At 44.1% G+C, this 71,329-nt stretch overlaps 5 protein-coding genes and 1 non-coding gene across 6 annotated transcripts; 5 read left to right on the top strand and 1 right to left on the bottom strand.

Moving 5' to 3' along the window:
• The first annotated feature begins 17,661 nt into the window (after positions 1–17,661).
• Positions 17,662–22,707, top strand: LOC125528000 (carnosic acid synthase). Its single transcript, XM_087543329.1, has 7 exons — positions 17,662–18,055; positions 19,403–19,602; positions 19,752–20,393; positions 20,771–20,921; positions 21,161–21,310; positions 21,697–21,863; positions 22,153–22,707. Exons 1-7 carry the CDS (start codon positions 17,683–17,685, stop codon positions 22,258–22,260), a joined length of 1,791 nt encoding a protein of 596 aa, XP_087399455.1. The 5' UTR covers positions 17,662–17,682; the 3' UTR covers positions 22,261–22,707.
• Positions 22,708–23,585: 878 nt separating this feature from the next.
• Positions 23,586–25,370, bottom strand: LOC125527999 (uncharacterized). The gene is made up of 2 exons (XM_048692511.2): positions 24,285–25,370; positions 23,586–24,136 (listed from the first exon to the last, which is right to left on the bottom strand). The coding sequence occupies exons 1-2, from the start codon at positions 25,305–25,307 to the stop codon at positions 23,756–23,758; spliced, it is 1,404 nt and encodes a 467-aa protein (XP_048548468.2). The 5' UTR covers positions 25,308–25,370; the 3' UTR covers positions 23,586–23,755.
• Positions 25,371–27,429: 2,059 nt separating this feature from the next.
• Positions 27,430–28,941, top strand: LOC147984050 (uncharacterized). The gene is made up of 3 exons (XM_087539671.1): positions 27,430–27,723; positions 27,858–28,274; positions 28,354–28,941. Exons 1-3 carry the CDS (start codon positions 27,430–27,432, stop codon positions 28,933–28,935), a joined length of 1,293 nt encoding a protein of 430 aa, XP_087395797.1. The 3' UTR covers positions 28,936–28,941.
• Positions 28,942–32,827: 3,886 nt separating this feature from the next.
• Positions 32,828–53,169, top strand: LOC147984049 (uncharacterized). The gene is made up of 4 exons (XM_087540963.1): positions 32,828–32,852; positions 33,317–33,854; positions 51,914–52,847; positions 52,936–53,169. Exons 1-4 carry the CDS (start codon positions 32,828–32,830, stop codon positions 53,167–53,169), a joined length of 1,731 nt encoding a protein of 576 aa, XP_087397089.1.
• Positions 53,170–53,379: 210 nt separating this feature from the next.
• On the top strand, positions 53,380–54,716 carry LOC147984048 (uncharacterized). The gene is made up of 4 exons (XM_087540962.1): positions 53,380–54,093; positions 54,182–54,268; positions 54,343–54,516; positions 54,630–54,716. Exons 1-4 carry the CDS (start codon positions 53,461–53,463, stop codon positions 54,714–54,716), a joined length of 981 nt encoding a protein of 326 aa, XP_087397088.1. The 5' UTR covers positions 53,380–53,460.
• Positions 54,717–56,002: 1,286 nt separating this feature from the next.
• LOC147984047 (U5 spliceosomal RNA) lies at positions 56,003–56,121 on the top strand. The gene has a single exon (XR_015617824.1). It is a non-coding gene; the product is annotated as a U5 spliceosomal RNA (small nuclear RNA).
• Positions 56,122–71,329: the final 15,208 nt, after the last annotated feature.

Here is a 71,329-nt window from a genome sequence, read left to right as displayed (position 1 = left end):
TAGCTGCATTCACGTTAAAAAAAGGGGCACCATCTAAGTCCGTTGAGACGACACAATATGAACTATGGTTTGGCAAGAAACCAAAGTTGTCGTTTCTTAAAGTTTGGGGTTGCGATGCTTATAAGAAAAAGTTTCATCATGATAAGCTCAAACCCAAATCGGAGAAATGTGTCTTCATAGGATACCCAAAGGAGACAATAGGGTACACCTTGTATCACAGATCCAAAGGCAAGACATTCGTTGCTGAGAATGGATACTTTCTAGAGAAGGAGTTTCTCTCGAAAGAAGTGAGTGGGAGGAAACTAGAACTTGATAAGGTAACTGTACCTGCTCCCTTATTAGAAAGTAGTTCATCACAGAAATATGTTTCTGTGACACCTACACCAATTAGTGAGGAAGCTAATGATATTGATCATGAAACTTCAGATCAAGTTACTACCGAATCTCATAGGTAAACCAGAGTGGTACGGTAATCCTGTTCTGGAAGTCATGTTACTAGACCATGACGAACTTGCGAACTATGAGGAAGCGATGATGAGCCCAGATTCCGCAAAATGGTTTGAGGCCATAAAATCTGAGATATGATCCATGTATGAGAACAAAGTATGGACTTTGATGGATTTGCCCGATGATCGGCAATAAATGGATCTTCAAGAGGAAGACGGACGTTGATAGTAGTGTTACTATCTACAAAGCTAGACTTGTCGAAAAAGGTTTTTGACAAAGTTCAAAGTGTTGACTACGATGAGAGTTTCTCACTCGTATCTATGCTTAAGTTTGTCCGAATCATGTTAGCAATTGCCGCATTTTATGAAATCTGGCAAATGGATAAACAAAACTGCATTCCTTAATGGATTTATTAAAGAAGAGTTGTATATGATACAACCAGAAGGTTTTGTCAATCCTAAAGGTGCTAACAAAATATGCAAGCTCCAGCGATCCATCTATGGACTGGTGCAAGCATCTCGGAGTCGGAATATACGCTTTGATAAGTTGATCAAAGCATATAGACTTATACAGACTTGCGGTGAAGCCTGTATTTACAAGAAAGTGAGTGGGAACACTACAACATTTCTGATAAGTATATGTGAATGACATATTGTTGATCGGAAATAATGTAGAATTATTCTGCAAAGCATAAAGGAGTGTTTCAAAGGAGTTTTTTAAAGAAAGACCTCGGTGAAGCTGCTTACATATTGAGCATCAAGATCTATAGAGATAGATCAAGACGCTTGATAAGTTTTTTTCAATGAGTACATACCTTGACAAGATTTTGAAGTAGTTCAAAATGGAACAGTCATAGAAAGGGTTCTTACCTGTGTTACAAGGTATGAAATTGAGTAAGACTCAAAGCCCGACCACGGCAGAAGATAGAAAGAGAATGAAAGTCATTCTCTATGCCTCAGCCATAGGTTCTATAAAGTATGCCATGCTGTGTACCAGATCTATTGTATACCCTACACTGATTTTGGCAAGGGAGTACAATAGTGATCTAGGAGTAGATCACTGGACAGCGGTCAAAATTATCCTTAGTGGAATAAGGATATGTTTCTCGATTATGGAGGTGACAAAAGGTTTGTCGTAAAGAGTTACATCGATGCAAGTTTTGACACTGATCTAGATAACTTTAAGTCTCAATCTGGATACATATTGAAAGTGGGAGCAATTAGTTAGAGTAGCTCCGTGCAGAGCATTGTTAACATAGATATTTGCAAAATACATACGGATCTGAATATGGCAGACCCGTTGACTAAAATTCTCTCACAAGCAAAACATGATCACACCTTAATACTCTTTGGGTGTTAATCACATAGCGATGTGAACTAGATTACTGAATCTAGTAAACCCTTTGGGTGTTGGTCACATGGCGATGTGAACTATGGGTGTTAATCACATGATGATGTGAACTATCGATGTTAATCACATGGTGATGTGATCTAGATTATTGACTCTAGTGCAAGTGGGAGACTGAAGGAAATATGCCCTAGAGGAAATAATAAAGTTATTATTTATTTCCTTATATCATGATAAAAGTTTATTATTCATGCTAGAATTGTATTAACCGGAAACATAATACATGTGTGAATACATAGACAAACCGAGTGTCACTCGTATGCCTCTACTTGACTAGCTCGTTAATCAAAGATGGTTATGTTTCCTAACCATGGACAAAGAGTTGTCATTTGATTAACGGGATCACATCATTAGTTGAATGATCTGATTGACATGACCCATTCCATTAGCTTAGCACCCGATCGTTTAGTATGTTGCTATTGCTTTCTTCATGACTTATACATGTTCCTATGACTATGAGATTATGCAACTCCCGTTTGCCCGAGGAACACTTTGTGTGCTACCAAACGTCACAACGTAACTGGGTGATTATAAAGGTGCTCTACAAGTGTCTCCAAAGGTACATGTTGGGTTGGCGTATTTCGAGATTAGGATTTGTCACTCCGATTGTCGGAGAGGTATCTCTGGGCCCTCTCGGTAATGCACATCACTTAAGCCTTGCAAGCATTGCAACTAATGAGTTAGTTGCGGGATGATGTATTACGGAACGAGTAAAGAGACTTGCCGGTAACGAGATTGAACTAGGTATGGGATACCGACGATCGAATCTCGGGCAAGTAACATACCGATGACAAAGGGAACAACGTATGTTGTTATGCGGTCTGACCGATAAAAGATCTTCGTAGAATATGTAGGAGCCAATATGAGCATCCAGGTTCCGCTATTGGTTATTGACCGGAGACGTGTCTCGGTCATGTCTACATTGTTCTCGAACCCGTAGGGTCCGCACGCTTAAGGTTACGATGACAGTTATATTATGAGTTTATGCATTTTGATGTACCGAAGGTTGTTCGGAGTCCCGAATGTGATCACGGACATGACGAGGAGTCTCGAAATGGTCGAGACATAAAGATTGATATATTGGAAGCCTATGTTTGGATATCAAAAGTGTTCCGGGTGAAATCGGAATTTTACCGGAGTACCGGGAGGTTACCGGAACCCCCCGAAAAGTATATGGGCCTTAGTGGGCCTTAGTGGAAGAGAGGAGAGGTGGCCAGAGATGGGCCGCGCGCCCCTCCCCCCCCCCCCCACTTGGTCCGAATAGGACAAGGAGAGGGGGCCGGCCCCCCTTCCTCCTCTCTCTCCTCTTTCCCCCCCTCCACGAATCCTATTCCAACTAGGAAAGGGGGGGAGTCCTACTCCCGGAAGGAGTAGGACTCCTCCTGGCACGCCACCTCTTGGCAGGCCAGCCCCCCCCCCTTTGAGCCTTTATATACGGAGGCACGGGGCACCCCTAGAGACACAAGTTGATCCACGTGATCATATTCTTAGCCGTGTGCGGTGCCCCCTTCCACCATAGTCCTCGATAATATTGTAGCAGTGCTTAGGCGAAGCCCTGCGACGGTAGTACATCAAGATCGTCACCACGCCGTCGTGCTGACGGAACTCTTCCCCGACACTTTGCTGGATCGGAGTCCGGGGATCGTCATCGAGCTGAACGTGTGCTAGAACTCGGAGGTGCCGTAGTTTCGGTGCTTGATCGGTCGAGCCGTGGAGACGTACGACTACATCAACCAAGTTAACGCTTCCGTTGTCGATCTACAAGGGTACGTAGATCACACTCTCCTCCTCTCGTTGCTATGCATCACCATGATATTGCGTGTGCGTAGAATTTTTTTTAAAATTACTATGAAACCCAACACTTTCTTTATCGTGGTCACGGAAATCCATTGGTTTTCTTAAGCGAAAGCGTTCGCTGGCGTGCCATTTTCTTAAGTGAGAGCGTTGGCCTCTTGTTGGTCACGACGTATGCATCACAAGAAACACCTCTCCCTGTCTTGAAGGGTGTGTCTATTTTTATTTCTCTATACTATCATGTGATGGGTGAGTTTCTAGATAAGATTCCTTGGTTCTATTGAAAATCGGCCACGACAAAACACCAGTATCACAAAACAGTACAAGGGGGGGGGGGGGGGGGAGAAAAGTCTAATGGTGGAGTACGCGTAAGAGCAACACCATTGTATAGAGACCAAGTTTTTTTTTCCTCGATACCAATTTTGTTTTCGCTTGGGGCCATGGTTTTCAAAAAATCATTTTAAAAAATCTGAAAAAATCAGGTCTTTTGGCTCGAAGTAATTCAAACGAGTTTTGAATTCATTTTTCTCGTGTTGAAATATATTTATTCTGGCCTATCTCTAGTACCCATCCTTCCCCCAAGTCGTGGGATCAAGTCCTCTTAGTTGTGTCCTCTATATTTTGTTTTAAACCACGAAGGTCTATTGGCAGGAACACTAAATACCCCCCAAAAATAGTGTGGTTTAGAGGGTCTTGATCCCGTGACATGGAAAACAGTAATAGAACTTGTTTCCACTAGGGTAAGAATCGGTGTGTCAAATTGTCGAGTTTAAATTCAAAATTTCCAAAAAATGGTCCAATAACAACATATTTTGACAGGTAACGATAATGATTTCCAAAAAAAAATGCTCGAGGAAAAAATACCGATAGAGGCACATCTGCCTCTAAGGTGGACCCCACATGCTTGCCTCTACCTTTAGCCACTACTCTCCTAGTTCCACAATAATTGAATTTCTATTATTATCTTAAGCCATGTTTAAGAATTCATCCGATTAACCAGTTAACTTGCCGATTAATCCCTACTCATAGGGTCACAGAGTAGCCGATAAACTGATAAATCGTCCAATTAATTGATTAAATGGACGATTAACTTGCCGATTAGCCTATTAATCCCCTACTCGCCAGCCAACCGAGCAGTTACCAGTTAACGATTTCCTCAACAATGATCTTAAGTCAAACGTCATTAAGTTCGGCCGAGTCTCCATAAAATATATCAGCATCTACAAAAACAACATTTGCTTCATTATGAAATATATTTTCATATTACATATATTTCGTATTGTAGATCTTTGCGGTTTTTTCTACAGACTTGGTCAAACTTTAAAAAGTTTGACTTGGGAAAATCCCAAAACTTTAATTATTTTGAACCAGAGGGAGTACGAAACAACCGTATCACAAAATAGTACACAACCAGGAGAGAAGTCTAATGATATGACTAACCTTTTTTTGCAGAGACTCAACAAGTGTGATGAGCACTTTTTGTGTGCCTTTCACATTTCACAAGAATACGCTAGCGGTATGCTATCATCATAGTTAGCTCTCCCTTCCTCTCTTCGGCAAAAAGCAACTCTCCCTTATTGATATGGTTGTGTTTCATGATTCATCTACATGTACGAACTTCTATTAGTGGGGTTTTGGTTTTGATACACTTTGCAAGAGCTAGGCTATGTTTTGTTGAACTTATCTTATAATTGGTCATGGATAAATAGATAAATGTAATAAAATATTGATTAGTCAAATGGAAAACATAGGCAAAAGGCGGCAGGGAAGATTGGATTACCATAATCCATATCAATGTACAATACAACCGTAAGCTTGCATTCTAGAATCATCCTACCGTATCACAAAATAGTACACAACCAGGAGAAAAGTATAATGATAGGACTAACCTTTTTTTGCAGAGACTCAACAAGTGTGATGAGCACTTTTTGTGTGCCTTTCACATTTCACAAGAATACGTTAGCGGTATGCTATCATCATAGTTAGCTCTCCCTTCCTCTCTTCGGCAAAAAGCAACTCTCCCTTATTGATATGGTTGTGTTTCATGATTCATCTGCATGTACATGTTGGAAATATGCCCCAGAGGCAATAATAAAATGGTTATTAATATATTTCCTTATTCATGATAATTGTCTATTGTTCATGCTATAATTGTATTAACCGAAAACTGTAATACATGTGTGAATACATAGACCACAATATGTCCCTAGTGAGCCTCTAGTTGACTAGCTCGTTGGTCAATAGATGGTTGTGGTTTCCTAACCATGGACATTGGATGTCGTTGATAACGGGATCACATCATTAGGAGAATGATGTGATGGACAAGACCCAATCCTAAGCATAGCACAAGATCGTGTAGTTCGTTTGCTAAAGCTTTTCTAATGTCAAGTATCATTTCCTTAGACCATGAGATTGTGCAACTCCCGGATACCATAGGAATCCTTTGGGTGTGCCAAACGTCACAACGTAACTGGGTGGCTATAAAAGTGCATTACGGGTATCTCTGAAAGTATCTGTCGGGTTGGCATGAATCGAGATTGGGATTTGTCACTCCGTATGACGGAGGGGTATCTCTAGGCCCACTCGGTAATGCATCATCATAATGAGCTCAATGTGACTAAGGAGTTGGTCACGGGATCATGCGTTACGGAACGAGTAAAGAGACTTGCCGGTAACGAGATTAAATGAGGTATGGGGATACTGACGATCGAATCTCGGGCAAGTAACATACCAATAGACAAAAGGAAATGTATACGGGATTGATTGAATCCCCGACATCATGGTTCATTCGATGAGATCATCATGGAACATGTGGGAGCCAATATGGGCATCCAGATCCCGCTATTGGTTATTGGCCGGAGAGGTGTCTCGGTCATGTCTGCATGGTTCCCAACCCGTAGGGTCTACACACTTAAGGTTCAGTGACGCTAGAGTTGTAACGGGAATAGTAAGTGGTTACCGAAGGTACTTTGGAGTCCCGGATGAGATCCCGGACGTTACGAGGAGTTCCGGAATGGTCCGGAGGTGAAGATCGATATATTGGACGAAGGGTATTGGAGTTTGGAAGTTTTCCGGGGGTACCAGGCTATGGCCAGCATGACCGAAAAGTGTTTCGGGAGCCCCAACAAGTGTTGCAGGGCCTCATGGATCAAGGGGAGGGGACAAACCAGCCCACTAAGGGGATGTGCGCCCCCACAGCCTTTTCCCACGTTACTTTGGGAGGTGGGGCGCCTCCACCTGACTTGGGAGGCAAGCCTCCACCTGGCTTGGCTTGGGGGGCAAGTCTCCCTAGGGTTACCCTAGGGAGATCCAATCTGCCCTAGCCGCCGCCCCTTAGGGGAAACCCTAGGGCGCCTCCCCCTCTCCCCTTTCCCCTATATATAGTGAGGGGATGGGAGGGCAGCCATACCCTTCCCCTCGCGCAACCCTCCCTCTCTCCAACTCCTCCTCCTCTTTCGTAGTGCCTAGCGAAGCCCTGCTGGAGAACCACGAGCTCCACCACCACCACGCCGTCGTGCTGCCGGAGTTCTCCCTCAACTTCTCCTCTCCCCTTGCTGGATCAAGAAGGAGGAGACGTCCCGGGGGTGTACGTGTGTTGAACGCGGATGCGCTGTTCGTTCGGCGCTAGATCGGATCTTCCGTGATTTGAATCGCCGCGAGTACGACTCCATCAACCGCGTTCTTGTAACGCTTCCGCTGAAGGAAATATGCCCTAGAGGCAATAATAAAGTTATTATTTATTTCCTTATATCATGATAAATGTTTATTATTCATGCTAGAATTGTATTAACCGGAAACATAATACATGTGTGAATACATAGACAAACAGAGTGTCACTAGTATGCCTCTACTTGACTAGCTCGTTAATCAAAGATGGTTATGTTTCCTAACCATAAACAAAGAGTTGTTATTTGATTAACTGGATCACATCATTAGGTGAATGATCTGATTGACATGACCCATTCCATTAGCTTAGCACCCGATCGTTTAGTATGTTGCTATTGCTTTCTTCATGACTTATACATGTTCCTATGACTATGAGATTATGCAACTCCCGTTTGCCGGAGGAACACTTTGTGTGCTACCAAACATCACAACGTAAATGGGTGATTATAAAGGTGCTCTACAGGTGTCTCCAAAGGTACATGTTGGGTTGGCGTATTTCGAGATTAGGATTTGTCACTCCGATTGTCGGAGAGGTATCTCTGGGCCCTCTCAGTAATACACATCACATAAAGCCTTGCAAGCATTACAACTAATGAGTTAGTTGCGAGATGATGTATTACGGAACGAGTAAAGAGACTTGCCGGTAACGAGATTGAACTAGGTATGGGATACCGACGATCGAATCTCGGGCAAGTAACATACCGATGACAAAGGGAACAACGTATATTGTTATGCGGTCTGACCGATAAAAGATCTTCGTAGAATATGTAGGAGCCAATATGAGCATCCAGGTTCCGCTATTGGTTATTGACCGGAGACGTGTCTCGGTCATGTCTACATTGTTCTCGAACCCGTAGGGTCCGCACGCTTAAGGTTTCGATGACAATTATATTATGAGTTTATGATTTTTGATGTACCGAAGTTAGTTCGGAGTCCCGGATGTGATCACGGACATAACGAGGAGTCTCGAAATGGTCGAGACATAAAGATTGATATATTGGACGGCTATATTCGGACACCGGAAGTGTTCCGGGGAAGTTTCGGATAAAACCGAAGCACCGGGGGGTTACCGGAACCCCCCGGGGGGTTAATGGGCCTCATGGACCTAAAGTGGAGAAGAGGAGGGGCTGCCAGGGCAGGCCGCGCGCCCCCTCTCCCCCTAGTCCGAATTGGACAAGGAGGGAGGGGCGGCGCCCCCCCTTTTCCTTCTCTCCTTCCCCCTCTCCTACTTGGACAAGGAAAGGGAGGGGAGTCCTACTCCCGGTAGGAGTAGGACTCCTCCTGCGCGCCTCCTACTAGGGCCGGCCGCACCCCCCCTTGGATCCTTTATATACGGAGGCAAGGGGCACCCCTAGACACACAAGTTGATCCACGTGATCATATTCTTAGCCGTGTGCGGTGCCCCCTTCCACCATAGTCCTCGATAATATGTAGCGGTGCTTAGGCGAAGCCCTGCGACGGTAGTGCATCAAGATCGTCACCACGCCGTCGTGCTGACGGAACTCTTCCCCGACACTTTGCTGGATCGGAGTTCGGGGATCATCATCGAGCTGAACGTGTGCTAGAACTCGGAGGTGCCGTAGTTTCGGTGCTTGATCGGTCGGGTCGTGGAGACATACGACTACATCAACCAAACGCTTCCGTTGTCGATCTACAAGGGTACGTAGATCACACTCTCCCCTCTCGTTGCTATGCATCACCATGATCTTGCGTGTGCGTAGGAATTTTTTTGAAATTACTACGTTCCCCAACAGTGGCATCCGAGCCTAGGTTTTATATGTTGATGTTATATGCACGAGTAGAACACAAGTGAGTTGTGGGCAATATAAGTCATACTGCTTACCAGCATATCATACTTTGGTTCGGCGGTATTGTTGAACGAAGCGGCCCGGACCGACATTACGCGTACGCTTACGCGAGACCGGTTCTCCCGACGTGCTTTTGCACATAGGTGGCTTGCGGGTGACAGTTTCTCCAACTTTAGTTGAACCAAGTGTGGCTACGCCCGGTCCTTGCGAAGGTTAAAACAGCACCAACTTGACAAACTATCGTTGTGGTTTTGATGCGTAGGTAAGATTGGTTCTTGCTTAAGCCCGTAGCAGCCACGTAAAACTTGCAACAACAAAGTAGAGGACGTCTAACTTGTTTTTGCAGGGCATGTTGTGATGTGATATGGTCAAGACATGATGCTAAATTTTATTGTATGAGATGATCATGTTTTGTAACCGAGTTATCGGCAACTGGCAGGAGCCATATGGTTGTCGCTTTATTGTATGCAATGCAATTGCGCTGTAATGCTTTACTTTATCACTAAGCGGTAGCGATAGTCGTGGAAGCATAAGATTGGCGAGACGACAACGATGCTACGATGGAGATCAAGGTGTCGCGCCGGTGACGATGGTGATCACGACGGTGCTTCGAAGATGGAGATCACAAGCACAAGATGATGATGGCCATATCATATCACTTATATTGATTGCATGTGATGTTTATGTTTTATGCATCTTATCTTGATTTGATTGACGGTAGCATTATAAGATGATCTCTCACTAATTATCAAGAAGTGTTCTCCCTGAGTATGCACCGTTGCGAAAGTTCTTCGTGCTGAGACACCACGTGATGATCGGGTGTGATAGGCTCTACGTTCAAATACAACGGGTGCAAAACAGTTGCACACGCGGAATTCTCAGGTTATACTTGACGAGCCAAGCATATACAGATATGGCCTCGGAACACGGAGACCGAAAGGTCGAGCGTGAATCATATAGTAGATATGATCAACATAGTGATGTTCACCAATCAAACTACTCCATCTCACGTGATGATCGGACATGGTTTAGTTGATTTGGATCACGTAATCACTTAGAGGATTAGAGGGATGTCTATCTAAGTGGGAGTTCTTTAAGTAAATTAATTGAACCTAAATTTATCATGAAACTTAGTACCTGATAGTATCTTGCTTGTTTATGCTTGATTGTAGATAGATGGCTCGTGCTGTTGTTCCGTTGAATTTTAATGCGTTCCTTGAGAAAGCAAAGTTGAAAGATGATGGTAGCAATTACACGGACTGGGTCCGTAACTTGAGGATTATCCTCATTGCTGCACAGAAGAATTACGTCCTGGAAGCACCGCTGGGTGCCAGGCCTGCTGCTGGAGCAACACCAGATGTTATGAACGTCTGGCAGAGCAAAGCTGATGACTACTCGATAGTTCAGTGTGCCATGCTTTATGGCTTAGAATCGGGACTTCAACGACGTTTTGAACGTCATGGAGCATATGAGATGTTCCAGGAGTTGAAGTTAATATTTCAAGCAAATGCCCGGATTGAGAGATATGAAGTCTCCAATAAGTTCTATAGCTGCAAGATGGAGGAGAACAGTTCTGTCAGTGAGCATATACTCAAAATGTCTGGGTATAATAATCACTTGATTCAATTGGGAGTTAATCTTCCAGATGATTGCGTCATTGACAGAATTCTCCAATCACTGCCACCAAGCTACAAGAGCTTCGTGATGAACTATAATATGCAAGGGATGAATAAGACTATTCCCGAACTCTTCGCAATGCTGAAAGCTGCGGAGGTAGAAATCAAGAAGGAGCATCAAGTGTTGATGGTCAACAAGACCACTAGTTTCAAGAAAAAGGGCAAAGGGAAGAAGAAGGGGAACTTCAAAAAGAACAGCAAGCAAGTTGCTACTCAAGAGAAGAAACCCAAACCTGGACCTAAGCCTAAAACTGAGTGCTTCTACTGCAAGCAGACTGGTCACTGGAAGCGGAACTGCCCCAAGTATTTGACGGCTAAGAAGGATGGCAAGGTGAACAAAGGTATATGTGATATACATGTTATTGATGTGTACCTTACTAATGCTCGCAGTAGCACCTGGGTATTTGATACTGGTTCTGTTGCTAATATTTGCAACTCGAAACAGGGACTACAGATTAAGCGAAGATTGGCTAAGGACGAGGTGACGATGCGCGTGGGAAACGGTTCCAAAGTCGATGTGATCGCAGTCGGCACGCTACCTCTACATCTACCTTCGGGATTAATATTAGACCTAAATAATTGTTATTTGGTGCCAGCGTTAAGCATGAACATTATATCTGGATCTTGTTTGATGCGAGACGGTTATTCATTTAAATCTGAGAATAATGGTTGTTCTATTTATATGAGTAATATCTTTTATGGTCATGCACCCTTAAAGAGTGGTCTATTTTTATTGAATCTCGATAGTAGTGACACACATATTCATAGTGTTGAAGCCAAAAGATGCAGAGTTGATAATGATAGTGCAACTTATTTGTGGCACTGCCGTTTAGGTCATATCGGTGTAAAGCGCATGAAGAAACTCCATACTGATGGACTTTTGGAACCACTTGATTATGAATCACTTGGTACTTGCGAACCGTGCCTCATGGGCAAGATGACCAAAACACCGTTCTCCGGTACTATGGAGAGAGCAACAAATTTGTTGGAAATCATACATACAGATGTATATGGTCCGATGAATATTGAGGCTCGTGGCGGATATCGTTATTTTCTCACCTTCACAAATGACTTAAGCAGATATGGGTATATCTACTTAATGAAACATAAGTCTGAAACGTTTGAAAAGTTCAAAGAATTTCAGAGTGAAGTTGAAAATCATCGTAACAAGAAAATAAAGTTTCTACGATCTGATCGTGGAGGAGAATATTTGAGTTATGAGTTTGGTGTACATTTGAAACAATGCGGAATAGTTTCGCAACTCACGCCACCCGGAACACCACAGCGTAATGGTGTGTCCGAACGTCGTAATCGTACTTTACTAGATATGGTGCGATCTATGATGTCTCTTACTGATTTACCGCTATCGTTTTGGGGATACGCTCTAGAGACGGGCGCATTCACGTTAAATAGGGCACCATCAAAATCCGTTGAGACGACGCCTTATGAACTGTGGTTTGGCAAGAAACCAAAGTTGTCGTTTCTGAAAGTTTGGGGATGCGATGCTTATGTGAAAAATCTTCAACCTGATAAGATCGAACCCAAATCGGAGAAATGTGTCTTCATAGGATATCCAAAGGAAACTATTGGATACACCTTCTATCACAGATCCGAAGGCAAGACTTTTGTTGCTAAATTCGGAAACTTTCTAGAGAAGGAGTTTCTCTCGAAAGAAGTGAGTGGGAGGAAAGTAGAACTTGACGAGGTAACTGTACCTGCTCCCTTATTGGAAAGTAGTGCATCACAGAAAACTGTTTCAGTGACACCTACACCAGTTAGTGAGGAAGCTAATGATGATGATCATGAAACTTCAGAACAAGATACTACCGAACCTCGTAGATCAACCAGAGTGAGATCCGCGCCAGAGTGGTACGGTAATCCTGTTCTAGAAGTCATGCTACTAGATCATGATGAACCTACGAACTATGAAGAAGCGATGGTGAGCCCAGATTCCGCAAAATGGCTTGAAGCCATGAAATCTGAGATGGGATCCATGTATGAGAACAAAGTATGGACTTTGGTTGACTTGCCCGATGATCGGCAAGCAATTGAGAATAAATGGATCTTCAAGAAGAAGACTGACGCTGACGGTAATATTACTGTCTAGAAAGCTCGACTTGTCGCAAAAGGTTTTCGGCAAGTTCAAGGGATTGACTACGATGAGACCTTCTCACCCGTAGCGATGCTTAAGTCTGTCCGAATCATGTTAGCAATTGCCGCATTTTATGATTATGAAATTTGGCAGATGGATGTCAAAACTGCATTCCTGAATGGATTTCTGGAAGAAGAGTTGTATATGATGCAACCAGAAGGTTTTGTCGATCCAAAGGGAGCTAACAAAGTGTGCAAGCTCCAGCGATCCATTTATGGACTGGTGCAAGCCTCTCGGAGTTGGAATAAACGCTTTGATAGTGTGATTAAAGCATTTGGTTTTATACAGACTTTTGGAGAAGCCTGTATTTACAAGAAAGTGAGTGGGAGCTCTGTAGCATTTCTGATATTATATGTGGATGACATATTACTAATTGGAAATGACATAGAATTTCTGGATAGCATAAAGGGATACTTGAATAAGAGTTTTTCAATGAAAGACCTCGGTGAAGCTGCTTACATATTAGGCATTAAGATCTATAGAGATAGATCAAGACGCTTAATTGGACTTTCACAAAGCACATACCTTAACAAAGTTTTGAAGAAGTTCAAAATGGATCAAGCAAAGAAAGGGTTCTTGCCTGTGTTACAAGGTGTGAAGTTGAGTAAGACTCAATGCCCGACCACTGCAGAAGATAGAGAGAAAATGAAAGATGTTCCCTATGCTTCAGCCATAGGCTCTATCATGTATGCAATGCTGTGTACCAGACCTGATGTGTGCCTTGCTATAAGTCTAGCAGGGAGGTACCAAAGTGATCCAGGAGTGGATCACTGGACAGCGGTCAAGAACATCCTGAAATACCTGAAAAGGACTAAGGATATGTTTCTCATATATGGAGGTGACAAAGAGCTCATCGTAAAAGGTTACGTTGATGCAAGCTTTGACACTGATCTGGACGATTCTAAATCGCAAACCGGATACGTGTTTACATTAAACAGTGGAGCTGTCAGTTGGTGCAGTTCTAAACAAAGCGTTGTAGCGAGATCTACATGTGAAGCGGAGTACATAGCTGCTTCGGAAGCAGCAAATGAAGGAGTCTAGATGAAGGAGTTCATATCCGATCTAGGTGTCATACCTAGTGCATCGGGTCCAATGAAAATCTTTTGTGACAATACTGGTGCAATTGCCTTGGCAAAGGAATCCAGATTTCACAAGAGAACCAAGCACATCAAAAGACGCTTCAGGTGGGAGACATAGAGATTTGCAAGATACACACGGATCTGAATGTTGCAGACCCGTTGACTAAGCCTCTTCCACGAGAAAAACATGATCAGCACCAAGGCTCCATGGGTGTTAGAATCATTATTGTGTAATCTAGATTATTGACTCTAGTGCAAGTGGGAGACTGAAGGAAATATGCCCTAGAGGCAATAATAAAGTTATTATTTATTTCCTTATATCATGATAAATGTTTATTATTCATGCTAGAATTGTATTAACCGGAAACATAATACATGTGTGAATACATAGACAAACAGAGTGTCACTAGTATGCCTCTACTTGACTAGCTCGTTAATCAAAGATGGTTATGTTTCCTAACCATAAACAAAGAGTTGTTATTTGATTAACGGGATCACATCATTAGGTGAATGATCTGATTGACATGACCCATTCCATTAGCTTAGCACCCGATCGTTTAGTATGTTGCTATTGCTTTCTTCATGACTTATACATGTTCCTATGACTATGAGATTATGCAACTCCCGTTTGCCGGAGGAACACTTTGTGTGCTACCAAACATCACAACGTAAATGGGTGATTATAAAGGTGCTCTACAGGTGTCTCCAAAGGTACATGTTGGGTTGGCGTATTTCGAGATTAGGATTTGTCACTCCGATTGTCGGAGAGGTATCTCTGGGCCCTCTCGGTAATACACATCACATAAAGCCTTGCAAGCATTACAACTAATGAGTTAGTTGCGAGATGATGTATTACGGAACGAGTAAAGAGACTTGCCGGTAACGAGATTGAACTAGGTATGGGATACCGACGATCGAATCTCGGGCAAGTAACATACCGATGACAAAGGGAACAACGTATATTGTTATGCGGTCTGACCGATAAAAGATCTTCGTAGAATATGTAGGAGCCAATATGAGCATCCAGGTTCCGCTATTGGTTATTGACCGGAGACGTGTCTCGGTCATGTCTACATTGTTCTCGAACCCGTAGGGTCCGCACGCTTAAGGTTTCGATGACAATTATATTATGAGTTTATGATTTTTGATGTACCGAAGTTAGTTCGGAGTCCCGGATGTGATCACGGACATAACGAGGAGTCTCGAAATGGTCAAGACATAAAGATTGATATATTGGACGGCTATATTCAGACACCGGAAGTGTTCCGGGGAAGTTTCGGATAAAACCGAAGCACCGGGGGGTTACCGGAACCCCCCGGGGGGTTAATGGGCCTCATGGACCTAAAGTGGAGAAGAGGAGGGGCTGCCAGGGCAGGCCGCGCGCCCCCTCTCCCCCTAGTCCGAATTGGACAAGGAGGGAGGGGCGGCGCCCCCCCTTTTCCTTCTCTCCTTCCCCCTCTCCTACTTGGACAAGGAAAGGGAGGGGAGTCCTACTCCCGGTAGGAGTAGGACTCCTCCTGCGCGCCTCCTACTAGGGCCGGCCGCACCCCCCCTTGGATCCTTTATATACGGAGGCAAGGGGCACCCCTAGACACACAAGTTGATCCACGTGATCATATTCTTAGCCGTGTGCGGTGCCCCCTTCCACCATAGTCCTCGATAATATGTAGCGGTGCTTAGGCGAAGCCCTGCGACGGTAGTGCATCAAGATCGTCACCACGCCGTCGTGCTGACGGAACTCTTCCCCGACACTTTGCTGGATCGGAGTTCGGGGATCATCATCGAGCTGAACGTGTGCTAGAACTCGGAGGTGCCGTAGTTTCGGTGCTTGATCGGTCGGGTCGTGGAGACATACGACTACATCAACCAAACGCTTCCGTTGTCGATCTACAAGGGTACGTAGATCACACTCTCCCCTCTCGTTGCTATGCATCACCATGATCTTGCGTGTGCGTAGGAATTTTTTTGAAATTACTACGTTCCCCAACATCCGCGTAGCGATCTTCAAGGGTATGAAGATGCACTCCCTCTCTCTCTCTCTCTCTCTCTCTCGTTGCTAGCATCTCCTAGATTGATATTGGTGACACGTAGGAAAATTTTGAATTATTACTACGTTCCCCAATAGTACAAACTTCTATTGGTGGGATTTTGGTTTTGATACACTTTGAAAGGGCTAGGCTATGTTTTGTTGAACTTATCTTATAATTGGTCATGGATAAATAGATAAATGTAATAAAATATTGTTTAGTCAAATGGAAAACATAGGCAAAAGGTGGTAGGGAAGATTGGATTACCATAATCCATATCAATGTACAATACAATCGTAAGCTTGCATTCTAGAATCATCCTACATAGCAAATAGAAAGGTGTTTTTTACATGTTTCTAATGGTCATTTGTTGCCGAAACACTTCCATACATACATTAGGATTAGTTTGCAGCCGTTGAAGTGTGATAAGCTAAACTTAGTTTATAATCCACACCGAGTAATATACATGAAAACAAGAAAATGATGGTTAAACAAATAGAAAAAGAGAAATCATTCAACGTGATCTGTTGACTGGACTGGCCAGGCGTCCTATAGCTTTGTTGTTGTGATTATCTCCTTAGCCTGCTTCTTCTCTTTTCTCTTCTCCCTCCATCAATGAAACTCCTCCTCCTACTCCATATATGCTTCTCCTCCTAGCCCACTTCTCCTTTGCTTGTTTCTCCTCGAGTCCTCGTCGCATGGTATAGACTTCACGGATTGATTTGGTTTCCCTAGTCTCACGATGAAGCTCATGTTGAATATGTAAATAAAAACACAAATGTTTTTGAGCTTATAGAAGATGGTTGGCGGGGTGGATGGATTCAAGCCCACCAGATTTCGTGGCAGCAGAGCCTCGAAGAGTTGGATTCCTCGCTAGCGAGCGAGTTGTGGCAAAGTTAATGCCCCCAAATGTTGGTTGTGGAAGGTTAGCTATTCAGGAGTGCATACGTTGTTTTGACGTGTTACAATATCGTGCATGTTTTGCTACATACACATGGGCAACATTTGCAATGATTATGGGTGCATGTTACAAAGTTTGCATTCATGCTCCAAAGTGGTTTCACATTATTGCATAGTCCAGTTTTCGTGCAACATTGATGCACTAAACTTTTTAGCATTTTTTACGTGTATTTTCTCAGCAATTTTGCTATGACCAATGATAATTTAATACATAAATAAAAAAAACATTGGATAGGCATGTTCAAATTACTGCAATGTTTTTGCATGCTCTATTGACACACCGTAAGAACACCGTATTTGCAAATGTGTTGTGTATGAAGACAATATATTCTTGTTGCAATGGTCAGACATGTCAAAAACAATATCTAAGTCAAATTGGACGGCCAAGTAGGTGGCAGAGCGCAGCCTCTACCCGAGCGACACCTATGACATGCCATGTGATGTAATAAAAGGGTAAAAATTGGTTGTGCAAATAAGATTGTCAAAACCCAGTGCAATGTCAAGCACAACCTTATAGAGAAAAGAAAACCCTTCCAAAGTCCATCATAAGACCTACATTTCCAATTTTCAATATACAGACGGACCTGAACGTAAAACAACCAGGCTGCGTCGCGCCTCAAGCGGCCTGCAGATCTTTCCCTTCTCTACTAGAGCAGCCGTAGGCGAATGTTCCATTCCATTTTCCCTCTTCCCAGAGAGGACACCAGAGGCGGAGCTCGAGCCCTCTCGCAGCTCGCGGCCATGGCCCCCTCCTGCGGCGCCGCCGTGCCGTACACCCTCCTGGGCGCGCTCCTCAGCGGCGGCTCGTATGCCCCGTCCTGGCCGGCGTGCGGCGGCCGCGCCTTCCTCCGCGACTACGCCCAGCGCGGCACCAACGCGATGCTGTGGCTGGGGTTCCTCGCCGTCACGTTGGTCCTGCTCCGCCGCATCGCCGCGCTCCTCCGCCTCTGGGCCCTCGGCTCCCGCCTCCCCGGCCCACCGGCCCTCCTCGCCGACCCCGGCCTCGCCGCCGTCTGCCGCGCCGGCGGCGACATCACCGGTAGGCTCACCGCGCCCCTCCGCCTCCTTCCCCTCCCCCAGTTTCTGCGTAACTATGATTTTGGTGGTTGCGTGTGATTGTATTATACTATTGGGTTGGCGGTGGCTCTGGTGGGTGGGGACTGGGCTGGATTTCGCGCGAGCTCGTCCCCTCCACGTTCTAGGATCTTCGGCATGGCCTTGTTTCGATGCTCCAGTTTCACTGTTCGATTGGGAACTGTATGCGATTGCTGTATGGCCTTGATCCAGATTTGGTTACGCCTCCTTGACACGCGTAATGTTCAGATTTGCTTTAGCTGAGGTGTTGATCTGGTCATATCAATTTGATTGTTCGAGCTCGTTAAGGCGGTTGGGTGATTGCAGCTCTGTTTTCTGGCAACAGTATTCGGTTACTTAGCTTTTAGACTACTAGTGTTAAGAACTGGAGATGGTTGATGCTTTATCAGTACTAGCCGCTAGGTACACCCAGGGAATGAATGATTAGCACAGTTGACCTTAATTTGAAAAAGATTTGCAGGGTTTGCTGATTATGTGGTGATCAGGTAGATATTGGATGCTCAATTTTGATTATACTAGCTAAATGCTCGTATGTTTCTATGGAGATTTTATTGTATTAACTATCAACTGCATGCATTATTTAACCATCAGTCCACAACTTTGTGCAAAATGAAAAATCCCAAAGTATACATCAATCAAATGAGAAGGGCAGTGAATTCATGATACATGAGTGCTAAATAGAATGTACGGCAATTGTGGCACTTTTGCCGGAAGAGGAAGTCAAGTTACTTTGCTAAGTTATATACAAGCATGAAAAGTCATCACGTTAGTATACTTCGCTATGTATTATAATTGTCCTTGAAATGGGTACTTTTCGGTTTTCGCAGAAGAACTTTCTAAGAACAAGACCTGCTGTCGTGCATTGTAATATTAAGCATTGTAGGCAGCTGGTACAAGTCACTTTTTTGTTGTTGAATTGTCCTTTCCCGTCCCATGCAATCCTATATTTATGGCTATTGCATTCCTTATCTTTTCAGGGTTGGTTAGCATGTGCATAAATCTGGAGCGGCATAAGCTAGCCCAGCTCAACTCTGTAGGGCCCATATTATTCAAGGCTAAAGCACATGGTCCATCAAATGTTTTGTATAGATAATAGTTTGTTTTGTCTATACAAAAAAAGATAGTAGTCGGTTTTATCTCTAAAAAAAAGAAGATAGTAGTTGGTTTTAGAGCTTCATGCACAATCGTTGTGCATTTTAGCATATTTATTACTGCACATTTCCCCTTTGCGCTTCATTATTTTATCGCTTGACTTCTGATCAAATGCTCCTTTGACTTGCTTTCTTTTCAGGCTATCTATCAAAATTGCATGGCAGTTTTGGACCAATTGTTCGATTGTGGTTAGGACCATCTCAACTACTTGTCTCAGTTAAAGATGCTTCCCTAATCAAAGAGATGCTAACAAAAGCTGAAGATAAGTTACCACTGACTGGGAGGACATATAGTTTAGCTTGTGGAAGACTTGGCCTATTCATTTCCTCATTCGAAAAGGTATGTTGTTGATGTGGATATCTGTAGTATTACGCTTTCTTTTGTCTTGCCATATGTGTTACTATGCTAGTTATAATTGGTAGACGGTACATACATTATTGGTTTGATCTTGTGTTTACTTCTTTTGATGCTCTTGTCCTTCTTTTCAGGTCAAAAGTACCAGGGAATCACTGAACATATTCTTGAATGAAAAACTTAACGTCGCTGCCAGTGAAAGTTCTTTCAAGATCATTGAAGCTGTTCTCCATAGAACCGACTCTACTAAGGACAAGGATTCTCTGGACTGCAGATCTTTTTCCCAACACATGGCATTTAACATCATCGGTGCAGCTCTTTTTGGTGATGTCTTGTTTGATTGGTCTGATGCTGCAGCATATGAGGAGCTTCTGATGGTTGTTGCAAAGGACGGCTGCTTCTGGGCTTCGTATGCGGTTCCCCCATTTTGGAAACCTGGTTATAGGAGGTACCGGACCCTATGCGCTAAGCTGAAGATCTTAACAGAAAGCATCATCAGAAAATCCATAGACCAAAATGGTGCACTTAGACATAACAATCTGAGCTCCTGTAAGATAAGTGAAGGGGTGGTAAAAGATCCAGTTAGATGTACTTCTCTGCTAGATGGGATGATATCAGGTCGTGGTTTCGATGGGGCTGTGCAAGGGCCTCTCAGTTCAGAAGAAGAAATATGTGGGAATATCGTGGGTTTGATGCTGCATGGAATTTCCACATCTGCTAACTTGATCTGCAACATTTTGAAGAGACTTGTCTTGTATCCAAAGCTGAAAGACCAGGTACATGTTTTTATTTCTCTGTGGCAAGTTGTCCTGCTTGCTCTTTGTCTGATGTTAACACTGGTGCTTCTTACCGCCTTCTTGTTCGTACGATGAAATGAACATATATGTTCTAAACATGTCACATGGTTACATAAGTTTCATAGCCCCCATCACTTTTCATTTTTATTCATTGCTTCCACCCCACTGTATATTATTTTGAATTCTTGGTTGTCTCAGGGTTATATGTCGTGTGCATAATATATGTTTTTCTAGTTTGTCTGACTTGGGTGAAGTGACCTTTACTCCATGTCCACATCAACTAAAATGTTCTTGTCGGTGTGTGTTTGAGTTTATACTGTTTGACTTTGACTTACAGTTGCTGCTTCTTTGGACAGCTATATGCAGATATTGTTGCAGTTCACACTGAATCATCTGAGCTGGTGATGGATGACGTGCTTAAGATGCAATTTGTACTTGCCACTGTTTGTGAATCTGCTCGCCTTTTGCCTGCTGGACCTCTTCTCCAGCGATGTTCTATGCAATACGGTACACATGCTTCTTAAGAAAGAAAAATCTTCAGCAACACTGAGCTTTAGAGCTTGTTTACCTGTATGATTACATGGTCTTATCATTCATTTTCAAAATTGTTTACACGTTCCTTATGTTGAAATTATGCCTTCATCCTGAATTTCATTTACACATCTAGCTGCAAGAGAGATCAAGTGTTACTGATTCCTAGTAGTGTCTTTGCTATATTATTGATCTCGCTTTGATTTGAATTGCAGATTTGACTCTCAAATCTAGCAGCACTATACCAGCTGAAGCGATATTGGTTGTTCCTCTGCATCTCGTGCAGATGGATGCTTCTATATGGGGAAATGATGCTTGCCAGTTCAATCCTAGTCGTTTTCTCCAGAAGGACATCGATCTTGGAGGTTCCCCCCCCTCCCTCCCTCATTTTACTTCCATGTCTAGGTCACACCTCCTTATAATATAGTGCAATCAAGCGGCAAAAGTTATGCATTGATGGGTATTGCATTTCACATATTTCAAATAGAATTCCATTCATGTCAAGGAAGGTTTCTATTCAGCACAAGTACCTGGTCATAAATACTGAGAATTAACATAGCACACCAATCTTCTGGAGAATTCATGCTTACCTATATCTGTATCTGTCATAAATTTGTTAGATCTTCAAAAACCTTCTTTGAGATCTTCTGGGAGGATAGTTCCATGTACATTGCTTCCATTTCATTTATTTTATGCAAAGATGAGACTCCTCCTATTTCTTTTCTGACTCAGTTTTCTTATTTTACTGTAGGAATATTAGCAGCGCATAAAGGCTCAAATGGCATCAAGCTTTTTACCGAGTGTGATAAGTCTGACTCATTTCTTCCATTTGGTTCTGGGAATCGAGCATGTGTTGGGCAGAAGTTTGCAATTCTTGGGATCTCTATGTTGGTTGCCTCTCTTCTCCACAACTACGAGGTTTGTTACGATAACTGTTGTGCCTAATTCCATGGTACATGTGCTGGTTGCCTTCTTGTTTAATGCTCACATCAGCTCTTCTTAGAACATGCAATGCCTTGCATAACTTTATTCATATGAGCGTCATGAAACACAGTAACCAAATGTTCAGAGTGTTGGCAGTTCCTTTGGGCCTGGGAAATTTTTGACCAAGTAGATGGGATCTTATGCTCTTGAGCTACAGAGTATGACCCTTCGTAAGTTTGTGTTCTAAATTTCTAATATTAATTTGGAAACTCTTAACTTGCAGGTGCAGCCTCAACCAGCTTTAACCAAAGAAATGGGCTTGGCAGTTGACAGCAGCAACCTTCGCCATCTTCCAAACCCCAAAATCATCCTCACAAAAAGAAAGATTTGAAGCAAGAGTTCAGCGATCAAACTTTGACGCCTTACCTTATGCATTTATATGTTTTTTTTTACTGGTGTTGCACCAGGGTATGATCTCTAGTCTGCTCTCCTACCGTCGTTTCAACCACGCTGAAGTTTGGAAAAGGTGCTACTTTGCGACCGTGGAAGGTTTTTTCCTCCAGATTTTTTACAGCCCCGATGAGCCTTGTTACACCTAGTTGTTATTAGCGTTTTGAGGTGCTGTGGGCTGTGAAATCACAGGAGGTGTTGTTTGCCGACGTGCATATAAACCAATAGTTTTCTGCAGTTTTTTTCCTTCCGGTCTTTTCTCCTCCCCTGTGGAGGACTGTAAGTCTGTAATGTCCGTCCAATGCACAATGACATATTGTATGCTGCATATGTATCTCATACACAAAACTGTGCATTATACATATATGGTCAGGATGTTGTCTGAAAACGTCTCGTTTAAGTGTTTGTGTTCTGATGGAACGTCTCATGTTGACCGGTAAGTAGGGATCGGAACCTGTCATTTCGTTGTTGTGTGGCAGTTCTTAGTTTGTGGTATATGCCTCAAGATTTGGTACGGGTCTTGCATTACAATCAAAGACTTCAAAACATGACAGGATCAGCATTACTTTGACAATTCTACATAAAAGACTTGAAAACATGGAATGATCAGCATTTTCAGACGAGGCATTGAACATCTCCAGGGCCATTTTCTCCTTTGAAATGCATCGAGACAGACTCCTGAAAAAGAAACAGGTCTGATAGTTTGAACTCTAAAGTCAGGTTTCAGTTCATGACACCGCTAAAAACTTAGGGATGCAGAACGGCACCCAATCCGCCCCGCTATGAAGTCAAAACAAATCAGGTTACTTTGTACTCCCTCTGTAAAGAAATATAAAACTGTTCAGTGATCTAAACACTCTTATATTTCTTTACGGAGGGAGTAGCATTTTGTTAGCGATGTAGTTCAGTTTGAACCAACTCCCTGTTTCGCGGGCTTACGCGGGATGCCGCCTTGCATCCCTATAAAAACTGCTGCTGAAAATTATCCGAGCGGAGGAACAGACCCCTTCTGAAGACACAATGTTATATCCAGTATACAGCAAGACACACTTATTTGTTGTGACTGAGAGCCTATACAAAATTCGAACATTGAGCTAAAGAAAGTAAGAACGATTAACCTGACACTAAAACACCTGAACACAGAGTAATCTCAAGACATGGAGCAGATTAGAGAAAAAAGAAGTTGACGGCACATCTGATAGCAAGGTAAATATTTCCAGGTTTAATCAAATCTACGCGTTGACACTGCAGGATCCAACACTCTTGCACAGTACAGGTAAAGCTGGGACGGCCACCGATGGAAAAACCACTGGACATCGCTTACAAGAGTTGCATGGCAACAGAAATTCTATAGTCCGAAAAGAGAAGAGAAACAAGCCGTTCATAAGTAAACTACACCGAATACAGAACACACATTCAACAACCACAGCTCGCATTCAACTACCACCACTCTTTGGAAAAATTATCCGCGCAGAGGACCCGACCCCATCTGTAAGCTGCTTGACGATTGCTTCCTGCTCACCTTTGTCCGCCGGACAGAAACCTCCTCTTGGAGTGTTCATTGAATCGCAAGCGTCGCATGGTTCTTTATCTTCTTTGAGAAGAACCATCTTCAAGTTTGAAGCTCGCTCCATGACAGACCTTAAAAATGAAATTTGTAGCTCTTGGGGCCTAAAGCCAACAATTTCAAGCTCTCTCAGTTGCCAAGTTTCAGAGCTTGTGAACTTGGGCATGCTCCATGACGGTTTCGTTCTTTGAGCCTCGTAACCTGTTCTTGTTCTTAACTGCTCATCATCCTGGCAAGCATGGTCCCATATCTGCATAAAGTATCGACGCATTCAGTACAACACGATCATGGCCACACATACTTATCTGTTGTGGGAGCCTGTTCTGAATCCCAAAATGTATGTTATGTGTGATATATATTAAACTAAAGGAAGTAAAAATGAATGACCGAAAAAGTACCCGCACAGAAAATATCTCAATGGATGGAGCAGCTTCAAGGAGATTTATTGTCCATAACAGGTCAAAATCGACAAAGATGCCACAAATAGACAGCTTCCTTAGCTGTTTGAATGCATGGCAGAGTTGCTTTCCTTCGGGTTGTATCCAAAGCCTTTCTCCTTCGAAATCCAAAGTAAGAGCATGGATGTTTCTGGTACCATGTAGAACCTGGCTTAGACTAAACTCCTGATGATCAATGGTCGCACCACAAATAAGGCCCAGCCCCTTGAGGGATGGAACAGAACCAAAACGCAAGGGGGCCTCAAAACAAAACCACTCGTCCCAACATAGATGCTTCAGTTTTGGTAGGCAGAGCACCTCAATTCTCTTCAAGCAGGACATGCGGACTTCAAGGATTCTGAGTTTGGAATCTGGTGCATTTATCTGCCATACTGAAGAGTCCCCAACATCACAGTGGGACAGAGATAATTGGTTGAGTTGCTTGCAGGAGTCAAACAGGAGGTGTTGCATATCCCACTCAGCAAACGGCACATTATACAGACGGAGCTTTGTGAGGCACTGAAACACACTAGGATAGGCTGTAAAAAACCCATCGACGGCCAGGGCTTGCTGTAGCATATACTCATGTTCACAGTCTCTAGGATCCTTCTCATCAACAATTGCAAGGCACAGTTTTTTTACTACCCCGCAATCAATCGCATCGCGAGCCAGTGGGCCAATCTCACGTGTGTAATCGCCGGTCACATAGAGCTGAAGGCTTAGCCTTTTGATGATGGTGGATTTGCTGTTTGGATCAGCCAAGAAACTCCTAGTTGCTTTGGTTAGACGTGACATTGCTTGATCCATGTGATGTGCTGCAATGGGTTCCGGGCATGGATGCGGCAGAAAATTCCAGACACGAAGGTTGAGGACAGGAAGCAACCATGGCAAATCTCTCCACCGCTTTGACAACACGCTAGTCCGTGTTGCCGTGGCTGTGTCAACTCTCCCCAAGATAGATAATAATATGTCATCAGTCAGCATGCTGAGCCTATCTTCATGCTTTGTTCGCTGCGAAGTAAAAATAATAATACCAGCAGTTAGTGAATGGCCTTGTTGCACAAATCATGATATTCAAGGAGTAAAGCAAAAGCAATAGTAAGTTAGAGCAGCTACTGCGGTAGACAGGAAACCTAAGTTAGAGCCGCTATTGTGGTATAGCTGAAGTGGTTGTGCAAATAAGTTGACTCCATGAATGATCTGGCCAATCTGCCAATAGCCCAATAACCTGTGCTCCTTATTTGGTGCACATCGCCAAGAAAGCTACAAAGTGCAAATCTGTCAACAACTAGTGCTCCCTATATTTTTTCACAAATGAATGAGCAGTCCAGGGTCAAGAGTTCTGATTATTCTGGGATCAAATTGTACTTAGCAGTTAGCAGCAACAAAATGCCTGGCAGAATCCTTTTCCAGTGTTCAGAAAATCTTTGGGTTTCTGGCTTCCATAGTTTGAATCCATGAGTAATCCACTAATCTGGCGGTCAAAACCCTAATGAGCAACGTACCAAACACACACTTACAGTTACTCATGAAACAGCTACAAGAAGGACATGCCTAACTACTTCCAAGCTAAGGTCTCCTTTGGCTCATAGGATAGAAACTAGCACATATACCCGTGCGTTGCAACGGGAAACAAAATTAACATGCATTTAAATTTAATAAAAGTTGTATGTGCAAGCACAGTTGTGCTTCACTACAGAAAAAAAATGCTAATTTGTTTCACTCACAAGATGCCCATATTTTCCCCGCAGGTTGGCTCTTATGTCCTCTGTTTGGTCAGGTGTTATTAGGCCTGGGTCCACTTAAGCACGTCCATATTTGCTCTTATGTGTTATACTCCCTCTGTTCGGTCGGGTATTATTAGGCCGGGATCGGGTCCACTTAGCAACGTCTATATTTGCTCTTATGTTATACTCACTCTGTTCAGTATGGTATTATTAGGCCGGGATCAGGTCCACTTACCAGAGTCCATATTTGCTTTTATGTTATACTCACTATGTTCGGTCGGGTATTATTAGGCCAGGATCGGGTCCACTTGCCGCGTCCATATTTTCCACACAGGCCATCGTTCGTATGCAGGATTTAATTGGCACATCTGTTTCCCACAGAATCCCAAGCGTGGAATTTAATTTTAATGGACCCACTCTTTACCCTCTGCTACTAATCCATTAAGCTGCTTGTTGATTTTAACTCACAACCGTATTTGAATTGACGGGTCTAGATGAAAGAAAGCAAGGTGGGACTATGTAATAGCTGAAGAAACAATTGAACGGCTAGTGTGCTGGGAGAGTAGGTTGGCCGGATTCGTTGGGCCAGCGCGGTTGATTGATGTCCTGAGGCCCAAGCTGGCGACGGGTGGTTAGTCACGCGAGCCTCCAATTAAAACGATCAGCATCCCCTAAAAAAAGTTTTAGAAACGATCAGCACCAAAACCTGGCACGTTTCCTTTTCTTGAGACTTTCCAAACCTGTCACGTGTAGTATCAAGCGGAGTTGAAGCCGAACAACAGCATCGATCTGGCTTCTAAGTGGACGTTTATTTTTGCATGATGGACGTTCCTTTCTTTTGGCAACCGACATACGAAGCAGTCCGGTGTGAGCCACAGCTCTAACGCAAGGATGATGTCATCTTTCCTTAAGATGGAAAGCCGTTTCAGCTAGACGTGGTGCAGCAATCCAACACGTAAGAGATTGCATATGCGAAACTGACATCAATTTACATCAGGAAATGCAACTTAATTTTTGGCAGAAAACGGTTATTTAATTCACACATGAGATTCAACTTAAAACTAAGAACATACACAGGAGTCTATCACACGGCCACGTGTATTGAAAGAAACATATAGTTAGCATCTCCAATAGCACGTCGTGTATACCCGTTTTACACGATATGGCCAAAAAACTGGCGTCCAGCAGCTCGTCTAAACGGACGTGCAAATTTACACATCGTCCAAATCAGCCTCGACAACGTCCACAGATAGACGATGTGAAGGCGTCGTTCAAAGCGCAACCGAAGGCCAGGTTCCTCCTTCCCGCCGAGACCAGGAAGAGGCGCGCAACCATCGTCAGGTCGCCGCCGTACCGCACCACCTTATCCGAGCCGAGGTATGCCCTTTTTGTTACCGGAGACAGAGAAAAAGGAGGGGAGGGGATCCCGCTGGGTCGGGTTGGATCCACCAGTTGCTGTCGGGCTGGATCCAGCCGCCGCCGCCCTCGGGGATGGCCGCCGCCGCCGCGCTCGGGGAGGGCCGCCGTCGCCGCTGCTGTCGGGCTGGATCCAGCCGCCGCCGCGCCCGGGGAGGGCCGCTGCCGCCGCGCTCGGGGTCGCGGGGAGCACGGGGCTGGTTTTCTCTGGCTGGACTGCGATGGCCTTTGGGTCTCTGTCGCTAGATATGTTTAGGGTAGTTAACTGAATATGTTCAGTTATACTAATGTTGCTACTGCTATTTATATAGAGAATTTTCTTTGATATTGATGCTGCTAGGTAGGCTATATGATGTAGTGCTATATGAAACTTGTGTCAAATTTTTCGCAGATGGAAGGCGACGAGAGTTTCCTGGGCATGTTGAACTTTGGTGTCTCAACACAAGTGCCGGATAGTCCAGTTGGAGAGCAAGAGTCGCCCATGCTGCCAACTCAAGAAACATCTACAACTGTGAAAGGAAAATCCACCAAGGGGAAGAATTGGTCTATTGAAGAGGATGATCTGTTGGTGGCAGCATGGGTGCACACTAGTTTGGATGCTTTGATAGGAACAGATCAAACATCAAATTCTTATTGGGGTAGGATTTATGATTACTACAGCACGCGCAAGAAAGTGTCATGGCCGGTGCGTGTTCAAAATGCACTCAACTGTCGTTGGACCACTATTAATGAACAAGTGAGCAAGTTTTGTGGATACTATCAGCAAATACTTAATAGAAACCAAAGCGGAGTGACTATTGCTCAGCAGGTATGCTCCATCTTTTTAATTCGGTTCTCTGTATATTCATGTGTTTGGTTCAAGTATAATAGGCCATTTATTTGTGCAGCAAGCCCAGGCACTTGTTCTGTACCAGTCCAAAGATCCTAAAAAGAGGCCATTTACATTAATGCATTATTGGTTAGTGTTGGAAAAGCATCCTAAGTGGGAGAATCGTGTGATTTCGAAGGGGCCTCAAAAAAAGCAGAAGAAGACCTCGGATGCAAGTCCAGGTACGACTTCTAATAACGAAGACTTCGAGAGATGCACTGATGCTCTTGAAACAGAGACAAGACCTGATGGTAATAAGCGAGAGAAAACTCGTTTACAAAAAGCTAAAGCTTCTGCTTCTGATGCTTTTAGTCCTAAGTTATCATTAGAAAATGTGTGGGCACAAAAGTTAGAGAAGGCTGAGGTCAAAGAGGCCACAAAGAATGCTCGTTATGAGCGAGCGTTTGAATTGCAAGAGAAGCAGATTGCATTGCAGGAGAGGCAGATGCTAAACCAAGAGAGGGAGATGTCATACAAGCAATTTGAGTTAGAAGAGAAGATCATGTCCATGGACACTACTGTTATGATTGGGGCTCAACAAGAATACTACATGAACAAGCAGAATGAGATCGCCGCTCGCCGGTTCAACACATCGGGTTGAACCATTTGTCAGGTCTGCTAGTATTTGTCGTGTGAACTATTTTCATATCTGAAACTATTTTTCATATCTGAAATATTTGTTCTGTGTGAAAACATTGCATTATGGCATAACTGAAATAGTACATCATTACAACCGCGTACAGGATTGAAAACACTACATTATTACAACTACGTCCATAATCATTGGTCTCCAAACTTTTGCCAGATGTGCTCAACTAGATCATCTTGGAGCTGAGAGTGAAATGCTCTGTTTGTGATCCGTTGATGCATTTGAATAAACACACTCAGTTTTTCCGCATGAGTATGAGATGGGGTCACCTTTACTCCCATAGAGTCATAGATGTAGTCATGTGGACCGCTCTCTCGCTCATCTTCGACTATCATATTGTTCATTATGATGCAAGCTTTCATGAGATCACCAATTTCTTTACGTTTCCAACCTTTTGCTGGTCCTCGAACAATGGCAAAACGGGATTGCAGAACTCCAAATGCTCTCTCCACATCCTTTCTGGCCCCCTCTTGTCTTTTGGCAAAACGTTTCTTCTTTCTGCCTTCTGGAGCTGGTATGGTCTTCACAAATGTTGCCCATGGTGGATATATACCATCTGCAAGGTAATACCCCATTGTGTACGGATGACCATTGATGGTATAATTCACTTTTGGAGCTTCACCTTCAGATAGCTTTGCAAACACAGGTGAACGTTGAAGCACATTTATGTCATTGAGAGACCCTGGTAAACCAAAGAATGCATGCCAAATCCAAAGATCCTTTGAAGCAACTGCCTCCAGAATCATTGTTGGCTTGTTCACATGACCTTTAAACATGCCATGCCATTTTTTAGGACAATTTTTCCAAGTCCAATGCATGCAATCTATAGACCCTAACATACCAGGAAAACCTCTTTGCTCCCCTATTGCAAGCAATCTAGCAGTATCTTCTTCATTTGGAGATCTCAGATACTGGTCCCCAAATATTTCACAAATAGCTATCACAAACTTTTTGCAAGATGCTAGATTTGTAGATTCTCCAGACCGACAATACTCATCCGCGGCATCAGCCGCATATCCGTAAGTTAGCAGTCGCATTGCCGCTGTCATCTTCTGCAGAGGATGTAACCCAAGAGCTCCAGCAGAATTTCTTTTTTGCTTAAAATAACTATCATGCTCAAGTACTGCTTCAGCTATGCGATTAAACAAATTACGGGACATTCTATACCTGTGCGGAAAAACAAATATGAGATATGAAGATGAAAAATAGGCGGACAGGGAATAATGTAGTAATACTAACCTTCGGCGAAAATAACTTTCGGGAAAAGTGGGATTTTCTTTGAAGTAGTCGCTCCACAGTAGAACAAATCCGGCATCTCTTCCGCGATGCAAAAATTGTCGTCCCAGCGTGGAACCGCCATGACGTCGAGCATTTGCCTCCTCTTCCTCCTCGCGCTCTGCAAATGCTGCAAGAATTAGTTCGTCGTCGTCCGATGAAGACGACGACGACGAATTCATGAGCATATCCAAAACGAATCCTGTTTCACTCATTGTGTTGTAGCACAAGATGGAAAGATATTTGAGAGAGGAGAGGGGTGGTATATATAGGCCAGCAATAGAGCCGTTGGAATAGAGCTGTTGCAATAGAGCTGTTGGAAAGGTAGCCGTTGGAAATATAGCCGTTTGGAAAGTGCCCATTGAAAAAATAGCAGTTGACACTGCAATAATAAATCGTTGAATTATTGTTAAGATGGTAGTTGAATTGGTAGTTAGAAATTAATATTAAAATATATGAGAGAAAATGTAGACGTTCTATATATACATGTTCTACTGCAAAACTGGATGTGTATATGAGGGAATCTTTTTAGACCATTGTCTATATAGATATATAGACGTCTAAATTTACACATGCTATTGGAGATGCTCTAATCCTCTAGGACACATGCATATTACATGGACTGCAGGTTGAATCTCATAAAGACCAAGGACATTAGTACAAAAATGTATGACGGACCAAGAATATCACCTCCCTTTATTAGTAGGTATAGACACTATAGGAATAGGAAACTTGTAGGAAATGAGATGTCATGTACCTCAAATCCTATGAATAGGAATAGTAAGAAAGATGTCCTTTGGACGTCATTGAGTCTAGGCTAATGTTTAGTTTCCTATGAAATGTGGAGGATAGGAAGAATTCCTCCATAGGAATAGGATTCTATTCCTACAAACCAAATGACTCTAAAGGAATTTTTCCTATAGAAATCCTATCCTATAGAACTCCTCCAAACCAAAGGAGGCCTGAATGAACTGTAAAATTCACCACTTCGCTAAAAATCACTACTAATCACCGAGTCCAAGTCAAACCGCTAGAACTAAGCAGAACCAAGAACGATTACCGAAGGGCAATGTCGTTCCTTGCCCAATTGGCCCATCCCAGGCCGCCTCAGGAGGTCGCAAATTATTTGGCTCCATGAATGATCTGTCCAATCTGCCAACAACCTAGTAATCTTTATCTGGTGCACATCGCAAGAACAAGATGCTAGCCTTCATTTGTTCAGAAATGAACGAGAAGTCCAGGGTCCGATTCAGACTCGGCAAGAGCTCTGGTTATTCCAGGATCAAACTATACTTTAACATGTAGCAGCAACAAAATGCTTGGCAGAATCCCGTTCCAGTGAAACAGCTATATGAAGGTCATGCCTAACTATTTCCAATCTTAAGAATGTATACAACACTTGGCCCAAAATTACCAATTATCAAGTGCAGATCAAACGGCTAAAACCTAGGAGTAGACACAATACAAGCAGAATCAAGAACAGTTACCGAAGAACAACACTGCTTCTTGCCCGGTTGGCCCATCCCAGGCCGCCGTCGAGGGGTCGCTCACTCCCTGGCGATGTGGTGCCCTCGCACGCGGACTCCCTCCGCTCCTCTCCCCAGCCGGCCGGCGTCCCCACCCCACCAACGTGGACGCTGCACCCCGCGAGCGCGCTCTCCTGGGCCTCGCCGCGACTCGCCGGGTCGCGACGCACCGCAGAGCCTCCGGCTCCTCGGCGCGTCCACGGCCGCCGCTGCGCCTGGAGTTTCGTGGCTTCTCGTCTTTGCTTTCGCTCAGTTCTTTTTTTTAGGGGATTGCTCTGCTTTCGCTCACTTGCTAGGCTGGGGATGCGTTGCTGTACTTGAGCTTGTGGCACACTGGCGCTGCTGCACTGGGCCAGTGGGGTGAGGTCCGGGAAAATAGTACCGCCTCGCCCGCGGAAGGAATGCAGACCGGTTAGCTGGTTATATAAGAGAGAGTTAAATGACGAATCAACCTGTGGTTGAGTTGGTTAGGTGGACAGTGGTATCCTCAACCCATCAGGGTTCAAATCCTGATGCTCGCATTATTCCTGGATTTATTTCAGGATTTTCGGCGATGCGCTTTCAATGGGGTGAGTGTATGCGCGTGTATATGAGCGCTTGTGTCTGTACTGATGCTCAAAAAAAAAGAGAGAGTTAAATGCACTAGAGGTCCTAAAAGTTTCGTCGTTGTGTTACTTTAGTCCTATTTCTTGGAAAATGCACTTTTAGGTCCCAATTTTTTCATAAGTGGTTCACTCGAGGTCCTTTTCTTCACTAGAGCTCGCTGACCTGCCCTCGTGGCGCTTTGACCCACACCACGTCGACACAGGGCCCATTCGCCAGGCGAGAAATTTTGCAATAAGCCCCTCCCGATCTATTCCCCTCTTAGTGGCATCCCATCTCCTCTTTCGGGGCTAATCTGGCGACACTGGAGGTGATCGGCGGCGGCGTCAGCGACGATTTCTTGCACGCGGTGGCGATTTCCGCCGTGCGGCGACGAGCGGAGGTGATCTGGAGGGCAATCTGAGCGGGTGCCCGTCAAGATGCCCCCTCTGCGACGGCCAATGGGCGATCCTCCTCCCTCTTACGGTAAGAACCCTAATCTTGTCGCTCCTCTGCTCCTATAGTGCTTCTAATCTGCAAGGATTATGCCATAGTCATAGATTTACTTCGATTTGCACTGTCATATTTAGGATTCCTAGACCGCATGCTCTGATTTGAGGTTAGGGTTAGGGTTTCAGTTCTAAATTCCAAAAGACTACTTCTTTTGTAATTTTTTCGCTGCAATACATCAATTGAAATTTGACAAATTGTTTCCATTGTAATGATAGGACCAAATGAAGAAGTGTTTTCTATTGAAATCAATTATGGTGGGCTGTTTTGTGGATTTGGGTCGAACAAGTCTTATATTGATGGAAAAATCGAGTATTTTGATGGATGTGAAGTTGAGACATGGTCTCCACTTTGGATCAGTGACTTTCTGCTGCAGCTAGGATATGATATGGCCCAGTGTAATGTTTATTGGCTGCTCCCTGGTATGAATTTGTATACAGGACTGCGGATTGTTGACAGGGATATAGACACACTTAGCATGTCTGTTGTTGTTCCTAAGTTTCAACATTTTCAACTATATGTTGATCAGAAAGAATTAACTGGTAACATAGGCTTTGATGATGTGTGCATCACTGGATCTACAGAGCTTCCACCAGTGCTTAGTCCAACAAAGCATGGTGTTAATTTGCATATCAGGAATAGTCCTAGACTAAAGACCAAAGCTGTGAAGGGCAAGCTAAATGAAGCACATGTGGGCAGCAGCAGTGGGACAAGGGCTGAGACAGATGTACAAAAGGAGAGAACAAATAAGAGAAGAGAAAGAGTGGAAGTGCATGAGCAAGAAACTGATGACAGTAGTAGTGGCTCAGAGTGGGTTGACTCTGACAATGAAGTTCAGAAGGATGACGATGATCTGTTTGCAGAATGGGTTGATGACAAGCATGAGAAGAAAAAGAAGAGGAAATCAGAGTGGATTGATGGTAGTGACTATGATTCAGAAGAATTGGTTGAACTCAATGCTACCTCTTTTAGCACTGCGTTGGTTTTCCCCAAAGAGGAAGGGATGATGCAGCAAAGTAGCGTAAGTATTTCCCTCAGTTTTTAAGAACCAAGGTATCAATCCAGTAGGAGGCTACGCGCGAGTCCCTCGCACCTGCACAAAACAAATAAATCCTCGCAACCGACGCAAATAGGGGTTGTCAATCCCTATAGGGCCACTTACGAGAGTGAGATCTGATAGATATGATAAGATAATATTTTTGGTATTTTTTGTTGGGGAACGTAGCATAAATTCAAAATTTTCCTACGTGTCACCAAGATCTATCTATGGAGTCATCTAGCAACGAGGGAGAAGTGGATCTACATACCCTTGTAGATCGCGCGCGGAAGCGTTCAAGAGAACGGGGTTGATGGAGTCGTACTCGTCGTGATCCAAATCACCGATGATCCTAGCGCCGAACGGACGGCACCTCCGCGTTCAACACACGTACGGAGCAGCGATGTCTCCTCCTTCTTGATCCAGCAAGGGGGAAGGAGAGGTTGATGGAGATCCAGCAGCACGACGGCGTGGTGGTGGAAGTAGCGGGATTCCAACAGGGCTTCGCCAAGCGCTGCGGGAGGAGGGAGATGTGTCATGGGAGGGAGAGGGAGGCGCCAGGGCTTGGTGTTGCTGCCCTCCTTTCCCCTACTATATATAGGGCCAAGGGAGAGGGAGGGGGGCGCAGCCTTGGCCCTTCCTCCAAGGAAGGGTGCGGCCAGGGAGGAGTCCCTCCTCCCCAAGGCACCTCGGAGGTGCCTTCCCCTTTTAGGACTCTTCCCTTCCCTTGACTCTTGGCGCATGGGCCTCTTGGGGCTGGTGCCCTTGGTCCATATAGGCCAAGGCACACACCCCTACAGCCCATGTGGTCCCCCGGGGCAGGTGGACCCCTTTGGTGGACCCCCGGGACCCTCCCGGTGGTCCCGGTACGTTACCGATAAAACCCAAAACTTTTCCGGTGACCAAAATAGGACTTCCCATATATAAATCTTTACCTCCGGACCATTCCGGAACTCCTCGTGACGTCCGGGATCTCATCCGGGACTCCGAACAACTTTCGGGTTACCGCATACTAATATCTCTATAACCCTAGCGTCACCGAACCTTAAGTGTGTAGACCCTACGGGTTCGGGAGACATGCAGACATGACCGAGATGACTCTCCGGTCAATAACCAACAGCGGGATCTGGATACCCATGTTGGTTCCCACATGTTCCATGATGATCTCATCGGATGAACCACGATGTCAAGGATTCGATCAATCCGGTATACAATTCCCTTTATCTAGCGGTACATTACTTGCCCGAGATTCGATCGTCGGTATCCCGATACCTTGTTCAATCTCGTTACCGGCAAGTCTCTTTACTCATTCCGTAACACATCATCCCGTGATCAACTCCTTGGTCACATTGTGCACATTATGATGATGTCCTACCAAGTGGGCCCAGAGATACCTCTCCGTTTACACGGAGTGACAAATCCCAGTCTTGATTCGTGCCAACCCAACAGACACTTTCGGAGATACCTGTAGTGTACCTTTATAGCCACCCAGTTACGTTGTGACGTTTGGCACACCCAAAGCACTCCTACGGTATCCGGGAGTTGCACAATCTCATGGTCTAAGGAAATGATACTTGACATTAGAAAAGCTTTAGCATACGAACTACATGATCTTGTGCTGGGCTTAGGATTGGGTCTTGTCCATCACATCATTCTTCTAATGATGTGATCCCGTTATCAATGACATCCAATGTCCATGGTCAGGAAACCGTAACCATCTATTGATCAACGAGCTAGTCAACTAGAGGCTTACTAGGGACATGGTGTTGTCTATGTATCCACACATGTATCTGAGTTTCCTATCAATACAATTCTAGCATGGACAATAAACGATTATCATGAACAAGGAAATATAATAATAACTAATTTATTATTGCCTCTAGGGCATATTTCCAACAGTCTCCCACTTGCACTAGAGTCAATAATCCAGTTCACATCGCTATGTGACTAACACTCAAGGTCACATCCCCATGTGACTAACACCCAAAGAGTTTACTAGAGTCAATAATCTAGTTCACATTACCATGTGATTAACACTCGATGAGTTCTGGGTTTGATCATGTTATTCTTGTGAGAGATGTTATAGTCAACGGGTCTGAATCTTTCAGATCCGTATGTACTTCGCAAATTTCTTATGTCATCTTGTAGATGCAACTATTATGCTATATTTGGAGCCATTTCAAATAACTGTTCTACTTGGAGCTATTCTAAATTGTTGCTCCATTATACGTATCCGGTATCTCTACTCAGAGCTATCCGGATAGGTGTTAAGCTTGCATCGACGTAACTCTTTATATCGAACTCTTTATCACCTCCATAACCGAGAAATATATCCTTATTACTCTAAGGATAATTTAGACCGCTATCTGGTGATCTACTCCTAGATCACCTTTGTACCCTCTTGCCAGATATGTGGCAAGGCACACATCAGGTGCGGTACTCAGCATGGCATACCGTATAGAGCCTATGACAAAAGCATAGGGGACGACCTTCGTCCTTCCTCTTTCTTCTGCCGTGGTCAAGCTTTAAGTCTTAACTTCATACCTTACAACTCAGGCAAGAACTCCTTCTTTGACTGGTCCATCTTGAACACCTTCAAGATCATGTCAAGGTATGTGCTCATTTGAAAGTACCATTAAGAATTTTGATCTATCCTTATAGATCTTGATGCTCAATGTTCAAGTAGCTTAATCCAGGCTTTCCATTGAAAAATACTTTCCAAATAACCCTGTATGCTTTCCAGAAATTCTACGTCATTTCTGATCAACAATATGTCAACATATATTTATCAGAAATTCTATAGTGCTCCCACTCACTTCTTTGGAAATACAAGTTTCTCATAAACTTTGTATACACCCAAAACTTTGATCATCTTATCAAAGCATACATTCCAACTCCGAGATGCTTACTCCAGTCCTTAGAAGGATTGCTGGAGCTTTGCATACTTATTAGCATCTTTCAGGATTAACAAAACCTTCCGGTTGTATCACATACAACCTTTCCTCAAGAAAATCGTCGAGGAAACAATGGTTTTTGACATCCTATCTGCAAGATTTCATAAATAATGCAGTAATCGCTAATATAATTCCAACAGACTCTTAGCATCGCTACGAGTGAGAAAGTCTCATCATAGTCAACTCCTTGAACTTGTCGGAAAAAATCTTAACAACAAGTCGAGCTTTCTTAATGGTGATACTTACCATCATTGTCCGTCTTCCTTTTTAAGATTCATCTGTACTCAATAGCCTTACGACCATCGAGCCGTTCTGCCAAAGTCTTCACTTTGTTTTCATACATGTATCCTCTCTCGGATTTTATGGCCTCGAGCCATTTATCGGAATCCGGGCCCACCATCGCTTCTCCATAGCTCGTAGGTTCATTGTTGTCTAGCAACATGACTTCCAAGACAGGATTATGTACCACTCTGAAGTAGTATGCATCCTTGTCATCCCACGAGGTTTGGTAGTGACTTGATCTGAAGTTTCATGATCACTATCATAAGCTTCCACTTCAATTGGTGTAGGTGCCACAGGAACAACTTCCTGTGCTCTGCCACACACTAGTTGAAGAGACGGTTCAATAACCTCATCAAGTCTCCACCATCCTCCCACTCAATTCTTTCGATAGAAACTTTTCCTCGAGAAAGGACCCGATTCCAGAAACAATCCCTTATTGCTTTCGGATCTGAGACAGGAGGTATACCCAACTGTTTTGGGTGTCCTATGAAGATGCATTTATCCGCTTTGGGTTCGAGCTTATCAGCCTGAAACCTTTTCACATAAGCGTCGCAGCCCCAAACTTTTAAGAAATGACAGCTTAGGTTTCTCTAAACCATAGTTCATACGATGCCATCTCATCGGAATTACGTGGTGCCCTATTTAAAGTGAATGTGGTTGTCTCTAATGCCTAACCCATAAACTATCGTGGTAATTCGATAAGAGACATCATGGTATGCATCATATCCAATAGGGTGCAGTTATGATGTTCGGACACACCATCACACTATGGTGTTCCAGGCTGTATTAGTTGTGAAACAACTTCCACAATGTCTTAATTCTGTGCCAAACTCGTAATTCAGATATTCATCTCTATGATCATATCATAGATATTTTATCCTCTTGTCACGACGATCTTTCAACTTCACTCTGAAATTACTTGAACCTTTCAATAATTCAGACTCGTGATTCATCAAGTAAATATACTCAACATCTACTCAAATCATCTGTGAAGTAAGAACATAACGATATCCACTACACGCCTCAGCACTCATTGGACTGCACACATCAAAATGTATTACTTCCAACAAGTTGCTTTCTAGTTCCATTTTACTGAAACCGAGGCTTTCAGTCATCTTGCCCATGTGGTATGATTTGCATGTCTCAAGTGATTCAAAATCAAGTGAGTCCAAACGGTCCATTTGCATGGAGTTTCTTCATGCATATACACCAATAGACATGGTTCGCATGCCTCAAACTTTTCAAAACGAGTGAGCCCAAAGATCCATCAACATGGAGCTTCTTCATGCGTTTTATACCGATATGACTTACGTGGCAGTGCCTCAAGTAGGTGGTACTATCATTACTATCTTTTGGCATGAACATGTGTATCACTACGATCGAGATTCAATAAACCATTCATTTTAGGTGTAAGACCATTGAAGGTATTATTCAAATAAACAGAGTAACCATTATTCTCCTTAAATGAATAACCGTATTGCGATAGACATAATCCAATCATGTCTATGCTCAACGCAAACACCAATCTTGATGGTAGAGGGAGCGTACGATATTTGATCAACCTTGGAAATACTTCCAACACATATCGTCATCTCACCTTTAGCTAGTCTCCGTTTATTCCGTAGCTTTTATTTCGAGTTACTAACACTTAGCAACCGAACCGGTATCTAATACCCTGGTGCTACTAGGAGTACTGGTAAAGTACACATCAACACAATGTATATCCAATATACTTCTATCGACCTTGCCAGCCTTCTCATCTACCAAGTATCTAGGGTAATTCTGCTCCAGTGGCTGTTCCCCTTATTACAGAAGCACTTAGTCTCAGGTTTGGGTTCAACCTTGGGTTTCTTCACTAGAGCAGCAGCTGAATTGCCGTTTCATGAAGTATCCCTTCGTGCCCTTGCCCTTCTTGAAACTAGTGGTTTCACCAACCATCAACAATTGATGCTCCTTCTTGATTTCTACTTTTGTGGTGTCAAACATCGCGAATATCTCAAGGATCATCATATATGTCCCTGATATATTATAGTTCATCACGAAGCTCTAGCAGCTTGGTGGTAATGACTTTGGAGAAACATCACTATCTCATCTGGAAGATCAACTCCCACTTGATTCAAATGATTGTTGTACTCAGACAATCTAAGCACAAGCTCAACAATTGAGCTTTTCTCCCTTAGTTTGCAGGCTAAGAAAATCGTCGGAGGTCTTATACCTCTTGACGCGGGCACGAGCCTGAAATCCCAATTTCAGCCCTCGAAACATCTCATATGTTTTGCGACGTTTCAAAAACGTCTTCGGTGCCTCAACTCTAAACCGTTTAACTGAACTATCACGTAGTTATCAAAATGTGTATGTCAGATGTTCGTAACATCCACAGACAACGTTCGAGATTCAGCACACTGAGCGGTGCATTAAGGACATAAGCCTTCTATGAAGCAATGAGGACAATCCTCAGTTTATGGACCTAGTCCGCATAATTGCTACTATCAACTTTCAACTAAATTTTCTCTAGGAACATATCTAAACAGTAGAACTAAAGCGCGAGCTTCGACATAATTTGCGAAGACCTTTTGACTATGTTCAGGATAATTAAGTTCATCTTATGAACTCCCACTCAGATAGACATCCCTCTAGTCATCTAAGTGATTACATGATCCGAGTCAACTAGGCCGTGTCCGATCATCACGTGAGACGGACTAGTCATCATCGGTGAACATCTTCATGTTGATCGTATCTACCATACGACTCATGCTCGACCTTTCGGTCTCTTGTGTTCCGAGGCCATGTCTGTACATGCTAGGCTCGTCAAGTCAACCTAAGTGTTTCGCGTGTGTAAATCTGTCTTACACCCGTTGTATGTGAACGTTAGAATCTATCACACCCGATCATCACGTGGTGCTTTGAAACAACGAACTGTCACAATGGTGCACAGTTAGGGGGAACACTTTCTTGAAATTATTATGAGGGATCATCTTATTTACTACCGTCGTTCTAAGTAAACAAGATGCATAAACATGATAAACATCACATGCAATCAAATAGTGACATGATATGGCCAATATCACTTTGCTCCTTTTGATCTCCATCTTCGGGGCTCCATGATCATCATCGTCACCGGCATGACACCATGATCTCCATCATCATGATCTCCATCATCATGATCTCCATCATCGTGTCTTCATGAAGTTGTCTCGCCAACTATTACTTCTACTACTACAGCTAACGGTTAGCAATAAAGTAAAGTAATTACATGGCGTTGTTCAATGACACACAGGTCATATAATAAATAAAGACAACTCCTATGGCTCCTGCCGGTTGTCATACTCATCGACATGCAAGTCGTGATTCGTATTACAAGAACATGATCAATCTCATACATCACATATATCATTCATCACATCCTTTTGGCCATATCACATCACATGGCATACCCTGCAAAAACAAGTTAGACGTCCTCTAATTGTTGTTTGCATGTTTTACGTGGCTGCTATGGGTTTCTAGCAAGAATGTTTCTTACCTACGCAAAGACCACAACGTGATATGCCAATTGCTATTTACCCTTCATAAGGACCCTTTTCATCGAATCCGATCTGACTAAAGTGGGAGAGACAGACACCCGCTAGCCACCTTATGCAACTAGTGCATGTCAGTCGGTGGAACCAGTCTCACGTAAGAGTACGTGTAAGGTCGGTCCGGGCCGCTTCATCCCACAATGCCACCGAATCAAGATTGGACTAGTAACGGTAAGCATATTGAACAAAATCAACGCCCACAACTACTTTGTGTTCTACTCGTGCATAGAAACTACGCATAGACCTAGCTCATGATGCCACTGTTGGGGAACGTAGCATAAATTCAAAATTTTCCTACGTGTCACCAAGATCTATCTATGGAGTCATCTAGCAACGAGGGAGGAGTGTATCTACATACCCTTGTAGATCGCGCGCGGAAGCGTTCAAGAGAACGGGGTTGATGGAGTCGTACTCGTCGTGATCCAAATCACCGATGATCCTAGCGCCGAACGGACGGCACCTCCGCGTTCAACACACGTACGGAGCAGCGATGTCTCCTCCTTCTTGATCCAGCAAGGGGGAAGGAGAGGTTGATGGAGATCCAGCAGCACGACGGTGTGGTGGTGGAAGTAGCGGGATTCCAACAGGGCTTCGCCAAGCGCTGCGGGAGGAGGGAGAGGGAGGCGCCAGGGCTTGGTGTTGCTGCCCTCCTTTCCCCCACTATATATAGGGCCAAGGGAGAGGGGGGGGGGGGCGCAGCCTTGGCCCTTCCTCCAAGGAAGGGTGCGGCCAGGGAGGAGTCCCTCCTCCCCAAGGCACCTCGGAGGTGCCTTCCCCTTTTAGGACTCTTCCCTTCCCTTGACTCTTGGCGCATGGGCCTCTTGGGGCTGGTGCCCTTGGCCCATATAGGCCAAGGCGCACACCCCTACAGCCCATGTGGTCCCCCGGGGCAGGTGGACCCCTTTGGTGGACCCCCGGGACCCTCCCGGTGGTCCCGGTACATTACCGATAAAACCCGAAACTTTTCCGGTGACCAAAATAGGACTTCCCATATATAAATCTTTACCTCCGGACCATTCCGGAACTCCTCGTGACGTCCGGGATCTCATCCGGGACTCCGAAAAACTTTCGGGTTACCGCATACTAATATCTCTATAACCCTAGCGTCACCGAACCTTAAGTGTGTAGACCCTACGGGTTCGGGAGACATGCAGACATGACCGAGATGACTCTCCGGTCAATAACCAACAGCGGGATATGGATACCCATGTTGGTTCCCACATGTTCCACGATGATCTCATCGGATGAACCACGATGTCGAGGATTCGATCAATCCGGTATACAATTCCCTTTATCTAGCGGTACGTTACTTGCCCGAGATTCGATCGTCGGTATCCCGATACCTTGTTCAATCTCGTTACCGGCAAGTCTCTTTACTCATTCCGTAACACATAATCCCGTGATCAACTCCTTGGTCACATTGTGCACATTATGATGATGTCCTACCAAGTGGGCCCAGAGATACCTCTCCGTTTACACGGAGTGACAAATCCCAGTCTTGATTCGTGCCAACCCAATAGACACTTTCGGAGATACCTGTAGTGTACCTTTATAGCCACCCAGTTACGTTGTGACGTTTGGCACACCCAAAGCACTCCTACGGTATCCGGGAGTTGCACAATCTCATGGTCTAAGGAAATGATACTTGACATTAGAAAAGCTTTAGCATACGAACTACATGATCTTGTGCTAGGCTTAGGATTGGGTCTTTTCCATCACATCATTCTTCTAATGATGTGATCCCGTTATCAATGACATCCAATGTCCATGGTCAGGAAACCGTAACCATCTATTGATCAACGAGCTAGTCAACTAGAGGCTTACTAGGGACATGGTGTTGTCTATGTATCCACACATGTATCTGAGTTTCCTATCAATACAATTCTAGCATGGACAATAAACGATTATCATGAACAAGGAAATATAATAATAACTAATTTATTATTGCCTCTAGGGCATATTTCCAACATTTTTATGATAAAGATGCAAAGTAAAATAAAGGCAAAGTAAATAGCAAAGTAAATAACTAAGTAGTAGGAGATTGATATGATAAAGATAGACCCGGGGGCCATAGGTTTCACTAGTGGCTTCTCTCGAGAGCATAAGTATTCTACGGTGGGTGAACAAATTACTGTTGAGCAATTGACAGAATTGAGCATAGTTATGAGAATATCTAGGTATGATCATGTATATAGGCATCACGTCCGAGACAAGTAGACCGACTCCTGCCTGCATCTACTAGTATTACTCCACTCGTCGACCGCTATCCAGCATGCATCTAGAGTATTAAGTTAAAAACAGAGTAATGCCTTAAGCAAGATGACATGATGTAGAGGGATAGACTCATGCAATATGAAGAAAACCCCATCTTGTTATCCTCGATGGCAACAATACAATACGTTCCTTGTTTCCCTTACTGTCACCGGGAAAGGACACCGCAAGATTGAACCCAAAGCTAAGCACTTCTCCCATTGCAAGAAAGATCAATCTAGTAGGCCAAACCAAACTGATAATTCGAAGAGATTTGCAAAGATAGCCAATCATACATAAAATAATTCAGAGAAGATTCAAATATTATTCATAGATAGACTTGATCATAAACCCACAATTCATCGATCTCAATAAAAACACCGCAAAAAGAAGATTACATCGAATAGTTCTCCACAAGAGAGGGGGAGAACATTGTATTGAGATCCAAAAAGAGAGAAGAAGCCATCTAGCTACTAACTATGGACCCGTAGGTCTGAGGTAAAATACTCACACTTCATCGGAAGGGATATGGTGTTGATGAAGAAGCCCTCCGTGATCAATGCCCCCTCCGGCGGAGCTCCGGAACAGGCCCCAAGATGGGATCTCGTGGATACAGAAAGTTGCAGCGGTGGAATTTGGGTTTTGGCTCCGTATCTGATCGTTTGGGGGTACGTGGGTATATATAGGAGGAAGAAGTACATCGGTGGAGCAACAGGGGGCCCACGAGGGTGGAGGGCGCGCCTGGGGAGGGGTAGGCGCGCCCTCTACCTCCTGGCCTCCTGTTACGTGTCTTGACGTAGGGTCCAAGTCTCCTGAGTTGTATTCGATGAGAAAATCACGTTCCCGAAGGTTTCATTCCGTTTGGACTCCGTTTGATATTCCTTTTCTTCGAAACCCTAAAATAGGCAAAAAACAACAATTCTGGGCTGGGCCTCCGGTTAATAGGTTAGTCCCAAAAATAATATAAAATTGGATAATAAAGCCCAACAATGTCCAAAACAGTAGATAATATAGCATGGAGCAATCAAAAATTATAGATACGTTGGAGACATATCAAGCATCCCCAAGCTTAATTCCTGCTTGTCCTCAAGTAGGTAAATGATAAAAATAGAATTTTTGATGCGGAGTGCTACTTGGCATAATTTTAATGTAATTCTTCTTAATTGTTGTATGAATATTCATATCCGAAAGATTCAAGACAAAAGTTCATATTGACATAAAAATGATAATACTTCAAGCATACTAACAAAGCAATTATGTCTTCTCAAAATAACATGGCTAAATAAAGTTATCCCTACAAAATCATATAGTCTGGCTATGCTCTATCTTCACCACACAAAATATTTAAATCATGCACAACCCCGATGACAAGCCAAGCAGTTGTGTCATACTTTTGACATTCTCAAAACCTTTTCAATCTTCACGCAATACATGAGCGTGAGCTATGGATATAGCACTATAGGTGGAATAGAGTGGTGGTTGTGGAGAAGACAAAAAAGGAGAAGATAGTCTCACATCAACTAGGCGTATCAACGGGCTATGGAGATGCCCATTAATAGATATCAATGTGAGTGAGTAGGGATTGCCATGCAACGGATGCACTAGAGCCATAAGTATATGAAAGCTCAAAAAGAAACTAAGTGGGTGTGCATCCAACTTGCTTGCTCATGAAGACCTAGGGAAATTTGAGGAAGCCCATCATTGGAATATACAAGCCAAGTTCTATAATAAAAAATTCCCACTAGTATATGAAAGTGATAACATGAGAGACTCTCTACTATGAAGATCATGGTGCTACTTTGAAGCACAAGTGTGGTAAAAGGATAGTAACATTGTCCCTTCTCTCTTTTTCTCTCATTTTTTTATTTTTTTATTTGGACCTTTTCTCTCTCTCTTTTTTACCACACTTGTGCCCAAGGGGAGTCCTACTCCCACCGGGAGTAGGATTCCCCCTCCCCTTCCCTAGTTGGATTAGGAGAGGAAGGAAGGGGGAGAGGGGGGAAGGAAAGGGGGGCCGGCCCCCCACCCAATTCGGATTGGGCTTGGGGGGCGCCCCCTCCTAGGCTCCCTTCTCCTCTCTCCCACTATAGCCCAATAAGGCCCACATACTTCCCGGGGGTTCCGGTAACCTCCCGGTACTCCGGTATATGCCTGAACTCACCCGGAACCATTTCGATGTCCAAACATAGGCTTCCAATATATCGATCTTTATGTCTCGACCATTCCGAGACTCTTTGTCATGTCCGTGATCATATCCGGGACTCCGAACTACCTTCAGTACATCAAAACACATGAACTCATAATACCGATCGTCACCGAACATTAAGCGTGCGGACCCTACGGGTTCGAGAACTATGTAGACATGACCGAGACTCATCTCCGGTCAATAACCAATAGCGGAACCTAGATGCTCATATTGGTTCCTACATATTTTATGAAGATCTTTATCGGTCAAACCGCATAACAACATACGTTGTTCCCTTTGTCATTGGTATGTTACTTGCACGAGTTTGATCGTCGGTATCTCAATACCTAGTTCAATCTCGTTACCGGTAAGTCTCTTTACTCGTTCTGTAATGCTACATCCCGTAACTAACTCATTAGTTATATTGCTTGCAAGGCTTATAGTGATGTGCATTACCGAGAGGGCCTAGAGATACGTCTCCGATACACAGAGTGACAAATCCTAATCTTGATATATGCCAACTCAACAAACACCATCGGAGACACATGTAGAACATCTCTATAGTCACCCAGTTATGTTGTGATGTTTGATAGCACACTAAGTGTTCCTCTGGTATTCGGGAGTTGCATAATCTCATAGTCATATAGGAACATGTATAAGTTATGGAGAAAGCAATAGCAGTAAACTAAACGATCATTGTGCTAAGCTATCGGATGGGTCAAGTCAATCATATCATTCTCTAATGATCTTATCCCGTTAATCAAATGACAACTCATGTCTATGGTTAGGAAACATAACCATCCTTCACTAACTGATTAACGAGCTAGTCAAGTAGAGGCATACTAGTGACACTTTGTTTGTCTATGTATTCACACATGTACTAAGTTTCTGGTTAATACAATTCTAGCATGAATAATAAACATTTAACATGATATAAGGAAATATAAATAACAACTTTATTATTGCCTCTAGGGCATATTTCCTTCAGTTTCCCACTTGCACTAGAGTCACTAATCTAGATTACATTGTAATGATTCTAACACCCATGGAGTCTTGGTGCTGATCATGTTTTGCTTGTGAGAGAGGCTTAGTCAAAGGGTTTGCAACATTCAGATCCGTATGTATCTTGCAAATCTCTATGTCCCCCTCCTTGAATTGATCGCGGATGGAATTGAAGTGTCTCTTAATGTGCTTGGTTCTCTTGTGAAATCTGGATTCCTTTGACAAGGCAATTGCACCAGTATTGACACAAAAGATTTTCATTGGACCCGATGCACTAGGTATTACACCTAGATCGGATATGAACTCCTTCATTTGCTACTTGCGAAGCAGCTATGTACTCCGCTTCACACGTTGATCCTGCCATGACGCTCTGCTTGGAACTGCACCAGCTGACAGCTCCACAATTCAATAAAAAATACATATCCGGTTTGTGACTTAGAGTCATCCGGATCAGTGTCAAAGCTTGCATCGACATAACCGTTTACGACAAGCTCTTTGTCACCTCCATAAACGAGAAACATATCTTTAGTCCTTTTCAGGTATTTCAGGATGTTCTTGACCGCTGTCTAGTGATCTACTCCTGGATTACTTTGGTATCTTCCTGCTAAACTAATAGCAAGGCACACATCAGGTCTGGTACACAACATTGCATACATGATAGAACCTATGGCTGAAGCATAGGGAATGACTTTCATTTTCTCTCTATCTTCTGTTGTGGTCAGGCATTGAGTCTGACTCAACTTCACACCTTGTAACACAGGCAAGAAACCTTTCTTTGCTTGATCCATTTTGAATTTCTTCAAAACTTTATCAAGGTATGTGCTTTCTGAAAGTCCAATTAAGCGTCTTGATCTATCTCTATAGATCTTTATGCCCAATATATAAGCAGCTTCACCGAGGTCTTTCACTGAAAAATTCTTATTCAAGTATCCTTTTATGCTATTTAGAAATTCAGTATCATTTCTGATCAGCAATATGTCATTCACATATAATATCAGAAATGCTACATAGCTCCCACTCACTTTCTTGTAAATACAGACTTCTCCAAAAGTATGTATAAAACCATATGCTTTGATCACACTATCAAAGCGTATATTCCAACTCCGAGAAGCTTGCACCAGTCCATAAATGGATCGCTGGAGCTTGCACACTTTGTTAGCACCTTTTGGATCGACAAAACCTTCTGGTTGCATCATATACAACTCTTCTTTAAGATATCCGTTAAGGAATGCAGTTTTGACATCCATTTGCCAAATTTCATAATCATAAAATGTGGCAATTGCTAACATGATTCGGACGGACTTAAGCATCACTATGGGTGTGAAGGTCTCATCTTAGTCAACTCCTTAAACTTGTCAAAAACCTTTTGCAACAAGTCGAGCTTTGTAGACAGTAACATTACCGTCAGCGTCAGTCTTCTTCTTCAAGATCCATTTATTCTCTATGGCCTGCCGAGGAACGGGCAAGTCAACCAAAGTCCACACTTTGTTCTCATACATGGATCCCATCTCAGATTTCATGGCCTCAAGCCATTTTGCGGAATCTAGGCTCATCATCGCTTCCTCATAGTTTGTAGGTTTGTCATTGTCAAGTAACATGACCTCCAGAACAGGATTACCATACCACTCTGGTGCAGATCTTATTCTGGTTGACCTACGAAGTTCGGTAGTAACTTGATCAGAAGTTTCATGATCATCATCATTGGCTTCCTCACTTACTGGTGTAGGAATCACTGCAACTGATTTCTGTGATGAACTACTTTCCAATAAGGGAGTAGTTACAATTACCTCGTCAAGTTCTACTTTCCTCCCACTCACTTCTTTCGAGAGAAACTCCTTCTCTTGAAAGGATCCATTCTTAGCAACAAATATCTTGCCTTCAGGTCTGTGATAGAAGGTGTACCCAATAGTCTCCTTTGGGTATCCTATGAAGACACATTTCTCCGATATGGGTTTGAGCTTATTAGGTTGAAGCTTTTTACATAAGCATCGCAGCCCCAAACTTTGAGAAACGACAACTTGGGTTTCTTGCCAAACCACAGTTCATAAGGTGTCGTCTCAACGGATTTTGATGGTGCCCTATTTGACGTGAATGCAGCTGTCTCTAAAGCATAACCCCAAAACAATAGCGGTAAATCAGTGAGAGACATCATAGATCGCACCATAACTAATAAAGTGCGGTTACGACGTTTTGACACACCATTACGCTGTGGTATTCCAGGTGGCGTGAGTTGCGAAACTATTTCGCATTGTTTCAAATGAAGACCAAACTCGTAACTCAAATATTATCCTCCATGATCAGATCATAGAAACTAATTTTCTTGTTACGATGATTTTCCACTTCACTCTAAAATTCTTTGAACTTTTCAAATGTTTCAAACTTATGTTTCATCAAGTAGATATACCCATATCTGCTCAGATCATCTGTGAAGGTAAGAAAATAACGATACCCGCCGCGAGCATCAACACTCATCAGACCGCATACATCAGTATGTATTATTTCCAACAAGTCTGTTGCTCGCTCCATTGTTTCGGAGAACGGAGTCTTAGTCATCTTGCCCATGAGGCATGGTTCGCAAGCATCAAGTGATTCCAAAAGCCCATCAGCATGGAGTTTCTTCATGCGCTTTACACCAATATGACCAAAACGGCATTGCCACAAATAAGTTGCGCTATCATTATTAAATGTATATCTTTTGGCTTCAATACTATGAACATGTGTATCACTACTATCAAGATTTGGTAAAAACAGACCACTCATCAAGGGTGCATGACCATAAAAGATATTACTCATATAAATAGAACAACCATTATTCTCTGATTTAAATGAATAACCGTCTCACTTCAAACAAGATCCAGATATAATGTTCATGCTCAACGCTGGCACCAAATAACAATTATTTAGGTATAAAACTAATCCCGAAGGTAGATGTAGAGGTAGCGTGCCGACGGAAATCACATCGACTTTGGAACCATTTCCCACGCGCATTGTCACCTCGTCCTTAGCCAATCTTTGCTTAATCCGTAGCCCCTGTTTCGAGTTGCAAATATTAGCAACATAACCAGTATCAAATACCCAGGCGCTACTGCGAGCATTAGTAAGGTACACATCAATAACATGTATACCAAATATACCTTTCACTTTGCCACCCTTCTGCTCTGCCAAATACTTGGGGCAGTTCCGCTTCTAGTGACCAGTCCCTTTGCAGTAGAAGCACTGAGTCTTAGGCTTAGGTCCAGACTTGGGCTTCTTCACTTGAGCACAATTTGCTTGTCGTTCTTCTTGAAGTTTCCCTTCTTCCCTTTACCCTTTTTCTTGAAACTGGTGGTCTTATTGACCATCAAGACTTGATGCTCCTTCTTGATTTCTACCTACGCAGCCTTTAGCATTGCGAAGAGCTCGGGAATTGTCTTATCGATCCCTTGCATATTATAGTTAATCACGAAGCTTTTGTAGTTTGGTGGCAGTGATTGAGAACTGTGTCAATGACACTATCATCAGGAAGGTTAACTCCCAGCTGAGTCAAGTGGTTGTGGTACCCAGACATTCTGAGTATATGTTCACTGACAGAACTATTCTCCTCCATTTTGCAGCTGTAGAACTTATTGGAGACTTCATATATCTCAATCCTGGCATTTGCTTCAAATATTAACTTCAACTCCTGGAACATCTCATATGCTCCATGACGTTCAAAACGTCGTTGAAGTCCCGGTTCTAAGCCGTAAAGCATGGCACACTGAACTATCGAGTAGTCATCAGCTTTGCTCTGCCAAATGTTCATAACATCTGGTGTTGCTCCTGCACCAGGTTTGTCACCTAGCGTTGCTTCCAGGACGTAATTCTTCTGTGCAGCAATGAGGATAACCCTCAAGTTACGGACCCAGTCCGTGTAATTGCTACCATCATCTTTCAACTTAGCTTTCGTTAGGAACGCATTAAAATTCAACGGAACAACAGCACGTGCCATCTATCTACAACATCATAAACATGCAAAATACTATCAGCTACTAAGTTCATGATAAATTAAAGTTCAATTAATCAAATTACTTAAGAACTCCCACTTAGATAGAAATCCCTCTAATCATCTAAGTGATCACGTGATCCATATCAACTAAACCATGTCCGATCATCATGTGAGATGGAGTAGTTTTCAATGGTGAACAACCTATGTTGATCATATCTATGCTACCTCTTGAGCACTGCGTTGGTTTTCCCCGAAGAGGAAGGGATGATGCAGCAAAGTAGCGTAAGTATTTCCCTCAGTTTTTGAGAACCAAGGTATCAATCCAGTAGGAGGCTACGTGCGAGTCCCTCGTACCTGCACAAAACAAATAAATCCTCGCAACCACCGCAAATAGGGGTTGTCAATCCCTATAAGGCCACTTACGAGAGTGAGATCTGATAGATATGATAAAGATAATATTTTTGGTATTTTTGTGATAAAGATGCAAAGTAAAATAAAGGCAAAGTAAATAGCAAAGGAAATAACTAAGTAGTAGGAGATCAATATGATAAAGATAGACCCGGGGGCCATAGGTTTCACTAGTGGCTTCTCTCGAGAGCATAAATATTCTACGGTGGGTGAACAAATTACTGTTGAGCAATTGACAGAATTGAGCATAGTTATGAGAATATCTAGGTATGATCATGTATATAGGCATCACGTCCGAGACAAGTAGACCGACTCCTGCCTGCATCTACTAGTATTACTCCACTCGTCGACCGCTATCCAGCATGCATCTAGAGTATTAAGTTAAAAACAGAGTAACGCCTTAAGCAAGATGACATGATGTAGAGGGATAGACTCATGCAATATGAAGAAAACCCCATCTTGTTATCCTCGATGGCAACAATACAATACGTGCCTTGTTTCCCTTACTGTCACCGGGAAAGGACACCGCAAGATTGAACCCAAAGCTAAGCACTTCTCCCATTGCAAGAAAGATCAATCTAGTAGGCCAAACCAAACTGATAATTCGAAGAGATTTGCAAAGATAGCCAATCATACATAAAATAATTCAGAGAAGATTCAAATATTATTCATAGATAGACTTGATCATAAACCCACAATTCATCGATCTCAATAAAAACACCGCAAAAAGAAGATTACATCGAATAGTTCTCCACAAGAGAGGGGGAGAACATTGTATTGAGATCCAAAAAGAGAGAAGAAGCCATCTAGCTACTAACTATGGACCCGTAGGTCTGAGGTAAACTACTCACACTTCATCGGAAGGGCTATGGTGTTGATGAAGAAGTCCTCCGTGATCAATGCCCCCTCTGGCGGAGCTCCGGAACAGGCCCCAAGATGGGATCTCGTGGATACAGAAAGTTGCGGCGGTGGAATTAGGGTTTTGGCTCCGTATCTGATCGTTTGGGGGTACGTGGGTATATATAGGAGGAAGAAGTACGTCAGTGGAGCAACAGGGGGCCCACGAGGGTGGAGGGCGCGCCTGGGGGGGGGGGGGGTAGGCGCGCCCCTACCTCATGGCCTCCTGTTACGTGTCTTGACGTAGGGTCCAAGTCTCCTGAGTTGTATTCGATGAGAAAATCACGTTCCCGAAGGTTTCATTCCGTTTGGACTCCGTTTGATATTCCTTTTCTTCGAAACCCTAAAATAGGCAAAAAACAACAATTCTGGGCTGGGCCTCCGGTTAATAGGTTAGTCCCAAAAATAATACAAAAGTGGATAATAAAGTCCAATAATGTCCAAAACAGTAGATAATATAGCATGGAGCAATAAAAAATTATAGATACGTTGGAGACGTATCACTCAGAGATTCAAATGTTGAGGATTTTAAATCTGAAAAAGAAGTTGAAGTGAAGGACAAACATGGACAGAATAAAAAGAAGAAGAAGGTAAAGCTTAAAAGATTCAGGCCTGAGAACATGAAGGAACTTGATTTCCACATTGGCATGGTGTTTCTATCAGTCATTGAGCTTAGAGGAGCAATACAGGAGTACATTGTGCAGAATAGAGTGCATATCAAATATCTTAAGAATGATAAGCAGAGAGTTAGGGCTCATTGTGTGGAGGGTTGTCCTTGGTATTTGTTTGCTGCACCTGACAGCAGGACAAAGAGCTTTGTGGTGAAGAAATACATTGGAGAACACACATGCTCAAAGGAATGGGAGCTGCAACAGTTTACTGCAAGATACTTAGCAAATAGATATTTGGAAAAATTCAGGGCAGATGGGAAAATGTCTCTTCAGGACTTTGCAAGGATAGTGCAGCTTGATTTCAATATGACCACAACAAGGAGCAAACTTTCAAGAGCCAGAAGGATTGCACTAAAGCAAATAAAAGGAGATGAACTGAAGCAATATGACATGCTATGGGACTATGCAGAAGAAATAAGAACAACTAATCCTGGGAGCAGCATGTTTCTAACAGTTAAGGATGGGAAGTTTGAGAGCCTGTACATGTCATTGGATGCTGCCAAAAGAGGGTTTTTAGCTAGTTGTAGACCTGTCATATGCATTGATGGGTGTCACCTAAAGACTAGATATGGGGGAATTATGTTGACTACTATTGGAATTGATCCCAATGATTGTATCTTCCCTATTGCCATAGGTATAGTAGAAGTTGAGGACAAGAACACATGGATGTGGTTTTTGAACACATTAAAAGAGGAACTTCTCATACGCAACGCTGCCCCATGGACACTGATGAGTGATAGACAAAAGGTATCTTAGTATGTAATGCACACTTCCTTTATTATTTGTGTTTTCATGTGTTTTTTGGTAATATAATTGTATTTCTATGTGAATGCAGGGGTTGATCAATGCAGTAGAAGTTGTTTTCCCTGATGCTGAACATAGATTTTGTGTAAGGCATCTACATCAGAACTTTGCCAAGAACTGGAAAGGGGATATCCTGAAAAACAAATTGTGGCAAATTGCAAGGGCCACCACTAGGGCAGATTGGCTTGCAAGAATGGCAGAGATGAAAGAGTTGACCCAGGAGGGATATGAGTATTTGGAGGCAATTAATCCTAGAACTTCCTAAGTGTGACCTACTTCTCAATAACAATTGTGAAGTTTTCAACAGGTCAGTTATCCTCTGCCTTTAATTATTTGAATGATCTCTCTACTTGTGAGCTGCTAGATAACTAACATAGTATCACATAATTTACTATGTAGGTATATCCTTGATGCTAGAGTGTTGCCCATTATTACTATGTTAGAAAAGATCAAGGATCAGTTGACTACTAGATATTATAGCAAAAATAAGGAGGCAGAGGAGTGGTGTGGGACTCTATGTCCAAAGATAAGGAAGAAACTGGACAAATAGATAAAGATGTCTAATAACTGCATTGCATACCCTGCTGGAAAAGGGATTTTCAAAGTCAAAGGTTTGACTGGACAGTACACTGTTGACATACTTAAGATGTTGTGTACATGCAAATACTGGCAGCTCACTGGAATTCCATGTAGACATGGTATTTCTTGTTTAAGGCATGATAGAATTAAACCTGAAGATGTGGTGTCACATTCCTACAGCATAGCTGCATTTAAGAAAGCTTATGGTCATGTCATAATGCCAAGTAGAGATCCTAAAGATTGGCCCAAAACTAATGGTGTTGCAATTAAACCACCAAGGTATGAGAAAGTTGTTGGAATGCCTAGTACAAAAAGAAAGAAGAATCATGTTGAGGAGGAAGAGGGAAGAAGGATGAGTAGACATGGAATTGTAGGCCATTGTAGTGTTTGCAATACAGAAGGACACAACAAGAGAAAGTGCCCTCAGCTAGGAAGGGGTCCAACAGGAGCAACTAGTCAAGATGCAGCTGGTCAAGCAGCACCTGTTGGTGAAGATGCACCTGCTGAAGCAACACCAGCTGGTGAAGATGCACCTGCTGCTCAAGCCGGAGCTTGTCAACCAGCAACAAAAAGCAACCAAGAAAAAGCTTCCAGTGAAGAGGAAGATTTTGTCCAAACCAAAGGTACAATTAATTATCCTGTTCTGATCTATATTTTGCTAGCTCTAGTGTGGCTAATCTGTATTTGTATCTTGCAAGGAAACTGCTAGCACTAGTGTGGCTGCATCTACCACAACACATGTGTATGAGCAGAATGTTTCAGTGTTGGAGATACTACAGGAACAAGTATGTTGTAATACTCAAGTTAACTATGTTGATGTCAAACCATTTCAAACTCAAAATATTTGTTGTTCTTTCAGGCCATATCAACTCAGCAGTCTCAAACCACTGCTCAAGGCCCTCTACCAGAAAGTGCATTCATTGCAAACTATAGAGATGCTATTCCAAAGCCAAGACCTACTACAACAACTCTTGGTTTAAAAAGGCAGAGGAAGAAAAGGGCAGTGAAGACCAAGGAGAACACAGTTCCTGAAGTATAGAAGAAGAAAAGTGTTCTGATGCTGTAGTTTGAGCTTGAAAACAAAAAAGCTTCTTTTGGGCTAGCACTGATTGGTTTGAAATTAAACCTAGTGTTCTCATGATGCAGGTTTCATCCAAACCATCAACAATGTCTTTTGAACTAGACAAGCAGGGCATGTTTATGTGCTTGCCTAGTACTAGTATGGCCAAGTGAACTATTCTGTGAACTATGCAATGTTGGAAATGAACTATTATGTGAGCTTTGTTGTTCTACATGTCAATGCATTCTTGTGAATGTTTCAAAAGCTAATCAGCAATGCGGATGATCACCTCGACTGTCCACAAGACCAAAAATGAGTAAAAATAAGCCGCGACCGTCCACGAGACAAAAAAGAGTAAAAATAAGCTAACTTTCATTCAAATCAAACACTTCATTTAGATCAAAATGCTTCCAAAATCTCAATCTTGCTTTTCAATTCAGATTAAACACTTCATTCAAATAGTTCATCCCAATAGTGCTTACATATACTTCATTCATTTCAGAGCCACTACATAAACCATCACAACCAACAAAGTGGCAATACAAAACAAGAACATCCTAACTAAGCAGATCAACTCATCTAGCTTCTTCACAACATCAATCATCACACAATTGCAAATCTTCTGGACTTCAACACCTCTGTCTTCTTCCTCCTCTGCCTCTTCACTTTCTGTATCGCCCAATGAATGACCACAGATACCTCCAGATCTTCCTGTTCTTGCAATAGATATGTGTCCATTCTTAACCAGAAAATCAAAATAGTTATCTAGGCCATCTTCCCAGTAGTAGTCCTGGCATGGATTCATTCCAACCTGGATGAATTTGACACATTCAGAAAAAAGAGAAATGGGATAGAGTCAAAGATAAAGGCTTCAAAACATCAAACTCTTGGTTCTTACACGATGGTTGGGGCACTTGTAGAACACCCGTCCAGGGTTGGCAATAGATTTCGAACGAAACACAATGGTGTCACGAACATGGCAGCAAGGACAAGCCACGAGCGGCAACATACCATACGAAATTGGAGCTTGCGTTGGCAGCGGCGGCGGCGCTGACGACGACACTACCATGCTCCTCTTCTTCATCTGCTTCCCTGCCGAGGAGCTTGAAGTGCCGGCCATGGCTAGGGTTAGGGCACAAGAGAGACAGAGAGGGATTTGGGGAAGAAATGGAGCAAGGGACCGGGGAATGTGAAGAAGAGTGTTTCTAGGGGGTTTTTTGTAAAAAAGAGCAGCCTCCACAGCCCCTGTGTCGACGTGGCATGGGTCAAAGTGCCACGAGGGTAGGTCAGCGAGCGCTAGTGAAGAAAAGGACCTCGGGTGAACCACTTATGAAAGAATTGGGACCTAAAGATGCATTTTCAAAGAAATAGGACTAAAGTGGCACAACGATGAAACTTTTAGGACCTCCAGTGCATTTAACTCTATAAGAGAGCTTGGGTGCGATGGAGTGGAGCACGCAGCTGCGTGGTGGGCACAAAGCGAACTATTCTTTCGCATTTTACTAAAGAATACCGTGTGCACGCCACAATAAGTAGCATAACTTAATTTTTATAGGGCGCCTCTTCTTTGAAGCGGCCCCACCAAATTGAAATTGCAAAAATTAATTTTGAAGGTTCTGTGCTCATATGTGTAGTAACTACTAGCAAACTTTTTGTAACTTAAAAATACAAAAAATGTCATCTCTTAAACATGGTGATGTTTTATGTTTGTCCATATGAATTTGTTTTTATGTTGAACAATTTTTTTTGGTTCCCATGAATTTCTTTCCACATCCTTGTATGCGTTGAACTACTTGATTTAGAGTTATATGTAGAAAATATCTTGCAGTAGTTTCTAGACAGCTTGATTTACAGTTCAGTAATTTCTAGACAGCTTGATTTAGAGTTCTATGTAGAAAATGCTTGCAAAATTTCCTAGTAGATGATTAGGAACATGTATGAAACCTCCCTGGCAGTAGAAAAAATAAATGAAATCATGATATTGATTTTTCAAAGGACATTAAAATAATGTTAAATGCTAGATTGACGATACACTTGTCAAAACAAGCGCCGCATCAACTGCCACTGGCAAACCCGCATGCCAAACCCCTATAGGGTATTAGTTCATGGGGCATATGTTCATTTTGTACATACCAAAGAAAATACATTTATCCTTTTTTCCGAGTAGGTTTTGCCTGTCAGCGACATGGCCACACACAAGAAAAGAAGTAAGTTTTTTAGTCCACAAGCCCACATGTAACTGCAACAAAGGAAAAATTATCCCAAAATTGTCTCGGATGCGGTCAAAGGGCTTTGTTCTAATGAAAACGATGCTCAAGGCAATTTTTTTCTCGAATATGCACGAGTGTGCATATTATATATTAAAGAAGAAAGGCAAAATCATGCCTCCACCAAGATTACAAGGGTTGCGCTACAATGGACTACTCATTACTCGCCCACCACTCTAGCTGAAGGAAGAAGGGGTCTACATTCCCTTTGAACTTGCCGGCTAGCAACCATAACCTTCCGTCCGACCTAACCCTACCGATAAGTCCAGCAATTGAAGGCGATGCCCCATCAAAGACAATCGCATTCATATGCTTCCATAGCTCCCAAAGTACTAGTAGGAAGATAGTATGGAGATCCTTCCGATTGTTGTTGTCCATCCCCTGCTTGTCCCTTAGCCATAGGGCAAACGAATCATGTGCCATCGGCGACCATTCCAGCTTGCCCAAAGCCTCGCATACCACCGCCCATACCGATCTCACAACCACACACGTGAGTAGCACGTGATTGATGGTTTCATCCTCCTGGTCACATAAGGGGCATGGATGGAGGCTGCCAGAAGCGTAGTCTTTGATAGGACTAGCTACACCCCTCTTATTCTGGCATTCTGCAGTTCAGTCCACATATACTACCCCTTTCATTGATACCAATGCATATGTAGTGTAGCTCCTTGCTTGCGAGTACTTTGGATGAGTACTCATGGTTGCTTTGCTCCCCCTTTTTCCCCTTTTTATACCCGATTGTTGCGACCAGACGATGGAGTCCAGGAGCCAGACGCCACCGTCGACGACGACTCCTACTACTCTGGAGGTGCCTACTACTACGTGCAGGCCGCTGACGACGACCAGTAGTAGTTTAGGAGGTCCCAGACAGGAGGCGTTGCCTTTTCTATCGTTGCTACTTTTGTGCTAGCCTTCTCAAGGCATACTTGTTTAACTTATGTTTGTACCCATATATTGTTGCTTCCGCTGACTCTTGTGTTTTCGAGCTTATGTATTCGAGCTCTCGAGGCCCCTGGCTTGCAATATAAAGCTTGTATTATTTTAATTTATGTCTAAAGTTGTGTTGTGATATCTTCCCATGAGTCCTTGACCTTGATCGTACACATTTGCGTGTATGATTAGTGTACGGTCAAATCGGGGGTGTCACAAGTTAGTATCAGAGCCGACTGCCTGTAGGAATCCACCTTCCACACTCCTTGGCCGAAGTCGAGTCTAGTCACTGAAAAACTTTTACTAACATGGCTGTGTGTCCTACGGACCCACGTCGCCATTGGGTGGTATTAGGATCTTTTATTCCTCGACCTATACTATGGTACTCTAATCTCTCTTCTATTCGGGTTATAATGAATTTACTAACTCTGACTCTAGGTTCTCGTAACTACTTCCTCTCGGAGAGCCCCTGCATTCTAGATGATGGCTTGATTCATCAAAAGATTCCGAAGATACTCTCCGATGTTCTCTCGAGACTTTGTGACCACCGCTTTTGCTATTCTGGACCACCGATAAATCCTTAAGGATAACTACTTACACTTGTCGCTCATACCTTCGTACCCAGTTGCCCTTGTTATTACTTGATACCCTAAAAAATTCTTTGATGTTCCGAGAATCCTTTGTGTCTACTGCTTGCAGCTATTTTCTGCATTAATACCCCTACGGATAATTCCTCACACTTACTAAGTGTCCGCTCATTCCCAGTTGTTCATGTGTTTCACAAAAGTCTTCGAAATCCCATTTGATCTTTCAAAAATCCTCAGCAGCTTATTACTCTTGAAATTCTTGCTTGCTTGCATTATGGTTAATCCCATAAGTATAGTAATCTTATTGGCATCCTTTGCCACTATCATTTTGAGCCCGTTGATTCAATAAGTGCGAATGCTCACGTTCCTCAATCAGATGCTAGAATTCATCCTTCCGACTCAGACGTCATTTTAAACATGAGCTGGATCTCGAACAATCAAATTGCCATCGATTGTACCCCTAAGGCTATTCAACTTATCCATCCCTAATCAGAGCATTGCTTCTGACCGCTTGCCTTGGAATTCATAATTCCTTTGCATTTGAGCTTTGAGTTAGTCAGTTGTTTCTATAATCTGATCTCCTTGCATTCTTTCTTCCTCTGGTTGAGTACCGATGCTCACATTAGATCCCTTGTGGACCACCAGACCCTTTTGTCGGATTTTATCCGACAACGTCCTTCATATTCAATAAGCTTGTGAGCCTTTCCTCATTTACATAATGCCTTTGTTAAATTGTATCCTCTGCTTTCTCAAGCATGCTCTACTATCGAGTTTTTATTATTTACTATTGAAGTTTGTGGTATATGTTTCTACGATGCCCCGATGGGTTGAACCTATGCCTTCCTTAATCTGTGTGAACCCGAAAGATTTCACGGGTCATACTTATCTAGTATTGCACCTGGTAAAACTTTTAACAACTATTGTCATTTTCAAAAAAGCGAGAGGTGAATGGAAGGTTATACATTGAAGAAGTGGGAGTCGACCTTGAACTTTGTGTTCATGTCCATGGACATGATGTATATCCTATCATGGAAGTTTCATGTAATAATAAATATTCCCTTGATATATTATCATTTGGTATCTGTCAATTGATCCTTTGCAATCGTGGTTCCGACCATATTGTTCTTCTTTGATCCCATTTCTCGGACAAGTTGAAGTACTTGTTTCCTGTTGGTCAATACACCTATCCAACCTCTATTCTACTATAGCTTTGAGTATACCCTCTGGTATCTCGAGAATATCATGGAACTACATAACTTCTTATGAGTTCTTCATCAACTATTATTATCACCGATTCCAACCCCCCGAGGTTCCGAGTTTATAGTCACTCGAGAACATCAATAAGTGAATCGATTCCACACTCTGATTAAACAACTCTTAGTAATCTTCATTGCTTACGAGTTTAATAATCCTTCAACTCATTCCTAGCCTGATTGACTATATCATTATCGTCTAATTTTAACTGTGCTACCTAGTCCTTATTCTCAGAGCACAACTTTCGACGACGAGTTAAGCTTACGTCGATCTTCCTCGTTATACCCTTTCACCTTAGACAACAATCTTGATTTCGAGTTTGTGTCGTACCCATGGTTCAAATAACCTTTCGCTTCATCATTCCTTTGACTTGATGTCATCGTCGATCAATTACATCTTCATGAAATCTCTCGACAAATATGTCGTGATCATCATCAGCATTCTGAGCTCTTCCAGGATATCAATTGAATTCATGATGAGAAATACCATCCTTGCCCTCGATGATTTATGTTATCATCGACCACCTTATTGCTTTCCCTCCAACACAAACTTCTTCGTGTTTTGAGTTATACCTTGGTTTCCTTGCTATCTAGTTTATATTATGTTCTACCTTGAAGTATTACTGTCTACTATAACGAGGATATTGTGAGGATTTCTCCACCTCTTAAGAATTTTTGGTATGGTGATACTTCTCACCTTCACCATTCTTTCTTGGTCCCTGTGTTGATTCTAACCAGGATACCAACAAGTGAACGATACTGTTTGGAATCTGCCCCTCTAGCAACCCTATTGCTTTGAAGTTAATGGTCAATAGTTCATTCTTAGACTATTGGTTATTGAATCACCATTCCAACCTTGATCATGCTACTTAAGCTCATATTTCGGGCGCACCTTTCAACCAATGTTTAATTGTGTATGTTTTCCTCGAGCATACATCATTATACCATTTGATCTGACAAATGTTATCCTCTTGTTCACATAATTGTGGAAATCCATCTTTTTGGAAATCTCAATGAATTGTCGCTGAGTCCATCAGCCACCTCCTCCTCCTCTCCTTGGCTTAATGATGAACTCTTGTTTTGGTACTCGCTTCCATGGTTCATTTCCCGAGAATCTTACATTGTCATCTCGTCAATTTGTGTTGCACCTTTTCTTATCAGGCATCCTTAGTCAGAGGTATCCTAACATCAGTCGGATCTGAACCTCGGTTAGATATGATGGTTGGAACATATTTCCAAGAGTTATAACATTGGTCTTTATATGACTCGGTAAGGTGATGTCATGCCTAGCACACCTGACCGGAGGACCTATTGATATAATTTTCCCTTTTAGCAAGGCTATCCATTCTTCCATGAGGAAATTGTAGAACTTATTCTATGAGTTGTTCCTGATGAATCCATTGAGTATCCTAAGTCTGACCTTTGTTTGAAGACCATGTCAATGCTATCTCGAAGCATGTCGGTGGTACTCCGATTTTTCAATAAGAACATCTGAAGCACAATGCTAAATTTTCTCTATCATTTATCCTAACATTGTTGTATGGGTAATGTCATGAAATTTCTCTCCCCTCACCTAACGGGTTTTCTACTTAATATCCTGTCATGGTTATCATGCTCTTCTTGTCCTTAGGAAGGGTATACCCCTAAAATATGTGTTTAAACTCTTTCTATTGTTCTATTTGATCTGATAATCGTATTTCCTTTCCATTGTTTTGTTTAACCTTTCTTGTAATCTGACTTAACCGAGTAGTGAGAATTCCCTGCTTAGGTAAGCACCTCGTTGTGCCACTCTGTCAGTAAGACCCTATTAATATTGTTGATAACATTCCGGTAACCACTGATGGACGAGAACTTTACCTATTGGTCTGCCTCGTTCAACGAGCAGGAAGATGGTTCTCTTCGTCCCTCGCCCTTGGTACCGACGTTGCTGACATAATTGATAGGCTATCCTCTGACATGCCTTGTTATCATGACTATGCAAAATATCATCGCCCTTTCTACTTTTAACCCACATGGTGGGCCCATAACCCACAGTTCCATAGGATCGAAACCTGACTCTCCCGTACACCCCCTGTTTTCCATAGTTATTTCTCGCGCGTGACCTTGTATGTAATTCACGAGCCACCTTCCTAGTGACCTATACTGGTATCATACACAATACTTATTCTCGTTGCTCTGAACCCCTTTTCACACTCTGTTTCAGGCAACAAATGATTGCCTGCCCGCTCAAAACTTCCCATGATACCTCCTTACCTTGCTCTTGATGTCTTTCTTAAATTTCAACTCGAGAGATGCCTCTATGCCACGTTCACTGAGATAGCCCCCAGTTACCTATCTTGTGTTGAGCTCCGTCCTTCCCAAGTCTTTCCTCGTTACTCTACCCTTAAATCTCGGGACGAGATTTCTTGTAGTGGAGGAGAATTGTGACGCCCGGATAATTAAGCTACAGTAAACCTTTGTTAATAATGTCACGTCACCTCGATTATTGTTGCTAATCTCGCCTTAGTTCAAAACCGATTCTGACTCAAATTCAAAATAAGGCAAATAATAAAAGATTTCGAACATTAAAACAAAAGTGTTCGAAATGTGGCAAATAATTCATAGTTAATATTGGTGGAGAAGCCAGCATTTTTCAAAGTGTTTAAAGTTCTAAAATAAATAACACAACAAAAGAACAATTAATTAAATTCCCTTTTAAGAATTGTCAAGATGTAGACTATTTTGAATGTCTACCAAACACTTTGTGGTGGTAGTGTAAACTAAAACATTAATTTAGGGACTAGGTTTAAGTTTTATAAAACTAAAATAAAACAAGAACAAAAGGTAAATAAACAAAACAAAACAAAACAAAAACAAAACAATAAAAAGAAGCCCCCCTCCCTGCTGGGCCTTAGCCTAGATGGCCAAGCGGCCCAGCCAAACTGCCCAGCCCACCCGGACACCTTCTTATGTTCACAAGAGGCACAGTGGAGGCTGGTCGCGCGTCCACACCGCGGACCAGCTGCGTGTCGGCCATCCGCCGGCACCCCCGATCTAATAAGACGGAGCCCGACCGAGTGGACGAACCCTAGCCCCTTTTCCTTCCTCCTCTTGCTCGCGTTCATCCGTTCGAAGCTTCCCGAGCCATCGTCCGTAACCACCTTCATCGTTCTCGCGGCCAAACTCATCCCCGAGCCACGAGGAGTTGTCTAGGAGGCGCGCTGTCGGTGTCAAAACCGGCGGATCTCGGGTAGGGGGTCCCGAACTGTGCGTCTAAGGCGGATGGTAACAGGAGGCAGGGGACACGATGTTTACCCAGGTTCGGGCCCTCTTGATGGAGGTAATACCCTACGTCCTGCTTGATTGTTCTTGATGATATGCGTATTACAAGAGTTGATCTACCACGAGATCAAAGAGGCTAAACCCTAGAAGCTAGCCTATGGTATGATTGTATGTTGTCCTACGGACTAAAACCCTCCGGTTTATATAGACACCGGAGGGGGCTAGGGTTACACAAGGTCAGTTACAAAGGAGGAGATATACATATCCGTATTGCCTAGCTTGCCTTCCACGCCAAGTAGAGTCCCATCCGGACACGGGATGAAGTCTTCAATCTTGTATCTTCATAGTCCAACAGTCCGGCCAAAGGATATAGTCCGGTAGTCCGGAGACCCCCTAATCCAGGACTCCCTCAGTAGCCCCCGAACCAGGCTTCAATGACGTCGAGTCTGGCGCACAGTATTGTCTTCGGTATTGCAAGGCGGGTTCTTCTCCAAATTTTGAATGTCTGTTAAGTAGTGTCCGGCCCCATAAATGTTGGACTTCTTGGCTTTTGTGCTAAATAAGGGCTATCTTCCACGCGTCAAACGAATACGAGGAGCCAGGGCGTTTTTACATTCACCCCCCTAGCCAGATAAATAAATTGTCTATTAAAGGGATGGGGATTCTTAAATCCAATCCATACCAACCTCCCACAACGAGAATCCCTTGGAGCACGCTTCGGAAAAATCCACTCCAACATGGCCGACCACCGCTGCTCCTCCTCCCGCCCTCGTAGCCCTAAGCCTGGTGATTGGGAGAGGTGTTCCATCCCACACAATCGATTAGTAGATCTGCAGACTCAGGGATTTCTCCCTCTAGCGTATATGGTCCCCGTTCGAGCCGGGCTCGCCACCTATAATGGCGGGGAGCAAGTGGAGAGCTTTCCCAGCCCCTCTAAGGGGGAGCGGGTGTGCCTTGTTCCTTACTTACTAAGGGGACTTGGATTTCCAATTTATCCGTTCCTCCGCAGGCTCCTGGAGTTTTACGGCCTCCAACTGCATAATTTCACCCCTGCTTCTATATTACATATCGCCGGCTACGTTGCCCTTTGCGAGCTATTTCTGGGCTGCGAGGCTCATTTCGAGCTGTGGAAAAGGTTATTTTGCCTTGTGCCTTGCACACAGAAGGGGTCACTTTATCAAGTGGGCGGAGCCGAATATGGCGCATCACCGAAACCGGATACCTGTCCGGTACTCCAAAGAAGACGTCCGAAGACTGGCCTTCGGAGTGGTTTTATATGGAGGACGTCCCCCTTCCAGACCCTGTTCGGCGGGGTCTTCCTGAGTTCAACAATGCTCCTCTGAAGAAACGCCGAAGCTGGCGCCCACGGAGCCCCCAGGAGGAAGACAACGGAGAAGTCCTTTACCTGATGAACCGAATTAAAGCGCTGGCTCAATCAGGATTGACAATAATCGAGGTTATGTTAATATGCATAACGCGGGGAGTGCAGCCACTTCAATATCGAGGGCACCCCCTGTGGTGTTTTAACGGGGAAGATGATGCCACCCATTGCGGGCGTAAGGAACCGAACTCCGCTGCTGCTTTAGCAAAAATTCTGTCTGAGTTGTTCAAGGGAGAGGAAGAGGAGTTCATCCGTATCAAGCCACGGGATGGATTCTCCATGTATAACCCTCCAGGCTGGGTGAGTTATACCTCTTTACTCCCATTCTTCCCGCACTCTTCGTCGTAGGTACTCACCTTGCCATTTTATGGCAGGAACTGTGAAAAGATGTAAGGGAGGTCAACAACCCATCTCCACAACCAGAGGACCCTGACCGGGCCCTCGGCCCCGGACTCGAAGAGGATCCGGACATATTCGTGGAGCTGATAGACAGACAATTCTATCAATTGAGATGCGATGACGCCATGGTGGCCATAACGGCCGACTATCCCGGACTACTCCCTGCGTCGCACGTAAGAAAAACCAAAATCCCAACTCCAAAAATAGGATCCCCTTTGAGACACTTCACCTACCGTACACATATGGTGTTTTACAGGGAAGGCATTCGGGACGCCGTGCCGAACCCGCAACAAAGAGGCACCAAAGCCGGGTAGGCCAAAAAGGAAGGCGGTCAGGATGGAGACGCCGACGCAGAGGTATGACACAAAACCTTGATCCGTGGTTGTCGTCTTTCTCAAAATGTAATGATGTCCATGCTTCTTTAATAGAAAAAATGCTCGCCGGAGTATATCCGGAGAGGCTGCCGATCACGCCTCCACCAGTTGGGCTCCAGGGCCGGACATAGAGGCGGAAGCCAACATGGGGCGGACGTCGGATGCTCCTCCTACAGAGGATGCGGATAGACTATCCGCTACAAATTCAGAAGTGGAGAGCGCCATGAATCATAGGCGTCGCCGGGCCGTACTCCGTGATGCTTGCTTCTCACCAGAGGCATTTGATGCCTTCAATTCCGGAGACGCGTACCTCCGTGCTGCTCAAAATGGTCTAGCCAGAGCCACGGATCAGTATGTAAGGGATGTACAGGTAAGCAAATCTGACGATTATATGTATCAGTAGCCCCTGAGACTTGAAACAGTTGACGCAACTGATTTAAGGATCATTATTTGTGCAGGTTCTTACGGAGAAGAATTCCCAACTGTCTCAAGAGCTGGACGAGTGCAAGGCCCAGCTGGAAGCCGCTGTTGTCGCATTGAAGGAGTCCAAAAGGGGTCCCCCTGGTAACTCTTTTGTCTATCGCAAAGAATATCGGTACCAGGTAGTATGCGGCATGTATGCACACCTAGCAATAGATGTTGCAGGTGGCCCCGGAGTGAATCCGGAGGCCATGGAGGCGGATACGGCACGTGATGATCGACAATGAAATGCTGGCGAGCACGTGCTAACGCGAGTCAGGCAGGAGAAAAATGATCTCCAATATGCCAATATCCGGCTGGGCGTGGAACTGAAGGATGTCCGAGCCCAACTTGCGGACTCAGTGAAGGAGAATAAACGGCTTCAGCGCGACATGTTTAGTAAGTGCTTGAACGAACTTCTTAAAGGAGTTCGGCGAAGAAGCCTGCTAATCAGCATTATGTCTGCAGGTATGCTGACGGGTCTTCCCGCGGAGGAGATGCCCGGGTCTTCGAGTGATCTTCTACCAGAGCTCTCACAACTGCACGAACAAGTTCGGCAGGTGATGCATAGTATTTCCCAAGCCTTGTGGCCCTCTGCGTCCCCGCCAGGAGGCATGGGTGAGCTTATAGAGAAGCTCAAGGGAGCGCGGCGGCGCTTCCGATTATGGAAGATATCGGCCTGCCGACAAGGTGCAAGGGAAGCATGGGCTATGGTGAAGACACGATATACCAAGGCTGATCCAAACCACATGGCCGAGGTCGGACCTGTGGGGCCCGATGGGAAAGAGATCCCTGTCAGTTTAGTGTATGATCAAGTAGAATTAGCCGCAAAGTATTCCCAACAGTATTGTAGGCTAGACATCCTGTTGGATGGTATAGAAGAAGAATTTAATCAGTCTTAGTGACTGTGTACTTCAAGTGAGATATGTAATGTCCCTAGCCGGATTGTAAATCATTTGTCATTGCAGACCTTTTCGCTTCAACCTCTGGACCCGATAGTCCGGAGTGTATCTGAATACCCACTCGGTTATATAAAAACCGGGATATGCATGGAAACCAGGCGTAGGGGTCATAAGTGCTTGAACAGACAAGTACCCAACTAGCTATGTTATATTACATGGATAGTAAGAAACATCTTCTAGGGAGAATAGTTCCGTTAAGGGTTCCTTTCTGTGGGTGTCAAAACCGGCGGATCTCAGGTAGGGGGTCCCGAACTATGCGTCAAGGTCGGATGGTAACAGGAGACAAGGGACACGATGTTTTTACCCAGGTTCGGGCCCTCTCAATGGAGGTAATACCCTACTCCTGCTTGATTAATATTGATGATATGGGTAGTACAAGAGTTGATCTACCACGAGATCAAGGAGGCTAAACCCTAGAAGCTAGCCTATGGTATGATTGTTGTGTATGGAGTTGATTCTGTCCTACGGACTACAACCCTCCGGTTTATATAGACACCGGATAGGGTTAGGGCTACATGGAGTCGGTTACAATGGTAGGAGATCATGAATATCCGCATCGCCAAGCTTGCCTTCCACGCCAAGGAAAGTCCCATCTGGACACGGGACGAAGTCTTCAATCTTGTATCTTCATAATCCTGGAGTCCGGCCGAAGGTATAGTCCGGCTACCTGAACACCCCCTAATCCAGGACTCCCTCAGTAGCCCCTGAACCAGGCTTCAATGACGACGAGTCCGGCGCGCAAATTGTCTTCGACATTGCAAGGCGGGTTCCTCCTCCAAGCCCTTCATAGAAGATTGTAAACACCAAGAGTAGTGTCCGGCTCTGTAAAATAAGCTTCCACATATTGCCATAGAGAGAATAATATTAACACAAATCCAATCTGCTGATGTATTCCGTAGTGCGTCATCACACTACAGCCAAGTCCTTCACTCGAATCGTTTTCACTTTTCCACCTTAGCATGTTTTGCGAGGCGGTTTCCTTGGCACGTCTTGTCAAAGCAGAGATCGTGTGCCCCCCTTTTACGGGATTCTCATCAATACGGACGTGGGTAACCCAATCGTGCCCGTTAGCATGTTTTCTTGATTAAAGGCGAGTCCCACATGGTTACGGGGAGGGCTCCTGGTATTCAACCTCTTATAAAGAGACCAGGGCCTTACTCCTTTTCTCCAATCCAAAACAAGTTCGCCCGTCGCCCCGAGTTCCAACACCCTAGGCTCCAGATTCTGGGTGCCTCAGACCTTTGACAATGTCCGGTTCCGACCTTCAAGGCCGATGGACGGAGGAGGACGTGCTAAAGTTGAGAGAGGCTAAGTTCTTGACTGCCGAAATTCCGCACAGGTTGCCTGCTCAAAGGCAGGCTATCCCCAGTCCCCAGCCCGGTGAGAGCGTAGTGTTCGTGTCTCACTTCCTTCAGGGGTTAGGCTTCCCGATGGATCCCTTTGTGAGGGGACTGCTGTTTTATTACGGGCTGGAATTCCATGACTTAGCTCCGGAGTCCATCCTCCATATCTCCTTGTTTATCGTTGTATGCGAAGCATTCCTCCGTGTTACCCCTCACTTCGGATTATGGCTCAAGACTTTCAAAGTGGAGCCGAAGATGATCAAGGGACGGCACGCAGAGTGCGGAGGCGCTGTTATAAGAAAAAATGCTGATGCTCCATGGCCCGAGGGCTATTTTCAAGAGGAGCTGGGCTTGTGGCAACGAGAGTGGTTTTATATCACCGCTCCCCGGAGCGCCAAGTGGGTGGCACTTCCCGCCTTTCGCTCGGGTCCCCCACCACGGCTAGCGTCATGGGTTAACAAAGGGTTAGATTGGGGTTTGCCCAAGGACGTTCCCTTGTTACAGGGCCGAATTAAGGATCTCTTGGAAGGAGACCTTAGCTTGGTCAAGGTGACACAGGTCATGCTGATTCGCCGAATATTGCCCGGCAAACGTCGCCCCCTTCGCCTGTGGGAGTTTAATCCAGAGGGACCGCGAGCTCTCCATAACTTTATGGGCGCAACGCCCGCGGAGATGTATAGACTGTTCTTCAGATCACAAGAGATGTGTCCGGATTTAACCGAGGACGCAGGCCTAAGCTGTAATCGCCCGGATACTCAAGTAAGAAACCTTGTGCCCGGACCTTTTATTCGTATAATTGTCATAAACTTGCCCCTAAAAGAGCCGTCCTTTTAAACAGGAGTGGATAGCGAAGGCGAAGCTGATCAGGTGTCCGGCTCCCCTTCCTGAAACCAGGCCGGATCCCGTGCTGGTCAGGATGCTGGAGATAATGCCTTTGGAGGGGGAGGACAAGGAAGCTATGGCCTCCTCGAAGGAGGCTGCTCCGAAGGGAGGAACCGATAATTCCTCTCCTAAGGGGAAGAAGAGAGCCGCCTCTGATGACCCAGAAACCGTGGCCTCGAAGCGGGGGAGAAAATCCTCGTCAGAGGGTCCGGCGCCGGGGAGTTCCTCGGCCGGACTACGCCCTCAAGGGGATCAGCCCTCCAGCGAGCCGTAAGTGGAGAAAGATTTTCCTTTTGAGGGATGAGGGAAATCCTTGATTTATATCTGAGAAGATTAACCGAATTTTTTCCTTGTAGCTCGGACCTCAGCCCTTCTCAGCAGAGCTCGTCTTCGGGGGATCTCCTTCCGGAGATGATGGAGAGCGGGACGCCTCCCCCTGCCGTGCCGCCTAGCGAGGCAGGCGACCCTGAGGTGTCGTCGCGGAGAGTTTCTCCGAATCCGGCAGGGGCGGAAGATAGCTATGTGGCCCCCCGAGGTTCTCCGCGTCCGGCCTTTGAAAGAGGTCGTGGGACAAGTCCGACACTGTCTGGTCCTCGGCCGAAGGAGCTAAAGATTCTGCTGGGGCGAGCTTCTATCTCGGAGGAGCATCGTGCATTGATGGGCACGGTGATTGAAAGGATCTCATCCGCAGAGAGCGGATAACATGAGGCCGTCAAAAGTTTACTGACGGGTTTTGAGGTACATTAGATAATGTACACTTTTGTCAGTTGCGCATGAATAAGATGCGCCCTGTGTAGACAGTAGCCCCTGAGACTCTGTGCGTCATCGAGAAATGATGGCACGCGGAGGATCATAATCCCAGGTCTAAGATGTCGCCTTTGAATGTAGGCGGCAGGGTGTCCGGAATCGAGCCGAACTGATGATTTTTCCGAACTAAAGCGGCAACTGGACGTGGCAGATGCCGACATCGCGCTTGTCAACAAGCGGCTTGATGAGGCTCAAGGTATGTAATTCCTCGGGCGGCATCAGGTAAGAAGGGTTTTATGCCAGTGTCTTACGATGTGTGTGCTTGACGCAGATGGTGCGGCCGCCGTGGAGAGTCTTAGGGCAGAACTTGCCCGAGCTAAAGAACAAGCCAGAGGAAGTGATGCGGCTGCCAAGAAAGCCCTTGAAGAGCTGAGAGCCGAACAGGCTGCTCATTGCCGAAGCAAGGAAGGGATGGCTGAGATGGCCGAAAAGTTAAAGAGTGCTGCGGACCGTTGCAGACTTCTTGAGAAAGAAGACCAGGCAAAACAGACGGACTTAGAGAAGGCCGTTGCCAATGCCAAGGACGCGCGCTCTGTGATGAGAGCTGCGAAGGAGGAGCTGCGTCAGGCCGAACAGATTGCGGCTGGAAAGCCCTTTCTGCTGCGAAGGAAATTTTGCGATCCGAAATTTGCTCCGTTGGACCAGATGTGGAGTGAGGAGGATACCTATCTGGATTTGGCAGCTAGTGCTGCTGATGCGACTGAACACTTTCGAGATCAGAAAGATCGCGAAGTGTAAAAGCTTTTATGGTCGCAGTTTCACAATCCAGAACGTCTACTGGCAGTGGTCGATCGTTTGGCTCAATGGGCCGAACTGAATAGGTTGTCCGGGCTCGCCATGAAGTACGTCATGGGTCATATGTGGCCGGGGAGATCGGAGCCGAAGAGTTATTTCAGCTTGGTGCAGCAATTCCTTGACGCGGTGCCGCGTATTAATGCAATGAAGAGGTCAGCATGCATAGAGGGCGCAAGGATGGCTCTTGCCCGTGTCAAGACATACCGGGCAGAGATGGAGACCACCGTTGTTGCGTCCCGAGATTCGGACAAAAGCCGAGTACCCTCCGAGCACTATTTTTAGGAAGTCCTTGAAGGCGCTCGTGTAATAGAGACGCAGTGCTCGAAAGATGCTATGTTATGATTGCATATGTAATTATAAAGTAATATTTTGAAAAACTATAGTGGCCTTTTTTATACTTGTGCCTTCAAGTATTGGGAACACCTCATGTGCGGTCGTTTTAAGATATATATACAAAATCTGAAAGATGGCAGTCGTTGGCTTCAGCCCCCACGCACATAGTGCGGGGGTGCTCGCAGAAGACGCATTTTCACACTTAACCCAACGTCTTGGTCCTACAGAGGAGGTGATAGCGCAGTGGGCCAGGCAACCGGACTATAATGCTTTAACACTTTCACTTAGCCATAGGAGCTTGACAGTGAGACTATTTAGGTAGCCTCTTGGTGGCGACTGCGCTCGCCCGAGTTCGGGGCGCGTATGTGCCTAACCGGGAAGCGTCCCTTCGTTAAAGCGGAGGAATCCGATAGATTCCGATAGGTCATCGAGTGGCTGACCAGTCTCACGCTACATCATGACAGTCAGTTTTCGGCTTTCTCTACTGAGGTGCTCGCCCGGCCGAACCGGGGCACAATCGCAGTAGTTCTCCTGGTGCTACCTTAGCCGATAAAGCGGAACGTAAGGTAGCCGAACTCAGGAGCCGGGCAACCCAACATTTGACCAAAGACATGATTCGGAGCTGATGCATATAATGCCAAAACTCGCGACGCTGAACACTCCCTAAGGTGTTCGGTCTTTACGAGTGCGGGCGAAACAACACTCTTTATTAAAAAAGCCCCTAGTGTCCAGGTACGCGCAAAAAATTCTGAC

The sequence above is a fragment of the Triticum urartu genome, chromosome 2A, assembly GCF_056163025.1.
Source record: "Triticum urartu cultivar PI428250 chromosome 2A, HENAU_Tu73, whole genome shotgun sequence".
NCBI lineage: Eukaryota > Viridiplantae > Streptophyta > Magnoliopsida > Poales > Poaceae > Triticum > Triticum urartu.
Note: the sequence above shows the minus strand (reverse complement) of the source record. Positions and strands in the feature narration are given on the sequence as shown.

Coding starts and splice junctions, on each gene's coding strand:
- LOC125528000 (XM_087543329.1), top strand. CDS start 17,683: ATGTTCCATTCCATTTTCCCTCTTCCCAGAGAGGACACCAGAGGCGGA. Junction 20,394..20,770: donor ATCCAAAGCTGAAAGACCAG/GTACATGTTTTT, acceptor TTCTTTGGACAG/CTATATGCAGATATTGTTGC. Junction 20,922..21,160: donor GCGATGTTCTATGCAATACG/GTACACATGCTT, acceptor TTTGAATTGCAG/ATTTGACTCTCAAATCTAGC.
- LOC125527999 (XM_048692511.2), bottom strand. CDS start 25,307: ATGCTGACTGATGACATATTATTATCTATCTTGGGGAGAGTTGACACA. Junction 24,137..24,284: donor TTGAGATATTTTCTGTGCGG/GTACTTTTTCGG, acceptor TACTTTATGCAG/ATATGGGACCATGCTTGCCA.
- LOC147984050 (XM_087539671.1), top strand. CDS start 27,430: ATGCCCTTTTTGTTACCGGAGACAGAGAAAAAGGAGGGGAGGGGATCC. Junction 27,724..27,857: donor TGTCGCTAGATATGTTTAGG/GTAGTTAACTGA, acceptor AATTTTTCGCAG/ATGGAAGGCGACGAGAGTTT. Junction 28,275..28,353: donor GAGTGACTATTGCTCAGCAG/GTATGCTCCATC, acceptor TTATTTGTGCAG/CAAGCCCAGGCACTTGTTCT.
- LOC147984049 (XM_087540963.1), top strand. CDS start 32,828: ATGGGCGATCCTCCTCCCTCTTACG. Junction 32,853..33,316: donor CGATCCTCCTCCCTCTTACG/GTAAGAACCCTA, acceptor ATTTGTATACAG/GACTGCGGATTGTTGACAGG. Junction 33,855..51,913: donor GCTACCTCTTTTAGCACTGC/GTTGGTTTTCCC, acceptor AAAAAATTATAG/ATACGTTGGAGACGTATCAC.
- LOC147984048 (XM_087540962.1), top strand. CDS start 53,461: ATGTCTAATAACTGCATTGCATACCCTGCTGGAAAAGGGATTTTCAAA. Junction 54,094..54,181: donor CCAGTGAAGAGGAAGATTTT/GTCCAAACCAAA, acceptor GTATCTTGCAAG/GAAACTGCTAGCACTAGTGT. Junction 54,269..54,342: donor TGGAGATACTACAGGAACAA/GTATGTTGTAAT, acceptor TTGTTCTTTCAG/GCCATATCAACTCAGCAGTC.